Source organism: Coregonus lavaretus (genome assembly GCF_964263955.1).
Source record: "Coregonus lavaretus genome assembly, chromosome: 1".
In the NCBI taxonomy this organism is placed as follows: domain Eukaryota; kingdom Metazoa; phylum Chordata; class Actinopteri; order Salmoniformes; family Salmonidae; genus Coregonus; species Coregonus lavaretus.
This window is the reverse complement of record NC_139988.1, coordinates 47,240,881-47,312,969: the sequence shown is the minus strand read 5'-3', so window position 1 is coordinate 47,312,969 and position 72,089 is coordinate 47,240,881. Positions and strand designations below refer to the sequence as shown.

At 42.7% G+C, this 72,089-nt stretch overlaps 4 protein-coding genes and 1 pseudogene across 5 annotated transcripts in view; 2 read left to right on the top strand and 3 right to left on the bottom strand.

The window, feature by feature from the left end:
* LOC311132636 (sphingolipid delta(4)-desaturase DES1-like) overlaps nucleotides 1–8,455 on the bottom strand; it is a 10,303-nt gene extending 1,848 nt beyond the window's left edge. Inside the window, exons 1-3 of the mRNA XM_084165884.1 lie at nucleotides 8,200–8,455; nucleotides 2,444–3,186; nucleotides 1–712 (exon numbers count right to left, since the gene is read on the bottom strand). The exon at nucleotides 1–712 is cut by the window's left edge and continues 1,848 nt beyond it. Coding sequence (XP_084022010.1) covers nucleotides 566–712; nucleotides 2,444–3,186; nucleotides 8,200–8,281 — 972 coding nt within the window. The 5' untranslated portion in view covers nucleotides 8,282–8,455 and the 3' untranslated portion in view covers nucleotides 1–565. The remainder of the gene's footprint in view (nucleotides 713–2,443; nucleotides 3,187–8,199) is intronic.
* A 17,583-nt stretch (nucleotides 8,456–26,038) lies between these two features.
* LOC311131501 (F-box only protein 28-like) lies at nucleotides 26,039–38,124 on the bottom strand. Its single transcript, XM_084164530.1, has 5 exons — nucleotides 37,927–38,124; nucleotides 34,114–34,223; nucleotides 29,501–29,639; nucleotides 28,912–29,107; nucleotides 26,039–28,735 (listed from the first exon to the last, which is right to left on the bottom strand). The coding sequence occupies exons 1-5, from the start codon at nucleotides 38,119–38,121 to the stop codon at nucleotides 28,236–28,238; spliced, it is 1,140 nt and encodes a 379-aa protein (XP_084020656.1). The 5' UTR covers nucleotides 38,122–38,124; the 3' UTR covers nucleotides 26,039–28,235.
* Nucleotides 38,125–39,561: 1,437 nt separating this feature from the next.
* LOC311135717 (DNA-directed RNA polymerases I and III subunit RPAC1-like) lies at nucleotides 39,562–43,421 on the bottom strand. The gene is made up of 9 exons (XM_084169739.1): nucleotides 43,338–43,421; nucleotides 42,990–43,061; nucleotides 42,749–42,856; nucleotides 42,504–42,636; nucleotides 42,262–42,381; nucleotides 41,636–41,788; nucleotides 41,219–41,368; nucleotides 40,989–41,105; nucleotides 39,562–40,206 (listed from the first exon to the last, which is right to left on the bottom strand). The coding sequence occupies exons 1-9, from the start codon at nucleotides 43,407–43,409 to the stop codon at nucleotides 40,088–40,090; spliced, it is 1,044 nt and encodes a 347-aa protein (XP_084025865.1). The 5' UTR covers nucleotides 43,410–43,421; the 3' UTR covers nucleotides 39,562–40,087.
* A 2,203-nt stretch (nucleotides 43,422–45,624) lies between these two features.
* LOC311130891 (dual specificity protein phosphatase 13A-like) lies at nucleotides 45,625–46,598 on the top strand (the record flags this gene model as incomplete). Its single annotated transcript, XM_084163704.1, has 3 exons — nucleotides 45,625–45,839; nucleotides 46,062–46,276; nucleotides 46,399–46,598. The coding sequence occupies 3 exons, from the start codon at nucleotides 45,625–45,627 to the stop codon at nucleotides 46,596–46,598; spliced, it is 630 nt and encodes a 209-aa protein (XP_084019830.1).
* Nucleotides 46,599–55,608: 9,010 nt separating this feature from the next.
* LOC311133306 lies at nucleotides 55,609–60,662 on the top strand (annotated as a pseudogene). Its single transcript has 6 exons — nucleotides 55,609–55,730; nucleotides 58,391–58,593; nucleotides 58,812–59,016; nucleotides 59,760–59,931; nucleotides 60,103–60,344; nucleotides 60,472–60,662. The product of its transcript is annotated as an uncharacterized misc_RNA (transcript).
* The last annotated feature ends 11,427 nt before the right edge of the window (nucleotides 60,663–72,089 follow it).

Genomic DNA, 72,089 nt, shown 5'->3' with positions numbered 1-72,089 from the left:
AAGTGGCCTCTACATGGAAGGAAAGAACATTTACGATTGAGTGAGGAGAGAACAAACTAACTATCCACAGCAAATACAGATCAGTAGCATTGAAATAGGTAACTGTATATTGCTATGCAACCTCTTTCAAGAGATGAAATAAAACCGGAGTGAGGAATCATATAATAAACTCTATAAAAACAGGATCTAAATGCAAAACTCAAATCTCAAGATGTAAATTCTTCATATAAATTAATTCTGGAATACAATTTGACTGGAAAAAATCAAAATCAGACTCTTGCCATTGTCCGTATTACAGGTTTCTAAAATGACCACAACTGCAAAAAATAGGAGAAATGACAACCGTAAGTGTAATGAAGACTAATTGTACAAATTATTTTGTTTGTAATTACTAATTTTGAAAAAATTCTTACATACATGTCACACATGTAATGTCCACACACATTCTCTTCACGTTCAGTACAAATGTGTAATATGCAAAAGCTGTAAAAAGTATTGGTGGTGAGTTGGGGCTGGTGTCAGGTGCGTTGGTGTTGTTTTGTTAGAGAGTAGGAGAGGGAAGTATTTATTCCTGCTTGACATCTCCCTTCAGCCTCCTCTTCACACGAGAGTAGGGGCTGAGCTGGTCGTCCATAATGAAGTCATACAGGACCTTCACCCACGATGTGTAGTGGGGCAGGTCATCATAGTACTCTGATGCTATTTTCTTCACCTAGGTTTAGCAGAAGGAAAAAAACAACATTAGTCTAGTTTGCTACAAGCAAAGATTATTATAACTAACCCAAGATAGGACTTATACGTAGTTGACATTGGGAACAAATGATGCACACTGGTCAGAACAAGGTGGGCAGAGCCAAGTGCAAGCTAGCGAGATCCTGGCGTGTTTTAACATGCATTTGCATATTTCCATTAGGGAACGCCTACTCAGAAGTGCCCGTGTGCAATAACTCAATTTGCCCTTGCATTCCTAAACAATAGAATATTAAAATACTTTGGCAAAGGGTGAATTCTACAAAACTTAGTGCACTCATAACAGATTATTGTTTATGGAACCGAAAACTGTATGGAGATAGGATGTTTCATCGATGATAAAATAAGCAGAACGTCCGCCCAGGTTCATCTTCCCTCTCTGCCTGCCACTGGACTTCCACTCATCACCATATTTGGTAGGGCTGTGACGATACCAGTATCGTAATATTTTTTCCATGGCAAAAATGAAAACACAAAGCAGGATAAACTTTTTGGTCCTTTAAAAACCTGCTGTATGTAAAATATTGTATGCTATAGCTTGGAAAATAAATACATGTGATGCTGGGTGACAACATAATGATGTTTGTTTCCAACATTAGGACTGTTTTCCTAAAGAAGTTAAATCCGCTTCGTGTTTTGTTTCCTTGACACGATTACTAACGAGTATCGTCCCTGCCCTAATATTAGGTGGTGAGTGGAAGTTCTAACCGGAAACTTCTGGTTTTTACCCCATGTGACGTATCTGGGATTCCCCTTTCATCTGTGCTACAAGTGTCTTCAGCTAAAGTGTTTCTCTCATTACCAACCAGGGGATTGCAGCCGTCCTGAATCATATAAGAATACTCATGATGCAACACCTTTCCCCATAAACCAACATGTAGACATTCTTTGCACAATGGTGTATCATCCTTTAGATCATTTACATCTCCAAACACAGAATGTTCTGCGAAATAGAGCTTGAGGTCAAAATCTTTCTGGGTCTGGCTTTTCTTATGAGCCTGGATACTGGAACAGTCTGCCTAAACATATTTGGAGGAATATGGTTGTTTTATGGATGTTTGAATCTTATTTTTGTATTACCTCGTGTTTAATTACCTATCCTGTTTCATAGCGATATGCAAGCAAATGCAAGCACTAAGTAAATAAAGTTAATTATTACCATTTCATTACCAGGTTTTTTTCTGAATCAAAAAGGGGCTTAGGTGGTGGGCGTGGCAGGGGGTGTGGCAATGGGCACCGTCGGCCAGTCGGCATGGTTGAATTTTTGAGAAAAGTTTATAGGCCCCCCATCTTGGCGGTGTAGAGAAATTGGCATTTTTAAGCCAATTTCCTGCAATTCTACTAATTTCATGGAGCTGAGAGAAAATGTTAGTTTTAAAGCTAATTTCCTGCAATTCTATGCATTTTGCCATGGCTAATGCTGTGTTCTTTTGCTCAAACATAATAACAAAAACAATACTGCTAAATTAATTGCTTTTGGCATTTTCAATTCTCCCTGACTGTCTAGCTTTTATTTTGGTGAATGTTAATTCTCAAAGATGATATTATTAAAAATATATAGGTCAATTATCTTTTCTACATACTTTATATCTGTTTACTTGATGACAACAGTTATAATGCTAAATTGGTCCGATGATAACGTCTTCCCTCTCCATAGAGCCACCCCCCAATGTTTTCAACACCCATACCATACCAGAGGTAGCCTACGTCCTGGGATGCTGGGGAAGTCGTGGTGCTCGTTGTGGTAGCCCACGTTGAAGGTGAGCAGGTTGAGGGAGCCATAGTAGGAGTAGGTCTCATGGCCCTTCAGGAACATGTAGTGCTCGGCAATAAAGTGTCCAGATATGGGGTGCAGGCCCATTCCCAGCAAGGAGCCCGCCAACATGTAGACCACAGGCTTGGCTCCACACAGCCAGTAGAGGGCCACATTGAAGGACAGCTGCACAGCCGCGTTGGCCAGCTCCAGCCTGGTGATGGGCTTGGGGTTGATGCAGAGAGGGCGGATGGCGTAGAACAGAGGCTGGAGGATGATCCAGACAAACTTGCGGAAGCGTGTGCAGAAGAACCAGCCCTCAAATTCAGAGGGGATGTCTACGTCTACACCGTCACCTCCCAGGTAGCGGTGGTGGTCCAGGTGGTAGCGCTTAAAGGAGGCAGAATACGGCAGCCCGATGGGCAGGTTGGCAAACATGGCGAACCAGCGGTTCCACATGGCCCTGTTATTACCAAATGCTGTGTTGTGGGAGATCTCGTGGATGGCCAGGGTCATAGAGTGGTTAATGCAGCTGCCAAAGGCATAAGTCCAGAACAGGACCCATTTCCAGTCCAGGGCTTTGACCAGGTAGAATGCTAAGAACTGGATCATTACCATCATGCAAACAATCCACTTCAGCCTGGGATCAGGCCCCATTAGGGTCTTTATTTCTGGGTACTTTGCTGTTAGAGAAGAGAAAGAATACAAGTTTGGTTAATTTTCACATTTAGCCTACTTATTTGGCAAAGCACTAATCAAGACTTCATTAAACACTGATACACTCCTTTCTTGTCATTCCAATTCACAACGTTAATTGTTACAAATCTAATCAGCCATTTCCTACTATTTGTAATCTTTGTAACCGTTTGCAAGACCTCAAGCCCTGGAGTTTTGCATCTTTGGACAGGCCCAGAGATCCCAAACTGTCAACTACAAAACACCATTTATAAAAAGGTGCCTGCAGGAACAATCTGGCAATTGCAATTCAAAACTACACTAATTATACCAGTATCTTATTTGTCTGGCAGCCACACCAGGATGAGACCACAATGAGAATTTATCTTATCGATCCCAACTAAAAAGTAACCTAATGTGCACAAGGTGTGGTTTCAGATTAGGCCTACGTCTGCAACCACTATGGCCCAGCCGATGAGTGACAAAAGCGAAGCAGAGGGATCGGCCTACTACAGCAGTGGTTCCTAAACTGTGGGGCGAAGGGTCAGCAGGGGTTTTGATTATTGTGTGTGTGTGTTGGCCTAGCCTATATTATCACATAGATTTTTTAAACTAGGCTATAAGCTAGAAAGTGAAAGACAGGCCCTGCTGACCTTGACCTGTGTTACTTATAAATGGATGTGTGGACTGACAGGACTCGTGTGGAGGGACTGTTTAGCCTAATAACTGTAGTGCTTCTTGACTAATGACCTTTCAACTTAATAACAATGAGGGTGGGTGGTGTTGATCAAAGCAACGTTATAACTAGTGATTGGGGTGGAGGGAAACTTAGTTACATATCGGGATATTATTTTTCAGAATATATCGTATCATTTTGACAATATCGCGATATTATTTTTGCGCCAGTTGGTTGTACTTGCACCAAAAAGTATTTTTCCTTCATAGCTTTTTCTCCATCTTTTTAAATAGGGACCCAATTTGTTTTCAGCACTTATTTCCATGGCTGATCAAAACTTGTTTTCTCATGGCTCTCTCTTGTCCCTCTGCAGAGGACATATGGTGAGCAATGTGCTTGAAACATCAAATCGCAATAAAATCACAGTATCGTATTGTAATACATATAGAATCGTGAGTATCGCAGTGCTAACTGTGCCACTAGAGATCCTGGTTCGAATCCAGGCTCTGTCGCAGCCGGCCGCGACCGGGAGACTCATGGGCGGCGCACAATTGGCCCAGCGTCGTCCAGGGTAGGGGAGGGAATGGCCGGCAGGGATGTAGCTCAGTTGATAGAGCATGGTGTTTGCAACACCAGGGTTGTGGGTTCGATTCCCACGGGGGGCCAGTATAAAAAATAAATAAAAAAATGTATTCACTAACTGTAAGTCGCTCTGGATAAGAGCGTCTGCTAAATGACTTAAATGTAAATGTAAATGTAAAATCAGCACCTACAGTGCATTCGGAAAGTATTCAGACATTTTTAATTTTTCCACATTTTGTTACGTTACAGCCTTATTCTAATTGATTAAATTGTTTTCCTCAATCTACACACAATACCCCATAATGACAAAGCAAAAAAAGGTTTTTAGAAATTGTTGCTAATTTATAAAATATAAAAACAGAAATACCTTATTTACATAAGTATTCAGACCCTTTGCTATGAAACTCGAAATTGAGCTCAGGTGCATCCTGTTTCCATTGATCATCCTTGAGATGTTTCTACAACTTGATTGGAGTCCACCTGTGGTAAATTCAATTGATTGGACATGATGTGGAAAGGCACACACCTGTCTATATAAGGTCCCACAGCTGACAGTGCATGTCAGAGCAAAAACCAAGCCACGAGGTCGAAGGAATTGTCTGTAGAACTCCGAGACAGGATTGTGTCGAGGCACAGATCTGGGGAAGTTAACCAAAAAATGTCTGCAGCATTGGAGGTCCCCAAGAACACAATGGCCTCCATCATTCTTTAATGGAAGAAGTTTGGAACCACCAAGACTCTTCCTTGAGCTGGCCGCCAGGCCAAACTGAGCAATCGGGGGGAGAAGGGCCTTGGTCAGGGAGGTGACCAAGAACCCGATGGTCACTCAGAGCTCCAGAGTTCCTCTGTGGAGATGGAAGAACCTTCCAGAAGGCCAACCATCTCTGCAGCACTCCACCAATTAGGCCTTTATGGTAGAGTGGCCAGACGGAAGCCACTCCTCAGTAAAAGGCACGACAGCCAACTTGGAGTTTGCCAAAAGGCACCTAAACGACTCTCAGACCATGATCTATATGTCCCATCACAGCGTAACGCACTTGGGTTAGTTTCATCAGTAGTACTGAATGATAAGGAGGATTAAGGCTGACAGAGACAGGAAAAACTCAGGTGGAAGGAGGTGGGCTGGCTAGCTGACAATAGTCCAGCACTCCTATCTAATTTAACTGCTTATCACTTTGTGGAGTGATCAAATCAATCATTTGATTGGATTTTGGTGTGATGTCTGGAGTAATTATTCTAAAGTCAGCTTTACATGTTCACCGGACAATATTTACCTTACATGCTGACCACATCCCCCACGTTGCGTGCACAAGCATTGCAAAATAAATTTTGACATGCATGTTATTCAATAATTTCATCCAAACTGCTTGCACGCGTATGCATAGCAAGGCACTAAAATAAAATTTGGTTCTATTTTTGACGCTTGATGCACTGCAAGTCCCACATCTCCCATCTCCGCATTGGTTTTTAGGAGTATATACCCACATGGGTGATTGAAAGATGAACTGAGGTCCACACTCCAGTCCAGTTGATGGTGGTAATGCACCTTAAAGTTGGTTGCCAATCGCCATATGAAGTAAGAAGACCAAAGAAGAAGAAGAGATTACTATAAACTAACTAGGATTCCCCTTTTATCTGTGGATTAATTATCGGAGTAGAGAACACACGATTTTGTGTGACTCAAAATGGGTCAAAATTCTACAAAAGATCCAGAAAAAAAAGGACTTTGTGCATTTCAGGTAAAATAACAACCCAATGTTAATATCCCAGACCAAATTAGCTAAATGTCCATGAATGTTTCATGTGTTTCGACCTGTACCCAAATTAATATAGTTGGTTCAGAGTTCGTTTTGATATTTCAACCTGCGTGTCCTTATCACGTCTGGTGTCCATGGACAAAATCAACATGCGAGTGATGGTGCACGCACATCACCGGTCTAGTCAACATGTTAGGGCCATTTTTGCCAGTTCCAGGAAGCACATAGTTTAATTTCCACTACTAGGAAATCATACTGTGTTTTTATATTTCAAGAGTGCTTAGGTTCGTATTGTTGAATAGGCTACTGAGAAAGAGAGGCCATGATTGCAGTTAATCTAGGGGACAAGTCCCAGCAAAGAAATGCCACTTCCTGTGTAGGCTACATTGTTCTATGTTGCGTCAAGGGGCTGTGTGGTGGGAGAGGCCTGAGGCATGTGATTAGCATAGGCCTTTACATGCTTGATTCGATGTGATGAGCTCAGAAAGGGTCCAAATACCTTACATGGCCTACAATAAAACTACACTGAGATAAAAAGCCACCACCAGACTGCAATACTAGCCCGTAGCCCCCCTGTCTCTATGGTAGAAACTTTCAGTGTCCCTCTATGCCTCATGATGCTGCGGGACTCCCAGGGCTACAATTAATTATTCAGACAGGATACGTTTCCTTTGTCAATGAGTTCTTTATGACATCGACAGGGCCCGGACTCAGCACAAAGGGATGTTTTGCATGTCAGCAATCAAGTTTTCAATATATAAAACTTTCAAAATACAGTAATACAGCCAGTATGATCCATTTTCCATCATATGAAATACAGCCAGTATGAAAGTTATTGAAAACTTGATTACTGACATGCAAAACATGTTGGAACTATATCAACATTGGACTCTCAGAAAGCCCACTCAACCCCAATTATCCATGACAAGACTATGCATACAGAAGACCACCTGCTCCTCATTACACGAGTCCCCTTCATCTCAAAAGTTGGCCACATAGTAATTATGGCCAAGGGACTACTGGTACCACACCCACAAGGTTTTGGCCACCACACACTAGCCCTAGAGATCAGTTGTGCCAGTGCCTCTGACTTACCTCTAGCTACAGTCCTATTCTAATTCTATGTGCTGCCCCCTGCCCCTTTGTTCTCAGTTACATTTATGTCACCATTCCCATGACAATGCTCAATGTGCGAGTTGGACAACAATAATAAATAATATTATTTGTAACTAGCTAACTACTTTCATGATTGTATCGTTTACTAGCTTATTCCAACGGTATTTTTCTTTTGAATCTTTACCATCGTGTAATCTCCAAATAGCTTAACGTTACAGGCTGACTAGCTAACTGTTCACTTTCAGGGTGTGTCTCAGTCAGTGAGTCTAGTAGGGGTCATGGCAGGGACTTTGTTGTAACGTTACTAGTAACGGTTTCCAGTTTGGGCTAGATTGGAGAAATAGCTAACTAGGCAATATTTACCAAAACCACACCCGTACACAGGAATCTTTACACAGAATAATTGGCCTGGCTAGCTAACTTTAACTAGATGACGAAGACTGTTAGCTACTTGTTGGCAACAGCAATTGTTGAAATTAGATAAAGCTGCTAGCTAACACCCCTCTCCCTGCCTGGCTCACAAGGTAAGTAACTAGCCAATGTTCGCTAACTAGCTAATTAACTAACGCTAGCCAATTAGCTAACTATTAATCTGTTGCTGCAGTGAGCTACTGCTAGCTATATAACTAGCTGCAGTGAGCTACATAGTTAGCATACCGTACCACTGAAGATGAAGTGGGTTGCCGTTAGTTACTAGCAGCTAGCAGCCAGCTAGCTGTGATGCAAGACAAGATAAACATTAACTAAACTATTGATTCATGAGCTTGTTAAGCGAACAACATTTGGTTGCTAGCAAGTTAGATATCAGGTCTAGTTGTTAAAAAAATCCACACGTTAATGTTAGCTTCTAACGTTACTGGGGTATGGAGGGGGGGGGGAGAAATGCTCACCCAAAATGTCTTTCCTCCTGTCGGCATGTGGCTGATCTGTATAAACCCATTCGTAATCCTCACGAGCGACACGGTTCCCCATATCTTTTTTTGGTGTAAGTGACAGGTAATGAAAATGTCAAAACATTTATTTGACTAAAAGTGTCAAATTGACTCCCCGGATACTTAACGGACTCACACCACCCTGTCCGGCACTGTGGAACTACGCAGTAGTGATGATGGGTCGTTCGCGAACGAACGGCTCCTTTTGGTGAACGTCGGGAACCGAATCGCATCTGTGAAACACTCACCAAAAAGACTCGGAATGCCCGTCACCCAGTGCGCGGTTCTTCTTCTTCTTCTTCTTTGAGAGTGGTTTGGCGGATCGCATCCAACTTTTAAGGTGCATACGCCGCCACCTACTGTACTGGAGTGTGAGGCCAGTCACGGTCTACCTACATTAAATTCTCTTCAATAGTCCTGTTCCTCTAAGAAAGTGAAATAGAGCCCTAGACAACACTTCCCTCCCCTTTCCTCCCCCCACTACACCACCCAAACCCCAACCCTGTCCAGCCTCTCTAACCCTTTCACACAATCTCTCCCTCTACGTCATACAGCTCAGTGCACCGTTTCTGGTCATGTAGCCTATTTGATTGAGGAGTGGGACTTGCCTGCCCCGCCCACTTTTTATTTATTTCAATTAAAATGTCAGCTTATGCGCCTCCATCTTGAGAAGTGTGCAATTGGGTCGCCGTTGAGAGACAGCTGGAGAAGGAGCAGACTGGGGGAAGGTTGTTACGTTGGAGAGTCGGAAATGGCGGCGAGTAGTGCGGATGAAATTGAGATAAAGTTGGTGAAGCAAAAGCTGTGCTGGAATGCGAATAATATGGGTGTCAGTTCTGATGGTATGGAGCAGGAGGATGAGGGGCAAGGACCGGAATGGTCAGTAGTGGAAAGACATAGGAAGAAGAGAGATCAAGATACAGAAAGCAGTGGAGCGTCTAGTAAAGAAAGCATAAAGAGGGCCAATGTAGGAAGCATGAGTAATAATGTGTTAGAGTAGAAAGTGGTGATGGTGTTTGGTGAGACCACAGGGCCTTATTTACACCCTATCCGACTAACTAATGCCGTAGAGAAAGACGTAGGTGAAGTCAAATTAGCTCGGTTAATTGGAAATGGTAGATTGCTATTATTGTGGTAGCCAGGCTCAGCAAGAGAAGATTCTGAAAATGGAAAAGCTTAATGGGAAGAAGATTAAAAGCCATGTCCATGGTGCTTATGCTAGATTGAGGGGAGTCATCACTGGGGTCCCAATATCTATGTCCATAGATGATATTAAAGAAATGTTGAAGGGAGGAAGAGTGATTGAGGCCAAAAGGTTGATCAGAAGGAAAGAGGGTCAAAGAAGTGAAAGCCTATCAGTGCTGCTGAGGTTTGAGAAGGTTTTGCCTGGAAAAGTACAGATAGGATTCCTTAGTTTCAATGTCAGAGAATTTGTCCCATCCCCATTGCAGTGTTTTACATGCCAAATAATGGGATATGTAGCTGTTCAATGTAAAGGAAGGAAAAGCTGTGCCAAGTGTGGAGGGGAACATGATTACGGTGAATGTGGGAGCAATGTGAAGGTTAAGTGTTGTAATTGTGTGTGTGTGTGGGGGGGGGGGGTTGATGGTTATTGTGGAGACGGCAAAAGAGATATTGGGGGTAACAGATATTACTGTTAAAATGGTTGTTGACATGCTGAACAATCCTAAGGGTGAAGTGTTTCAGCATGATATAGATGAAGTTTAATGGGGTAGGGGGGTTGGGGAGGGGTTTTTGGGGGAGGGTGTGGTAGAAGTTAGTAGGGATTTATTTGGTTTTTATTTTCGTGGTAGTACAGAATTGGACAGATCATGATTGATCATACATTCCAGCACAGTAGGTGGCGGCATGCACTTAAACGGTTGTTTGCGCACCGCCATGATATCATAGAAGAAGAAGGGTGCGACAAGTTTACGCGCTGTATCCCGGGTGGCGCCATAACTCTACACAAATGCATTTCATTTCCGCTGGAAGTTGTTGGCACAACGTCTGCCGGTGTAAACACAGCGATGTCGACGCTAGCTTGGGAACACGGCTTGCAGCATCTCCCGATGGAGTGATAAACAACGACATTCTGTTGGAGATCAAATCACCTGTGATGGGAAACAAGTCACGTGCAGAATTTTTGGCAACAAAGAACTGCGAAATCACAACTGTGGCAAACGGAGATAGGGTAGATTACCATATTGCCTGAAATGGTCCAAAAGGCTACTACATGCAGGTACAAATTGGGATGCACTGCACAGGGCTTCAGCACTCCAAGTTGGTGATCTGGAACAAAACTGAGCACCTAGAAATCGAAGTACCCTACGACCAAGGCTTTGTCCAGGGGCATATCATAAGGCTGCGCACATTCTACTTTGCCCACATGCTCCCGAAAATTGTTGATGATTTTGTTGAGGGAAGGTTACAGTTCTGCAGTAAATATCTCAGCATTTTAAAACCAAAATAAACTGCCTTATTTAGGTCATGCCCACAGGAGCCAACAGATGTCCATTGTTTACATGATCTCTTTATGCTGTGCAATATATCAGTGTGCCTACTGTTTGAGTGAAAATAAAGTTGGATGTAATTTCAATCCTTAGAGTGCTACAATTTATTTTAACACAGTTCACAATTCATAGTAAGCTAATACTGTACATAAATAACACTGGATTAATTAATTGTTTTGAGGAAACTAAACAAATGGCTTCAACAAGAAAGATTGCGTGTTTAATCTTAACAGGTATTAAAAAGTAAAATACAAAAGCAGCCCACACAATTACATCACTATGAAAATATTCATATATAATATTTAAAAATACAATGCACGCAGTATTTGTTGTGTTTATCTGTATTTAATGAACAACATGGCTGGGTGTTGGTAGACAGGGACACAGGGCAATATTCTAAACCTCACTGATCAGTGGACTCTTCAGGTTAACTAGGCCAGCACAGATGGTTAAGATGTTGTCCAGTTTCGGTGCCATGCTGATGGGAACATTCTGGGATAAAATCTTAAACACCTTCAGTCTCTGGATTGCTCTTTCCACATGTATGCGGACATTGGCTACTCGCCTGGTGCGTGTCGTCTCCTCATTGGTCAACTGATTGCGCCTGTAGGTGAAAGCAGGGATGTTCAAACTGACCCTTCTCTCATCAAGCAAGTCTCGAATGGTGAACCCACGGTCCGCCATGACCTCATCACCAGCCCTCAGATAGTCTAGGAACCCACTGTCCATGGTGATAAACTTATCGCTGCTTCTGCCAGCATAGGCATCAGATATAAACATGATTAGCCCATTAGGGGCCACAGCGACGAGATATTTCACAGTGTTGCGTGATTTATACTGGCTGAAAGTGTCACTCCTTGAGTCGTGGTTTGTGGCTCTCTGCATGGCACTTTCGGCACAGTCAATGATGCAGGTGGTTCGAGGGTAGTTCCTCTGAAACGACAAGGGCATGGTGGCACGAATGGTCTCTCTTGGAAGCCAGGGGATCAGGACTTTGAACTGTTCACCCATCACGTCAATCCAGTGACTAATCACAATGCTTGCCATGGATGTAGACACATTGAAGCGGTGAGCAATATCTCCTAATATTAGGTTTAGTTTTAGTTTCATCAACGTCATAAGTATTTGGTCAACAACAGGAAGGGTAATTGATGGCTTACTGAAAGGCAACAACACCGTCACCAGGGTGAAGAATTGAACCATAAGCACTCCTGTATACAGCCGGGACCTAGCATCATCAATGACCGTGGTGCTGGTCACAGTAGGACCCATTTCTGCCTCGCACTGTGTGGCCTTGTCTACTTTAACAGACTGTGTTGTTGAACAGTAAATGTGATCAATATGTGACGGATCCTCCCATTGGGTCTGGGCATCTCGAAATTTTGGTGTAGCAGGCTCGGCCTCACAGACAGGCTGACAGGTTTCTGGAGCATCTAAAAAGGGGAAGAGAAAACATGGATGGAGCTAAATTAATGCAGGCATAGAGTCCTCTCACTACAAACATCACAATGGAAAAATGTGTACTACAACATTGCACTCACACGCACACACACAATCATCATCACAACAGGTCCTCTGTAGCTCAGCTGGTAGAGCACGGCGCTTATAACGCCAAGGTAGTGGGTTCGAGCCCCGGGACCACCAATAAACAAACAAAAAATTTATGCACGCATGACTGTAAGTCGCTTTGGATAAAAGCGTCTGCTAAATGGCATATTATTATTTAACAGCCTGCCACCTTGCATTGTATTTATGATGTAGACTAAGGCACACGCAGGCAGACACACACACACACACACACACACAATTAATGATGTAGCTATCGTGGGCATTGTTTGTCCCATCTCCAAAACAATCAACTGCCTTAGCAAAATACCGGTAGCAATGTTAATGTATGACAACTTCTTCATAATTAACAGTATTGTCAGCTTCATAGCTAAAGTTGCTGAACTTACCCTCAGATTCAAGTCTGCGTTTCTTTATCTGGGGGGAGGCAGTGGTCCGCTGGGTGAGTTGACGCCTCTTTGGCTGGGGAGGGCGATTGTATCCCAACCACAACTCTGGGAAAGGATTATCCTTGGTAGGTTTTTGGTCAACAAAGTGATAGGAACAAACAAAAACGTTGAGGGGTGGTTTCTTTAGATTCAATGCCTTCAGCCAGGTCCTTGATTCCGAGTCGGTATCAGGCTTGCGAAAAAATGTAAACAATGGAGCGCATGGACATTGCCTCTTCGTAGCTGGTTTGTGGTCGTAGCACTCTCTATCTAACCACTCGTTCAGGTGCTTTCTCGAGTTTTTGCAACCAACTACCGCACACGTCGTTCCCGAACCACTTTTCTTCATGTTGTAATTGTAATTTTTATATCCTCTTTGTCACTGCGATATCAGTGCTTTGTCGGCACAACGGAGCTAGCTAGCAAAACAAACCCAGCCCGGCAGAACGGAAGTGGATTGCATCGACGGGAGGAGTTCAGGAAGTAGAGCGGAAACGGCTCAAAAACTTGTCTATAAGAAGTGTCCAGTGAGAGAGAGGCAGGTTTAAGTGGTCAGAGTAGTGCAGAAGGTGTCGTATGCCGAGTCAGTGAAAAAAGTAGAGGATGGTTCAAGGGCGTAGTGAGTAGTAGATTTGTGCCAGCACAGAGGGATAGGCCAACGAGTGATTTATGCTTCAGTAAGGTTGGCTTCCTAGCTTTCATAGCAATGGTTATCAACTACCACAGAAATGGAACGTAAATAGATGTTATGATGGCAGCTGCAGGTGTATAGTTTAAAAATAATAAAAATAAAAATTGTAACACAAGGAATAAAATACACAAGAAATTAGTTATATACAGGAAGTGCCAGGACCAGATCAAGGTGCAGGAATACAAGTTATTTGAAATAGATATGTACATCAGTGGAGGCTGCGGAGGGGAGGACGGCTCATAATAATGGCTGGAATGGAGTAGATGGAATAGTATCTTCGGTTGTGCAAACCCACAGTTTCATCAGCTGTCCGAGTGGCTGGTCTCAGACGATCCTGCAAGTGAAGAAGCCGGATGTGGAGGTCTTGGGCTGGCGTGGTTACACGTCGTCTGCAGTTGTGAGGCCGGTTGGACGTACTGCCAAATTCTCTAAAACGACGTTGGCCTCCAAGGGGTAGAGAAATGAACATTCAATTCTCTGGCAACAGCTCTGGTGGACATTCCTGCAGTCAGCATGCCAATTGCACGCTCCCTCAAAACTTGAGACATCTGTGGCATTGTGTTGTGTGACAAAACTGCACATTTTAGAGTGGCCTTTTATTGTCCCCAGCACAAGGTGCACCATTTGAGAGAAATACGTTTTTTGTGTGTATGGAAAATTTATGGGATCTTATATTTCAGCTCATGAAAGATGGGACCAACACATTCCATGTTGCGTTTATATTTTTGTTCAGTGGAGGCTGGTGGGAGGAGCTATATGAGGACGGGCTCATTGTAATGTCTAGAATGGAATAAATGGAACGGAGTCAAACATGTTTTCCATGTTTGATGATGATTATTATTTTTATTTTTTTGTCATTTAGCAGACACTCTTATCCAGAGCGACTTACAGTTAGTGAGTGCATACAGTTTTTCATACTGATGTGTTTGATACCGTTCCATTAATTATATTCCAGCCATTACAATGAGCCCATCCTCCTATAGCTCTTCCCACCAGCCTCCACTTATACACACTGAGTGTACAAAACATTAAGAACATCTTCCTAATATTGTGTTGCACCCCCCCGCTTTTGCCCTCAGAACAGCCTCAATTCGTTGGGGCATGGACTCTACAATGTGTCGAAAGCGTTCCACAGGGCTGCTGGCCAATGTTGACTCCAATGCTTCCCACAGTTGTGTCAAGTTGGCTGAATGTCCTTTGGGTGGTGGACCATTCTTGATACACACGGGAAACTGTTGAGCGTGAAAAACCCAGCAGCGTTGCAGTTCTTGACACAAACCGGTGCGCCTGGAACCTACTACCATACCCCGTTCAAAGGCACAATCTTTAGTCTTGCCCATTCACCCTCTGAATGGCACACATACACATTCCATGTCTCAATTGTCTCAAGGCTTAAAAATTATTATTTAAACTGTCTCCTCCCTTTAATCTCACTGATTGAAGTGGATTTAACAATTGACATCAATAAGGGATCATAGCTTTCACCTGGATTCACCTGGTCTGTCTATGTCATGTACTCCTGAGTGGCGCAGTGGTCTAAGGCACTGCATCGCAGTGCTAACTGTGCCACTAGAGATCCTGGTTCGAATCCAGGCTCTGTCGCAGCCGGCCGCGACCGGGAGACTCATGGGCGGCGCACAATTGGCCCAGCGTCGTCCAGGGTAGGGGAGGGAATGGCCGGCAGGGAAGTAGCTCAGTTGATAGAGCATGGCGTTTGCAACGCCAGGGTTGTGGGTTCGATTCCCACGGGGGGCCAGTATAAAAAGATATGTATTCACTAACTGTAAGTCGCTCTGGATAAGAGCGTCTGCTAAATGACTAAAATGTAAAATGTATGGAAAGAACAGGTGTGCTTAATGTTTTGTACAGTCGGTGTGTATCAGTGGAGGCTGCTGTGGGGAGGACGGCTCATAATAATGGCTGGAATGGAGTCAATGGAGTGGTATCAACTTCATGTAAACCACATGTTTGTGCTTGATACCACAAAGCAATCATACCGCTCAGGAAGGAGACACGTTCTGTCTCCTAGAGATGAACGTACTTTGGTGCGAAAAGTGTAAATCAATCCCAGAACAACAGCAAAGGACCTTGTGAAGATGCTGGAGGAAACGGGTACAAAAGTATCTATATCCACAGTAAAACAAGTCCTATATCGACATAACCTGAAAGGCCGCTCAGCAAGTAAGAAGCCACAGCTCAAAAACCGCCATATAAAAGCCAGACTACGGTTTGCAACTGCACATGGGGACAAAGATCGTACTTTTTGTAGAAATGTCCTCTGGTCTGATGAAACAAAAATAGAACTGTTTGGCCATAATGACCATCGTTATGTTTGGAGGAAAAAGGGGAAGGCTTGCAAGCCGAAGAACACCATACCAACCGTGAAGCACGGGGATGGCAGCATCATGCTGTGGGGGTGCTTTGCTGCAGGAGGGACTGGTGCACTTCACAAAATAGATTGCATCATGAGGAAGGAAAATTATGTGGATATATTGAACCAACATCTCAAGACATCAGTCAGGAAGTTAAAGCTTGGTCACAAATGGGTCTTCCAAATGGACAATGACCCCAAGCATACTTCCAAAGTTGTGGCAAAATGGCTTAAGGACAACAAAGTCAAGGTATTGGAGTGGCCATCATAAAGCCCTGACCTCAATCCTATTGAAAATGTGTGGGCAGAACTGAAAAATAGTGTGTGAGCAAGGAGGCCTACAACCTGACTCAGTTACACCAGCTCTGTCAGGAGGAATGGGCCAATATTCACCCAACTTATTGTGGGAAGCTTGTGGAAGGCTACCCGGAACGTTTGACCCAAGTTAAACAATTTAAAGGCAATGCTACCAAATACTAATTGAGTGTATGTAAACTTCTGACCCACTAGGAATGTGATGAAAGAAATAAAAGCTGAAATAAATAATTCTCTCTACTATTATTCAGACATTTCACATTCTTAAAATAAAGTGGTGATCCTAACTGACCTAAGACAGGAAATATTTACTAGGATTAAATGTCAGGAATTGTGAAAAACTGAGTTTAAATATATTTGGCTAAGGTGTATGTAAACTTCCGACTTCAACTGTATATGTACAGTGGGGAGAACAAGTATTTGATACACTGCAGACTTTGCAGGTTTTCCTACTTACAAAGCATGTAGAGCTCTGTAGTTTTTATCATAGGTACACTTCAACTGTGAGAGACGGAATCTAAAACAAAAATCCAGAAAATCACATTGTATGATTTTTAAGTAATTAATTTGCATTTTATTGCATGACATAAGTATTTGATCACCTACCAACCAGTAAGAATTCCGGCTCTCACAGACCTGTTAGTTTTTCTTTAAGAAGCCCTCCTGTTCTCCACTCATTACCTGTATTAACTGCACCTGTTTGAACTTGTTACCTGTATAAAAGACACCTGTCCACACACTCAATCAAACAGACTCCAACCTCTCCACAATGGCCAAGACCAGAGAGCTGTGTAAGGACATCAGGGATAAAATTGTAGACCTGCACAAGGCTGGGATGGGCTACAGGACAATAGGCAAGCAGCTTGGTGAGAAGGCAACAACTGTTGGCGCAATTATTAGAAAATGGAAGAAGTTCAAGATGACGGTCAATCACCCTCGGTCTGGGGCTCCATGCAAGATCTCACCTCGTGGGGCATCAATGATCATGAGGAAGGTGAGGGATCAGCCCAGAACTACACGGCAGGACCTGGTCAATGACCTGAAGAGAGCTGGGACCACAGTCTTCAAGAAAACCATTAATAACACACTACGCCGTCATGGATTAAAATCCTGCAGCACACGCAAGGTCCCCCTGCTCAAGCCAGCACATGTCTAGGCCCGTCTGAAGTTTGCCAATGACCATCTGGATGATCCAGAGGAGGAATGGGAGAAGGTCATGTGGTCTGATGAGACAAAAATAGAGCTTTTTGGTCTAAACTCCAATCGCCGTGTTTGGAGGAAGAAGAAGGATGAGTACAACCCCAACAACACCATCCCAACCGTGAAGCATGGAGGTGGAAACATCATTCTTTGGGGATGCTTTTCTGCAAAGGGGACAGGACGACTGCACCGTATTGAGAGGAGGATGGATGGGGCCATGTATCGCGAGATCTTGGCCAACAACCTCCTTCCCTCAGTAAGAGCATTGAAGATGGGTCGTGGCTGGGTCTTCCAGCATGACAACGACCCGAAACACACAGCCAGGGCAACTAAGGAGTGGCTCCGTAAGAAGCATCTCAAGGTCCTGGAGTGGCCTAGCCAGTCTCCAGACCTGAACCCAATAGAAAATCTTTGGAGGGAGCTGAAAGTCCGTGTTGCCCAGCGACAGCCCCAAAACATCACTGCTCTAGAGGAGATCTGCATGGAGGAATGGGCCAAAATACCAGCAACAGTGTGTGAAAACCTTGTGAAGACTTACAGAAAACGTTTGACCTGTGTCGTTGACAACAAAGGGTATATAACAAAGTATTGAGAAACTTTTGTTATTGACCAAATACTTATTTTCCACCATAATTTGCAAATAAATTCATTAAAAATCCTACAATGTGATTTTCTGGATTTTTTTCTTCTCATTTTGTCTGTCATAGTTGACGTGTACCTATGATGAAAATTACAGGCCTCTCTCATCTTTTTAAGTGGGAGAACTTGCACAATTGGTGGCTGACTAAATACTTTTTTCCCCCACTGTATACAGTTTTAGAGTGAGCTATGTCAAGAATCCAGTATATAAATAAATACAGTGCCTTGCAAAAGTACTCATCCCCCTTGGCCTTTTTCCTATTTTGTTGCATTACAACCTGTAATCTAAATTTATTTTTATTTGCATTTCACATAATTAGTGTAATAAAGTCCACCTGTGTGCAATCTAAGTGTCACATGATCTGTCACATGATCTCAGTATATATACACCTGTTCTGAAAGGCCCCAGAGTCTGCAATGCCACTAAGCAAGGGGCACCACCAAGCAAGCGGCACCATGAAGACCAAGGAACTCGCCAAACAGGTCAGGGACAAAGTTGTGGAGAAGTACAGATCAGGGTTGGGTTATAAAAAAATATCAGAAACATTGAACATCCCACGGAGCACCATTAAATCCATTATTAAAAAATTTAAAGAATATGGCACCACAACAAACCTGCTAAGAGAGGGCCGCCCACCAAAACTCACAGACCAGGCAAGGAGGGCATTAATCAGAGAGGCAACAAAGAGACCAAAGATAACCCTGAAGGAGCTGCAAAGCTCCACAGCGGAGATATGAGTATCTGTCCATAGGACCACTTTAAGCTGTACACTCCACGGAGCTTGGCTTTACGGAAGAGTGTTCAGAAAAAAAGCCATTGCTTAAAGACAAAAATAAGCAAATACGTTTGGTGTTCGCCAAAAGGCACATGGGAGACTCCCTAAACATATGGAAGAAGGTACTCAGGTCAGATGAGACTAGAATTGAGCTTTTTGGCCATCAAGGAAAACGCTATGTCTGGTGCAAACCCAACACATTTACATTTTACATTTTAGTCATTTAGCAGACGCTCTTATCCAGAGCGACTTACAGTTAGTGAGTGCATACATTATTTTTTTCATACTGGCCCCCCGTGGGAATCGAACCCACAACCCTGGCATTGCAAACGCCATGCTCTACCAACTGAGCTAAATCCCTGCCGGCCATTCCCTCCCCTACCCTGGACGACGCTGGGCCAATTGTGCGCCGCCCCATGGGTCTCCCGGTCGCTGCCGGCTACGACAGAGCCTGGATTCGAACCAGGATCTCTAGTGGCACAGCTAGCACTGCGATGCAGTGCCTTAGACCTCTCATCACCCCGGTTTTTCCATCGGCAGGGACTGGGAAACTGGTCAGAATTGAAGGAATGATGGAAAATACAGTTTCAGTCTTCCAGTGATTTGAGACTGGGACGGAGGTTCACCTTCCAACAGGACAATGATACTAAGCATACTGCTAAAGCAACACTTGAGTGGTTTAAGGGGAAACATTTAAATGTCTTGGAATGGCCTAGTCAAAGCCCAGACCTCAATCCAATTGAGAATCTGTGATATGTCTTAAAGAGTTTTGTACACCAGCGGAACCTATCCAACTTGAAGGAGCTGGAGCAGTTTTGCCTTGAAGAATGGGCAAAAATCCCAGTGGCTAGATGTGCCAAGCTTATAGAGACATACCCCAAGAGACTTGCAGCTGTAATTGCTGCAAAAGGTGGCTCTACAAAGTATTGACTTTGTGGGGGTGAATAGTTATGCACACTCAAGGTTTCTGTTTTATTGTCTTATTTCTTGTTTGTTTCACTTTTTTATTTATTTTGCATCTTCAAAGTGGTAGGCATGTTGTGTAAATCAAATAATAGAAACCTGCAAAAAAATCCATTTAAATTCCAGGTTGTAAGGCAACAAAATAGGAAAAATGCCAAGGGGGGTGAATACTTTCACAAGACACTGTATTGTTATATGTTTGTTTGTATATTTGTTTTACTCTTACTCCGTCACCACTTCCCCAGAGACCTCCTGTCCTTAGGAGATGGGCTATTTTGGTTAGAGATTAGAGGCATGTCTTACGAAATCATGCGTGTGCTTTTTGCATGCTAATTATCACAAGTGTGCTATCATCTTACAAATAATGTTATTTAATATATTCCAGAGCTAGCACACTTGATTCAACTTCAAGTTACTTGTCGACTAAACATCAAGCCCTTGACTAGTTGTAGCCTCCTGTAGCTCAGTTGGTAGAGCATGGCACTTGCAACGGCAGGGTTGTGGGTTCGATTCATACGGGGGGCCAGTATGAAACATGTATGCACTCACTAACTGTAAGTCGCTCTGGATAAGAGTGTCTGCTAAATGACTAAAATGTAAAAAATGTAAATGTAGTTGAATAGCACGACTCCAACACCATCATCAAGTTTGCTGACGACACTACAGTGGTAGGCCTGATCTCCGACAACGATGACACAGCCTACAGAAAGGAGGTCAGAGACTTGGCAGTGTGGTGCCAAGACAACAACCTCTACCTCAACGTCAGTAAGACCGAGGAGCTGATTGACTACAGGAGAAAGAGGGGAGAACATGCCCCCATCCACATCGACAGGGCTGTAGTGGAGCGGATCGAGAGCTTCCAGTTCCTTGGCGTCCACATCACTAAGGACTTAACATGGTCCACACACACCCGCTAAGTCGTGAAGAGGGCACGACAGCGCCTCTTCCCCTTCAGGAGACTGAAAAGATTTGTCAGGGACCTTCAGATCCTCAAAGTTCTACAGCTGTAACATCAAGAGCATCTTGACTGGCTGCATCACAGCTTGGTATGGCAAATGCACCGCCCTCGACCGCAAAGCGCTACAGAGTGTGGTGTGTTCAGCCCAGTACATCGCTGGGGCCAAGCTCCCTGCCATCCAGGACCGTGGTGTCAGCGGAAGGCTCGAAAAATTGCTGAAGACTCCAGCCACCCAAGCCATAGACTGTTCCATCCGGCAAACGGTACTGGAGCATCGGCTTTCGGACCAAAAGGCTCCGAGACAGCTTCTACCCCCAAGAAATAAGACCGCTAAATAGCCATAAGATTGCTAAATAGGTAATTAAATGGTTACCCAGACTATCTACACAGACCCCATCTTGCGCTGACTATATGCACACTCACACGACTATATACTGTGTTCATACCCCTTGATTCCACATTTTGTCGTTAAAGCCTGAATTCAAAATTGATTAAATATATTTACAAAAAAGTATTTAGTCAGCCACCAATTGTGCAAGTTCTCCCACTTAAAAAGATGAGAGAGGCCTGTAATTTTCATCATAGGTACACGTCAACTATGACAGACAAAATGAGAAAAAAAAATCCAGAAAATCACATTGTAGGATTTTTAATGAATTTATTTGCAAATTATGGTGGAAAATAAGTATTTGGTCAATAACAAAAGTTTCTCAATACTTTGTTATATACCCTTTGTTGGCAATGACACAGGTCAAACGTTTTCTGTAAGTCTTCACAAGGTTTTCACACACTGTTGCTGGTATTTTGGCCCATTCCTCCATGCAGATCTCCTCTAGAGCAGTGATGTTTTGGGGCTGTCGCTGGGCAACACGGACTTTCAACTCCCTCCAAAGATTTTCTATGGGGTTGAGATCTGGAGACTGGCTAGGCCACTCCAGGACCTTGAAATGCTTCTTACGAAGCCACTCCTTCGTTGCCCGGGCGGTGTGTTTGGGATCATTGTCATGCTGAAAGACCCAGCCACGTTTAATCTTCAATGCCCTTGCTGATGGAAGGAGGTTTTCACTCAAAATCTCATGATACATGGCCCCATTCATTCTTTCCTTTACACGGATCAGTCGTCCTGGTCCCTTTGCAGAAAAACAGCCATTCTCCCAATCCTCTTCTGGATCATCCAAATGCACTCTAGCAAACTTCAGACGGGCCTGGACACGTCTGGCACTGCAGGATTTGAGTCCCTGGCGGCGTAGTGTGTTACTGATGGTAGGCTTTGTTACATTGGTCCCAGCTCTCTGCAGGTCATTCACTAGGTCCCCCCATGTGGTTCTGGGACTTGTGATCATTTTGACACCCACGGGGTGAGATCTTGCGTGGAGCCCCAGATCGAGGGAGATTATCTGTGGTCTTGTATGTCTTCCATTTCCTAATAATTGCTCCCACAGTTGATTTCTTCAAACCAAGCTGCTTACCTATTGCAGATTCAGTCTTCCCAGCCTGGTGCAGGTCTACAATTTTGTTTCTGGTGTCCTTTGACAGCTCTTTGGTCTTGGCCATAGTGGAGTTTGGAGTGTAACTGTTTGAGGTTGTGGACAGGTGTATTTTATACTGATAACAAGTTCAAACAGGTGCCATTAATACAGGTAACGAGTGGAGGACAGAGGAGCCTCTTAAAGAAGAAGTTACAGGTCTGTGAGAGCCAGAAATCTTGCTTGTTTGTAGGTGACCAAATACTTATTTTCCACCATAATTTGCAAATAAATTCATTAAAAGTCCTACAATGTGATTTTCTGGATAATTTTTTCTCAATTTGTCTGTCATAGTTGACGTGTACCTATGATGAAAATTACAGGCCTCTCTCATCTTTTTAAGTGGGAGAACTTGCACAATTGGTGGCTGACTAAATACTGTTTTTCCCCACTGTATCTACTGCTGTACATATTCTTAGCTGATTATATGTAAATTCTCCCGGTGTACATGCGTATAGATTGCATTTGATTACTGCTACAATGCTATTTGGGTTGATAATCAGATTCATCCCGCCGTTCTTGATTTCTTGTTTGAAAGTTTACTGCATTATTAGGAGCTAGTAACATAAGCATGTCACTGCACCCGTTATAACACCTGCCAAACTGTGTATGAGACCAATACATTTTTATTTGATTTTATGTTCCAAACCTTTGCCAATAGAGCTCGCCAGCTTGTAGTCCTAAAAAACGGAAATTAGTTACAGTGGGGAGAACAAGTATTTGATACACTGCCGATTTTGCAGGTTTTCCTACTTACAAAGCATGTAGAGGTCTCAACTGTGAGAGACGGAATCTAAAACAAAAATCCAGAAAATCACATTGTATGATTTTAAGTAATTAATTTGCATTTTATTGCATGACATAAGTATTTGATACATCAGAAAAGCAGAACTTAATATTTGGTACAGAAACCTTTGTTTGCAATTACAGAGATCATACGTTTCCTGTAGGTCTTGACCAGGTTTGCACACACTGCAGCAGGGATTTTGGCCCACTCCTCCATACAGACCTTCTCCAGATCCTTCAGGTTTCGGGGCTGTCGCTGGGCAATACGGACTTTCAGCTCCCTCCAAATATTTTCTATTGGGTTCAGGTCTGGAGACTGGCTAGGCCACTCCAGAACCTTGAGATGCTTCTTACGGAGCCACTCCTTAGTTGCCCTGGCTGTGTGTTTCGGGTCGTTGTCATGCTGGAAGACCCAGCCACGACCCATCTTCAATGCTCTTACTGAGGGAAGGAGGTTGTTGGCCAAGATCACGCGATACATGGCCTCATCCATCCTCCCCTCAATACGGTGCAGTCGTCCTGTCCCCTTTGCAGAAAAGCATCCCCAAAGAATGATGTTTCCACCTCCATGCACGGTTGGGATGGTGTTCTTGGGGTTGTACTCATCCTTCTTCTTCCTCCAAACACGGCGAGTGGAGTTTAGACCAAAAAGCTCTATTTTTGTCTCATCAGACCACATGACCTTCTCCCATTCCTGGCAAACTTCAGATGGGCCTGGACATGCGCTGGCTTGAGCAGGGGGACCTTGCGTGCGCTGCAGGATTTTAATCCATGACGGCGTAGTGTGTTACTAATGGTTTCTTCAGGTCATTGACCAGGTCCTGCCGTGTAGTTCTGGGCTGATCCCTCACCTTCCTCATGATCATTGATGCCCCACGAGGTGAGATCTTGCATGGAGCCCCAGACCGAGGGTGATTGACCGTCATCTTGAACTGCTTCCATTTTCTAATAATTGCGCCAATAGTTGTTGCCTTCTCACCAAGCTGCTTGCCTATTGTCCTGTAGCCCATCCCAGCCTTGTGCAGGTCTACAATTTTATCCCTGATGTCCTTACACAGCTCTCTGGTCTTGGCCATTGTGGAGAGGTTGGAGTCTGTTTGATTGAGTGTGTGGACAGGTGTCTTTTATACAGGTAATGAGTTCAAACAGGTGCAGTTAATACAGGTAATGAGTGGAGAACAGGAGGGCTTCTTAAAGAAAAACTAACAGGTCTGTGAGAGCCGGAATTCTTACTGGTTGGTAGGTGATCAAATACTTATGTCATGCAATAACATGCAAATTAATTACTTAAAAATCATACAATGTGACTTTCTAGATTCCGTCTCTCACAGTTGAAGTGTACCTATGATAAAAATTACAGACCTCTACATGCTTTGTAAGTAGGAAAACCTGCAAAATCGGCAGTGTATCAAATACTTGTTCTCCCCACTATACCTCTGGTTGGTTCAGCCATTCCTATGGGGAAAGAATAGGGTTTTGGGATAAAGGCTGAAAATAAGGTCTGAGTTTAAAATCATTCAGTTAATGACCTTTATGAATTGTGAAGCCTTTGTGTTATGCAATTTTCTGATTACATAAAACTCTTAAATTCACAAGTTACGTTAGCTGATGAGGATTATCTCATAGAACAAATGTATAAGATCTCCTTACCCTGTTTACCACAGACCTTATTTACAGTTTATCAAATAAATACATTACCCCATAGGCTTTGTCCAACGAACCATGTTAGTGCCATTACTATTGCGCTCTTTAACAGCAAATGTTCCCCTCCCCACTCAGACCACTCCGACAGTCTTGGAAAAATTATTGCTTGAGAAATAGCCCTTGCCAAGAAGCAATGTATTTTTTACCATTTAAATTGAAAACAATCACAGTAAGGTACTTAATTGTTACCCAGAAATTATATAGAGGCTGCATTAGACCTTTAAAGTATGCCAAAATGGTGCCAATGGCATCTTATTTTATTACAACAACTGAATAGTGGTCCATACAAATGTTTAAACCTAGCCCAAGTAAATACAGAATGATGAATTCACTAAATGCTCACAGAATGCATCACATTAGTGAACATAAAAAATATATGCACTGCAATGGCTAGCTACTGATCTTAAAGATCATGTTTTTCTTCCGGAGATAATCCAGTCTGCAGTTGGCTTCCACACTGCAAAGTGAGTCAACATTTCCTGTTTTGTCCAAAAGGATACTGAGGATACATGTATCTGAATTATATTTGGTCACCGGTAACCAAATAGCTACAGGGTTGCTAAACCAACATACAGCATTGTTTCTTATCGCAATGTACATTTCTTTGAATTCTGTAACAGGAACTTGCTCTGGCATGTAAATTAATCCATGTCGCTGTTACATAAGGCTCTATAGGAGTTGCACAGCAGTTTTAAAAAACAAGTGCTGAAGACCATGTCCTCTTGACCCAATCCACGGATTGGTTACAGTAAAAAGGATAAACATTGGCATTCTAATACAATAAATAGACAATGTATTATGAAAGCTATTCTGTTAAACAAAAAAAAATACATAAATCAGCCAAGGCATTACGTTTTGTGAAATTGTTCCTCAATCATACCCACAGCAGGACAGGCATTTCCTTTCATGCAGTCTTTTGTATTGATGAAACTGATCTGCAGTTCGGCTGAGTCACTTTGTTGGGAGGGGGTAACTGTAGTGACTTGAGTTTCACATGATGCAGTGTGCTTGGGGTTCTAAACCATCTGCATAGAGGTGAACTCCAGCATGGCCTGTCTGGTGCAGGACGACCCAGGTAACAGAGTTTGGTACCTGTAGTTGAGAAAAACAGATATTTGATCAGAAGTGGAATGGAAACAAGCCAGACCAATCCATCTGCAACAGGTAAAGGCCTGATACTAGATCTCATACTACAGCTACCTTTTATGAAAATGTTTTGGATAGGAGGAACCATACCGGAGGAATAGGTCACATATGTATCACGCTTTGTCACGTAATGCAGTCAGGAATCAACACATCTTACAGTGAAAAAAAAAAAAGTATTGCAAAACTATTCTCACAAACACACGCTCACCAATATCTCGATAGGTTAACTTATTTTAATGCTTCATTTGTACTTGTAACGGTAAAGTGTGCAACAACCTATACAGTTTGGCCAATTTACACTTTTCTTATACATAATAATCCACAATCTACACTTTTGTAGTACATGAAGTTTACAGTACACTCATTTCTAAACTGAGACGCAGTCTCTCAAATTAAGCCACTAGATAACATATTCTTGTGTTTCCTGCCCAGTGCGTTTAGAATACACGCTAGAGTCCACTCAGTTGTGTACTGCGATTCCCAGTATGCCACCTAGAGTCCACTCAGTTGTGTACTGCGATTCCCAGTATGCCACACAGATTTCATGCCACAAGTGGTTGAGGTCATTTGAAAATGTATGCACTCACTTAACTGTAAGTCGCTCTGGATAAGAGCGTCTGCTAAATGTAAAATGTTATGTCATTCTTAACGAAATTCCAGCCGCATTATGGGCTCACAAGCTAAAAAGAGAACTGTGTGCAGAGATCTTGAAATGGGAAGGGTGCTGTTGTGCAAGAGTGTTTTTATAGCAATTAGGGAGAAACCTAACACTTTAAATCCTTTTAAATTGTGAAAGGAGTTCTACTAAAAGTTATCTTCAGTAGGGCTTACATTGGTCAACCTCTACTGTAGTTGCACGGCAGTCATTTGGCAAATCTGAATATTTCTTGAACAGATGAACTTGGTGTTACATGGGACTAAACTTTGTGTACAAAGATAGCATAACAATAAGATCAGTAGACAGAGAAGTAGGTCTAGATGACAACTGCACAACTGATTAAACACATTTTCAAAGTGGCAAATTTACCTTTGACCTCCAAGACAGAATCACCAGTCTGGTCAATCAATACAGAGGGTCATTTCTACCTCTTATATAAAGCTTTGATAAATCTTCCCCAAAGACAGATACTTGACTGCATATAAATCAAATTTTACTCAGACTAGTATTTGATCAATGACAGCCATTTCCAAAACGTATAGATAAACGATGGAGCAAAATTACTCTAGCCCTGAAGGAAGATTGTGTCAGAACTTTTTTTTGGAAATGATTGATCTCTGAAAACTAAGTCTTTTGTGGGATCCTATAGCCGTCCTGCCATTGCCCAATGTAAAACAAGTCCCTTTCCTTAATTTCCCAGGCACCATGGCTTTAGAGACGCTCCCTCAGCTACATGATCAATCGCCACATTAGCCTGCCTGTCTTCAACTCAACAGTGAGTGCCAAAGACTGCATCTTCTTGTGGAACACAGAAATGCATTTAAAATCAAAAGTGTCATTTCACTAATACTAGCTGAACACCGTTCATTACAATAGGAATCGTAAAACTGTCCTTTTCATGAGGATGCGTAATCTCCCAGGACCTGCCTAAAATAAATTAAATTCTAATTTTTGGGAAATAGAGAATAACTTCCTTTAATTTTAATTGCACCAAATTTGGGATGGGAAGGGCAAGTAATGTAATATAATCCTCTCGATGCAGGAGTCAAACCCTTTAATTTAGCCCGTCTCAGAAAAATAAAGAATATTGAACAAGGATATTAAGCAATCCCACCTGGCCAACACAGAACAAAACAATAAGAAAATGACTTCTTAAGTTAAAAATTGTATTTGCATCAATAAGGACAAAATTGGCTCAGAGGCAGAATTTAAACATCCTTTATCCTGAGTGGTCTCATCTAGCCAATATTTCAAATGCATTTTTAACAACCAAAGTCCACCTCATCAGTAGTTATGCAATGCATATTAGAAAGCACTCATTATTTCTTGCCTCACTGCAAAGATGAGGCTCTCTCCCCACTAGGAGCCAACAACCTAATCTGGATTGACTTTTGTTGATGGACAAGAAAGACTGAATACCAAGATTAAGTGTTTTAGATTTTTCAACCTAACTCGCACCTTGTCAACTAGTGTGCAAATTCTTAGTGGCTTTAAGAGTCTGTGGTTAAACTGAGGAGACTACTAGCACTCTTGCCCAAATATGCTGGCCTAATCAGCACAAAGATGTCCATGGTGTAGTTTCTGTATGCATTTGAGAGGGACATGACAAGGGGAATTCAACGCCAGGGAAACAGAGCAACTCCTGACTCCTTTACCATGACCCCCCCCTCTACTAAAGACATTCCAGACAATGAGAATTAAAATAATGTCACAGGACATGGTTGGAGATGCAATCAGACAAAAAAAACATTGTCTTATTTCTTGCTGCGCAGGCGTTTGGACTGGCGCAGGAGGTCTGAGCTCTTCCTGGTGCGTTTCAGGGGCAGGCTGCCTGCCGTCTCCACCGCTGCGGCCATGGCACTGGTTGCCGTGGCGACGGCAGCAGAAGACGTTGTGGTGACGGCAGCGGAGCCTGTCGAGGAAGAAGCTGCTGAGGTGGAGGCGGCTACAGCCGGCCTGGCCCCTCCCCCCACCGCACTGTCCATCAGTTCCCTGAGCTTGTGCTCCAGCTCAGCCAGCCGGGCGTTCTGCTCCCCGATAACCTGCGTCTGCTCCAGCAGCTTCTGCTCCTGGTCCTGCAGCTGCTTTTGCTGCTCCAGCTGTTTGACGCGCACCTCCTGATTCTCCCGCCGCAGCACCGTCATGGACGCCCCGTTCACCTTCACCTGCTGCTGCACCTTGGTCATCTCAGAGCGTGACGGCGTGTTCTTAGCCAGCAGGGACATAGTGGTCAGGGAGGTGGAGGGTCCGGCCACTGGGGTAGGCAGAGAGAATACTGAGGGTGATGATCTTAGGTACAATCTTAAATTGGTAGCCAAGTTGAACAATAAAAGATATTCATGTTCATTTGACTAATATTAAGTAACATGGGCATCTGTACATTACAGAATCTTTATTGGCCATAAAAAGGTCAGTGTAGTTGTCCATTACCTGGGGCAGATCCGATGAGGCGCCCTGACAGGTCGGCCCCGGGAAGCCTCTTCTTCAGGATGGGGACGATCTTCTCATCAAAGTACTCCATGGCCATGGAAGAGATGTCCCGCAGCTCTTGCAGCACCTCATGAGCCCGCTGGGGCGCACGTGTAGAGTTCACATAGCGCAGCACACGGTAGATCTCATCAATCACCTTGGGGAAAGACAGTCACATGCCGGGAAACTTAAGCTTAGAATAAATTGTACGCTTGGGCTTACAATGTTAAGAATGTGATCCTGGTGTGTGTGTAATGTTGTTGAGGCCAAGACTTTGCAAGTTAGTGGAAGTAGCTAGCATGTTCATATTGGGATGGAACTGGTCTTCCACTTATTCAGAATACTTAATTTTAATTCTGCTTTGATCATTTATTCAGATCATTTTTCTAAACTATAGTCAAGCTAAGAGCAGGAGTGCCATCTGGCCAAATGGGAGAAGCTCTAAAGTTAGTCAACGCAAAACACCATAAAATAACAGAAATTAGCATCTAATGTACAGATGTGACAGGTAGGTAGTGGCTGGTAAATTAAAGAGGATGAAGCTAGGCACCTTGCCAGGGATGAAGCAGCAAAGACTGGAGTCCACATATTTCATGAAGGTCATGTTGAGTAGCGAGAGGCGCGTTTCTACTGCAGCCAGGATGTCAGCATGACGGGCCAGTGAGTGGTTCCTCCGCTCCGACTCCCGCCTGCCACAAGACAAAGCACACCAAATACACACATAGGACAAGATGACAGATACTTTTATGATCCAAGTAACATTTATCATGATTGAATGATAACTTTCCAGGGATCATCAAAAAGTGAAGATGCTGAATGGTTTGGAATAAAATAACAAAGTACAGGCCTCCCGAGTGGCACAGCGGTCTAAGACGTCACTACAGACCCGGGTTCGAGCCCAGGCTGTGTCACAACCGGCTGTGACTGGGAGTCTCATAGGGCGGCGCACAATTGGTCCAGCGTCGTCCGGGGAGGGTGCTTTACTTGGCTCATCGCGCTCTAGTGACTCCTTGTGGCAGGCCATGCGCCTGCAGGCTGACTTTGGTAATCAGTTGAACAGTGTTTCCTCCGACACATTGGTGCAGCTGGCTTCCGGGTAAGCGGGCAGGTGTTAAGGAGCACGGTTTGGCGGGCTGTTTCGGAGGACGCATGACTCGTCCGAGCCCGTTGGGGAGTTGCAGCGATGTGACAAGATTGTAATTGGATATGACAAAAAAATAAAAAAGGCATAAAAAAATAAGTATTGTGAATGTGTTTCATAGCATCGAGGTTGTCACTTTCGTAATGCACTAGTGCTGCTGACACAATGGGGTGAATAGGCTATAATTTAGGCTAATCATTCACAAGTTGAGGTCTCAGATTATTTATTTTCTTTAATTACCAACAATGCATCTCTTTCTTATTGTAACAAGGAAAACATGATGGACCTAGGGATTTGGATCTCTCCTTTCATGAACGATTCGATACACATCTAGAATTGCATGGGCGCCGATACATGAACGATACGTTTTAGTTTAATTAGGGGAACAAATTGATGCGATAATTTGTTGTTGTTGCATATACACATTCATTTTCCATTTTAAAATGAATATCTGCTGCCGATTGGAAAAAATCCAGAAAATCACATTGTAGGATTTTTTATGAATTATTTGCAAATTATGGTGGAAAATAAGTATTTGGTCAATAACAAAAGTCTCTCAATACTTTGTTATATACCCTTTGTTGGCAATGACACAGGTCAAACGTTTTCTGTAAGTCTTCACAAGGTTTTCACACACTGTTGCTGGTATTTTGGCCCATTCCTCCATGCAGATCTCCTCTAGAGCAGTGATGTTTTGGGGCTGTCGCTGGGCAACACTGACTTTCAACTCCCTCCAAAGATTTTATATGGGGTTGAGATCTGGAGACTGGCTAGGCCACTCCAGGACCTTGAAATGCTTCTTACGAAGCCACTCCTTCGTTGCCCGGGCGGTGTGTTTGGGATCATTGTCATGCTGAAAGACCCAGCCACGTTTCATCTTCAATGCCCTTGCTGATGGGAGGTTTTCACTCAAAATCTCACGATACATGGCCCCATTCATTCTTTCCTTTACACGGAGTCCCTGGCAGCGTAGTGTGTTACTGATGGTAGGCTTTGTTACTTTGGTCCCAGCTCTCTGCAGGTCATTCACTAGGTCCCCCCGTGTGGTTCTGAGATTTTTGCTCACCGTTCTTGTGATCATTTTGACCCCACGGGGTGAGATCTTGCGTGGAGCCCCAGATCGAGGGAGATTATCAGTGGTCTTGTATGTCTTCCATTTCCTAATAATTGCGCCCACAGTTGATTTCTTCAAACCAAGCTGCTTACCTATTGCAGATTCAGTCTTCCCAGCCTGGTGCAGGTCTACAATTTTGTTTCTGGTGTCCTTTGACAGCTCTTTGGTCTTGGCCATAGTGGAGTTTGGAGTGTGACTGTTTGAGGTTGTGGACAGGTGTCTTTTATACTGATAACAAGTTCAAACAGGTGCCATTAACACAGGTAACGAGTGGAGGACAGAGGAGCCTCTTAAAGAAGAAGTTACAGGTCTGTGAGAGCCAGAAATCTTGCTTGTTTGTAGGTGACCAAATACTTATTTTCCACCCCAATTTGCAAATAAATTCATTAAAAATCCTACAATGTGATTTTCTGGAAAAAATTCGCAATTTGTCTGTCATAGTTGACGTGTACCTATGATGAAAATTACAGGCCTCTCTCATCTTTTTAAGTGGGAGAACTTGCACAATTGGTGGCTGACTAAATACTTTTTTCCCCCCACTGTACACACTGTTAAAAGAAATTACCAAAACGATTTCTTACGATCAATCTGAACAATCTAAATTAAGTCTGAATGATTGAACATCTCAAATCAGCAGTTGGATATGAGTTGCGTCCACTCCGGTAGGCTACACAACTCCAGTAAAACTATTTTCTACAGTAGGTGGTGGGCCGTAGCAATCTACAGTGAGGGGAAAAAAGTATTTGATTCCCTGCTGATTTTGTACGTTTGCCCACTGACAAAGAAATGATCAGTCTATAATTTTAATGTTAGGTTTATTTGAACAGTGAGAGACAGAATAACAACTACAAAAATCCAGAAAAACACATGTCAAATGTTATCAGAAAGATTTCTGGCTCCCAGGTGTCTTTATACAGGTAACAAACTGAGATTAGGAGCACTCCCTTTAAGAGTGTGCTCCTAATCTCAGCTCGTTACCTGTATAAAAAAGACACCTGTCCACAGAAGCAATCAAATTCCAAACTCTCCATCATGGCCAAGAACAAAGCTCTCCAAGGATGTCAGGGACAAGGCTGGAATGGGCTACAAGACCATCGCCAAGCAGCTTGGTGAGAAGGTGACAACAGTTTGTGCGATTATTCGCAAATGGAAGAAATACAAAAGAACTGTCAATCTCCCTCGGCCTGGGGCTCCATGCAAGATCACCTCGTGGAGTTGCAATGATCATGAGAACGGTGAGGAATCAGCCCAGAACTACACGGGAGGATCTTGTCAATGATCTCAAGGCAGCTGGGACCATAGTCACCAAGAAAACAATTGGTCACACACTACATCGTGAAGGACAAATCCTGCAGCGCCCGCAAAGTCCCCCTGCTCAAGAAAGCACATATACAGGCCAGTCTGAAGTTTGCCAATGAACATCTGAATGATTCAGAGGAGAACTGGGTGAAAGTGTTGTGTTCAGATGAGACCAAAATCGAGCTCTTTGGCATCAACTCAACGTGTTTGGAGGAAGAGGAATGCTGCCTATGACCCCAAGAACACCATCCCCACCGTCAAACATGGTGGTAGAAACATTATGCTTTGGGGGTGTTTTTCTGCTAAGGGGACAGGACAACTTGTACCATGTACCGTCAAATATTGGGTGAGAACCTCCTTCCCTCAGCCAGGGCATTGAAAATGGGTCGTGGATGGGTATTCCAGCATGACAATGACCCAAAACACACGGCCAAGGCAACAAAGGAGTGGCTCAAGAAGAAGCACATTAAGGTCCTGGAGTGGCCTAGCCAGTCTCCAGACCTTAATCCCATAGAAAATCTGTGGACTGAGCTGAAGGTTCGAGTTGCCAAACGTCAGCCTCGAAACCTTAATGACTTGGAGAAGATCTGCAAGGAGTGGGACAAAATCCCTCCTGAGATGTGTGCAAACCTGGTGGCCAACTACAAGAAACATCTGACCTCTGATTGCCAACAAGGGTTTTGCCACCAAGTACTAAGTCATGTTTTGCATGACTCATTAAAAAGCAAATAAATTTATAACTTTTGACATGCGTTTAAGTTTTTTTTGTTGTTATTCTGTCTCTCACTGTTCAAATAAATCTACCATTAAAATTATAGACTGATCATGTCTTTGTCAGTGGGCAAACGTACAAAACCAAGCAGGGGATCAAATCCCTTTTTCCCCCTCACTGTATCTGCTTTAGTTTTTCAAGATGATCGATCTCTGTTGAGGGAGGAGCTGGTTTTTACAGATCGTGTATATTTATTTCTGAACACATTTCCGTGACATTGAGATATGAAGACTATTAAAAGGAAATGAAAATGTGCATATGAAAATCATAACTGGCACGCAGATCAGTAGAAATACGATAACTTGGCACTCCAAATGGAAAAGGTTGCCGACCGCTGGTGTAGCCTATTATAGGCAACTTAAGGAGCTTAATGGCTGCGAAGGCCAGCAGCAGTGGGAGGAGGAGGGGAGTGGTGGAAACAAGTTCTCTCTTCTGGTTAGGCTATACTGATCTCTGGCTCCCTCTCTACTAATGTGTGTGTGTCTTAATTTTTTTATCGCAGTGCTTAAAGCATTAGACAAGCTCAGCAACCTACATAGTTGATTTTTATCAAACATAGGGTGTGTTTATATATGGAAAAATACACGTTTTAAAATGTATACCAATCGATTGGTCGAAAGAACAGACTACTCTCGGTCGACCAAGATCTTTTTAGTCAGGGACAGCCCTAGTTCCTACAGAGCTCAAACACTTCTGGCTTCATTGCCTGGATGCAGTAGGCCTACTTTTACTCATTGATTTGCCTCAGTACACGGGCCAAGCAAAAACACCTATATTCAAATAGCATACACATCATCTACTCTAGAAATCCCTCCCTCCAGTGGTGTTGAGACCGACCTTGGAAGCTGGGCTTTGACCTGCCTCTGGCACAGGCTGTGGTAACGCTCCACCTTGAGGAAGCCTTGGTTCAGCATGCGCTGATTGATCATGTCCATGCGCTTGCATACCTGGGAAAAGAACAGAGTCGGGAAGGTATGGTTGAGTAGCTTCTATTGAGACTCATGTCTTTTATAACACTTCCTCCAACCCCTCGCTTGACACGTACAGCCTGTGATGCTCAAACTAAAAAGTGACAGTTTGCACTGCAGGGTGCACCAGTGGGGTGATGGTATGGCCACAGAGTTTCTAAACCCAGAAACATAACATCGCAAGGAACGCTTGCGAAACAGACCCAGGTTTGGGGTTTGAGAAATCTGTGGCCATGTTCGAGAGCATCAAAACCGTGATGAATCATGAGTAAATTGTGACTGACTTACAAATAACAAGTCGTTATTTATGATGCAAGGTGATTTGTAGATCAGTCAGTCGGCAGTCGCCTGCACTGTTGAACAAGCCCAATGAGAGAAGTGAAATTCTTCCTTAGTAGTTATTTCTCTAAATCTAAAAAGGCACAACCTAGATGCGAGCCAGCGTAAGTAGTTGAACATGTTATTACTCTACCCTCGTGAAAGTGACAAACTGACACATTTGTTAAAAACAACTTTGCCGAAGGAGCGCACGGCCTGCACACGCGTAGTTCGGCGCGAGACGACCGTTAGACCCGATGACGTGTTTCTACACGAGCCTAGCTAGCCAGTCGCCATGACAGCGACTACAAGTGTGATCTGGGATTTCCATTGGAGAAGCAGTTTCTGCCCATCATACTGTACTGTCTTTAGTATACGCAAGAGTTGATATTCGTCATAACAAATAATTCCCCTTGACCACACCCACAAATTGGGGAAAACAAACATTCTTTCCCATTGAAGGGTCAACTTCGTTATGGATTTGTTATACAGAAATAAAACATGCCGAAAAGCTGCTGTGTTGTTCAATGTACATGTAACCAGATCAAAAATGCCGCAATGCTCCCATGTAGGGAAATAGAGCCTGTGAGAAGAGCCATGTGGCTTCAGGCTATTCAGCATGGGAGAGTGGGAAATGTGGGGATCCGGTGTCTAAGTAGGCTACACGTAGGCGTAGCCGTGTGAGGAAATCATTAAAAACAAACAACAAAAATCAAAGGCAAGACATTTTACTTGTTTAGTATAGTCCGTTTAACCCCACTCACTACTTGTAGCTGAATAGTCAATTTATTTGTGTTGTTGGTTTTGGCTAGCCAGCCTGGTCTCAGACTAGACGTAACATAGTAAATGTAAATCTGGGACACTCAAATTAGTATAATGTTACATATGACAGGTTACTTAAGGCAAAAACGAAAGTAGGGTGGTTGGTCAAGTTGGATGGGTGAGCATATAACACGAACATCTAGCAACCCAAAGGTTGCGTGTTCGAATCTCACCACAGACAACTTTAGCAACTACTTACTACTTTTTAGCTACTTTGCATGTTAGCTAACCCTTCCCCTAACCCTTTAACTTAACTCCTAACCCAGCTAGCGTTAGCCACCTAGCTTGCACTCGCCACAACAAATTAAAATGTAACATTTTGTACGAAATGGATGATGGACATCCACAAATTAAGACATAGCATACTAAACATATCCTAATTGGAGTGTCCCAGATTTCCATTTACTATGTTACGTCTACCCCAGGGTCCAGGTTGGGCTAGCTTTATGTTCTGTAGCTAGCACTCATATGGCTGTCTAGCACCATCATGAAAAAAGTAGTAACGTGCCCGAACAGCCGAAAAAACCCTTACCGAAGTCCAAAACGTTGTCATAATATATGCACAAACTCTTTTGAACTGTTTCGGGGGAAGCATGTGGACGCCTTAAAGTGGAACTGACAGCATTTTAACTACTTTGCAGATATGAAAACGGACAAATATAAAATTCCCAGTTTATGCTACAAAACCAACTTTATAACAGGTTTTATAAATAGGTTCTATTTGACTCAACATTCCATGATGTACACTAAGGCATTGCATGATTAATGTAATTCTAATACATTTCTTGGTAGTCCTAAAAATATTGCTATCAGGTTATAAATCACAGCAAGCCTGGTACATTGTTTGCTGCCTCCAAATTCACTACTCCAATTTCAGAGCACTCGTCTGTGTGCCAGAGTGCAGAATAGCTGATTAATTTACGCAACACACGCTGAATATGACCAGTGTCAGTAAACGTAGGCAAAACAATCACGAACACTCTAGATAACATGTAAACAGCCTAGCTAACCAGCTCTGCTAGGGTGAGTAAAATGGTCAGAGTGAGGTGTTCTCTTATTTGTGTCTGGAAGTAGCTAGCTAGCCAACTTCAGCCAGGCAGGCAAGCTGCAGAAGGACAAGTAGGCTACAATTCCCCATCATTTCTCAGTGCAATTTTGACAGCCAAATAGCTGAAAATGTTTGAGAGGGTTTATCTAATGTTATTTTGTTATATTTTAGCTCATCTTGCTCTGGCTAGCATTAGTTGTTGATCTTGTGCATAACTGAGGGAGAGAGAGCCTAACTTCTCATGGTTGTTTGATCAATAGGACTAAAGTTCCCAAATGTAAAGGAGAAATCCCATGGTATTGACATATTTGCAGAAATACATTCAGGTGTATTTTGTGGCTTTTGGTGAATGCGTTCTATTGAGCTAAAGTCAGCTGTTACAACTGCCTGTAAACACACAGTCCAGTTCAAAGTGAATAATGGCAGGCCTGTGTGGCAATGTCTTGTTTGCATAAAGGCCTACTGTAGCTCTGATTGGCTATGGTGCACCGGTCTGCGTAGACGCCAGTCCTGGACGAGACAGATGTTTTTATTAGGCTTTATTTACTGCAGTGTCTATTAATTGTCCAAACACAAGGCCGCTTTCACACTATATTACTATAGAATTCTCACAAATGCCTTTGCATATACGTAATTCCCAAACATTCTAAGAATGTATTAAAATTACCATATCTAAGTGATCGCTTGTCAGAAAATGTTTTTAAAAGTGTCGTATTATTCCTGGGGGTGTATATGAACAGATTTTAATAAGATTTAATGTTGCTAAAATTCTGTCAGTTCCACTTTAATGTCGACTGGGACTCTACAATGGCCAGATCGAAATGGACTGAGGCAGAGCTGAAATAGCCTACTCCTCCCCCATCCACACAGATCGTTCCAACACCTCCCTCTAGATGTCAATTGGCCTATTACACCACTGTCTTCCAGAGGATACAAGTAAATTAAAGGAAAGTCATACTGTACTTGGTGGAACGCAGAAATAAAACCCAACTTCAAATACTTAGTGTGGACATTAAGAATTACACTCGAACAGTTTTTGCTAAATCTTGAAACATACTAAGTAGCTAGGTAACGCATTTAGCTAGAAAATAAAATCAGTACCGTTTTATACAAACAATATACCTATGTGTTAGTTTGAATTTGACAAGTTCGCCATGAGTTCCAGCCAGGCCAGGGCCCCATCTGGCTAAAGCAACTGGGAATGGAACAGCTCGGTGTTGTTGAAATAAAAACCGATTTATTAAACTAAGCTAGCTAGCTAGCCCTTGTTAGCTATATTTCGGTACCTTTAGCTATTATTATTATTAGTAGTAGTAGTAGTAGTAGTAGTGGGAAAGACATCCACGTTTCTAACATATAAGCAGTGAATCAAGGCATGTTATGATTTAGCTAACTAGCTACGCTACTACTAGCTTTCGTTAAATAGCTAGCAGGAGCTAGATTAGCCAGACGCTGCATTGGTATTTTCTTCGTGGTTTGTTTTTGTTCTCTCACCAAGCGTAGCAGGCTGATTTCGTCGTAAGACAGGAAATTGAGAATAGTTTCAATCGCCACAATGGGAAGTCCTAAGAGCGGGTTGTTCTGGTGTGGTTGATCCGGTGGTGGTGTAGACAATCTCGGTGACACCGAGTCACAATCCAGGACTCCAAAACCTCCCTCTACTCTTTCTACAACGGCCGCCATCTTCATTTGTTAGATAGGGGAAATGACGAGTTATATGGAAAGTTCTCTCTGAACTGTGCTCGAAAAAGTATCGCAAGATTGTACACAACTATTTCAATTAATTTAAGTACAGAAAGTAGCAAGAGCCTATTTTGCATTAACCTACTCATCCCTACAAAGAGCTGTGTCCAGCCCTGTGTTAAAGTGTCACAATTATAATGTACCTACCATTCATTCAACCTGATTTATACCTTAGTCATCTCATTGGCTACAACTGATATTGATCAAGAAGCAATCATCAAACTGCGTTGCCCAATCATTTTGGGCTGTGGAAGTCTGCAAAAGTAATGCAAGGCAGCTGACATCAAAAACTCATATGGGCTAGTGTATGTCATATCTACACTGAGAAAAAATGATAAACGCAACATGTAAAATGTTGGTCCCATGTTTCATGAGCTGAAATAAAAGATCCCAGAAATGTACCATATGCACAAAAAGCTATTCTCTAAAATGTTGTGCACAAATTTGTTTACATCCGTTAGTGAGCATTTCTCCTTTGCCAACATAATCCATCCACCTGACAGACAGGTGTGGCATGTAAAGAATCTGATTAAACAGCTTGATCATTACACAGGTGCACCTTGTGCTGGGGACAATAAAAGGCCACTCTAAAATGTTTTGTCACAACACAATGCTACAGATGTCTCAAGTTTTGAGGGAGCGTGCAATTGGCATGCTGACTGCAGGAATGCCCACCAGAGCTGTTGCTAGAGAATTGAATGTTCATTTCTCTACCATAAGCCACCTCCGTCGTTTTAGAGAATTTGGCAGTATATCCAACCGGCCTCACAACCGCAGACTACGTGTATGGCGTCGTGTGTGCGAGCAGGTTGCTGATGTCAACGTTGTGAACAGAGTGCCCCATGGTGGCGCTGGAGTTATGGTATGGGCAAGAACATAAGCTACGGACAAGAACAATTGCATTTTATCGATGGCAATTTGAATGCACAAAAATGACTTGACCTACTGTGAGGCCCTTTTTTTTTTAAAGGTATCTGTGACCAACAGATGCATATCTGTATTCCCAATCATGTGAAATCCATAGATTAGGGCCTACTGGATTGACAGATTTCCTCATATGAACTATAACTCAGTGAAATTGTTGCATGTTGCGTTTATATTTTTGTTCAGTATAGGTTCAAGATACTGTACCTTTAAATAACAAACTCACTTTGGAATAGCACAGAGGGGGGAAAGAAAGTCTAAGCAGGTAGCCTAGCACTTAACAGCGTTGGGCCAGTAACTGAAAGGTCACTGGTTCAACTTCCCGAGCAGACTACGTGAAAAATCTGTTGATGTGCCCTTGAGCAAGGCCCTTAACCTTAATTGCTCCTGTAATTCGCACTGGATAAGAGCATCTGCTAAAATCTAAAGTGCGCACAAATGTCGCAACATCAGTATTTAGAGTAAAATGTAATATGCTTTACCTTTATTGTTTCATGAAACAAGTCCATACATTACACAACACATAACTGTGCACCTGGCTGAGAACAGGCGATCCTGTCTTGGACAAATGAGTTCTAAATCCCTCTTCATTCAGTAAAGACTTCAACCCATTTTTCTTATAAAGGTTATACTCAAAAGGGCAGAATTCAGGCAGAATTCTACAAATGGGCCAATGACATGGGTGAGCCATAAGGATTTGCAAGTGACATAAGCATGAATCAGAATACAAAATATATAAGTAGCACAACTATTTGAGGATGACAAAGTCTCATGCTGGGTACATATTTGAACAAAGGAATCCAAAGTCAAGTTACTCTAGGATGGTAATAAAACAATAAAAGCATCCTCAGCATTCACAGTGTTTCTGCTATTCTAACTGGTGTTGTATTCTATTGTCCAAAGCATGTTGCACACCGGCTCAACACACACATATATATATATCCAACCCCTGTAGTGGGTATTTACATTTGGTCCAACTTAATAGCTCTTATTCCATCTCTGTGGAGTCGAGCTCATTGAGGAATCTCCGACACTTGGTCATGAGAACTTTGATGGCCTCTGTTACAAGGACATCAGGTGCCAGGATGCCAGTGGATTCTACAGAAACTGTATGGGAAAGAGGAAACACAGGATTGATGACAGTGCTCATGCACAGAATACCAAACTATACTAAACAAATAAAGTACTAGAATCACTGAGGAAAAACAATTAGCTTCTACAGTGCAACACAATATGATCAGTGTTTACCCTGTATTCATTTAGCAGCGGCGGAGCTAAATTGTTGCCGCCACAACAAAATATGGAACAGGAAAATAATATAGCAATGCTATTGAGCAGTCTTCTGATAGATGGAAAGGCTTTCCCAAAAACCTTCTCAATAAAATGTTAACTAGCTACAAAGTAACCTATGCCTACCTACCTGGCAGAATGGTATCATTATTATTTGCATCAATCCAGTGGGCATTTGTTTTGCAAACTCCATCACGTGTGCTAGACACACAGCTAACCAAATAAAAAAGATCTGTTCATGTGCACTTGAATTAAAGGGTAACTAAAGCAAAAGTTAAAATTTTGTTAATGTTTCCCAGACCTCAAAAGCGGTCTCCTGATGTGGTTTTAACATTCTTATGTACATAGATACACAACAAAACTGGATGATCTATGTAAAAAAAAATAGTTTTTAAAAGTGTGAACCTACAAATTAATCTATAAAAAAAATTGACAAAATCTAAAGTCTGAATTCCCCCAACCCCCTTCCCGCAACCCTTGCAAAAAACATTATAGGGGGAAACACTGTATGGGTTATGTACTCCTAGACATTATGACTGTACATTTCACAAATTCGCCAAGCAGCAACATAGTGATTTCTAAATTCACTGGGTACATACAGATAAAATGGTCCCGCACTCTTGCAAGCTTCACAGCGTTCTTGAGGTCATCATGTCGGAGAACCTCCCTACTGCATGTATCTAAGCGACTGTTCACCACCTTGGCAACAACCTTTCCTGGGACAGAAGACAGAATTATTAACTACATGGAACTTAAATAGCTACAGTAAAATAACAATTTCAGTATGTGCTAAGGACAATGCTTCAAAATGTTATAGCTCCTGTTTTACCCCCATGGTTCTCCACTTCAATGACTCCAGGTGAGAAGCAGCGTTTTAGTCGCTCCGCTTTCTCCCCCTCCACTGTTTCCATTAGTGTGATCTCAGGAAGGAGTCTGTAACTGGCTGTAGCCACAGGTGAAAACTTGGCGTGGTCTTGACCTGGAAACATAGAGCATAGCATTGCCATCAGATAAGAAAGATCACTAATTTCAACAGAATATGACGGAGAGCTGTAGCTACAGGCAATGGTGTAGCGATGGTAAATGAACGTAAACTATTTTTATTTTGGACAAGTGTTTACCCACCCACCGTCCATTCGGACGGATATCAGAATTTACTTGTTACAGGGCTTGAGAAAGGTTCAACTGTAATCTGAGATTGCCATTGTGCAGACATTATAACATTTTGCAGAGAAAGTCCTCTCACCAATGCCTTTCACACAGTGCATGACTATATCCAGCTCCTGTCCAGGCCGGAGCTGTGCCAGAAGGATATCCCCATGTACTGGACCGATGTTGGCATCTGCAAACACATCAGCTTGGTTCCCAATAGGAGCCCACTTCATGTCCTTAGAGTACACTGAGATGAAAAATTTTGAAATTGTATAATCAATGTAATATAATTCTACTAATTTCACCATGGGGCAGATACATTTTTGCAGTTTTAAAGCAAATGTCCTGCAATTCTACACACTGCCATGACTTATGCCATGTTAATCATATGAGAGTGACTAACAAAATCAATGGAGGCCCCCTGGAGGGGCAGTATTCGACAATGATTACTACAAGTTTAGATAACTGGCAAGACTAACTTACCAATCTAAAAATAGTTAGCTGACATGGGCTAATTGAGTGACTGTCAGTGACTGACAAAACAAGATAAAAACTGCTGATGCACAACCACATTTCAAACTTGCACCTTGTGTATTCTAATATTCTAACTCAACAGTAAATTGAGACTACGACCGACTTCTTAATGGGGCCCCTTAGCGTCCAGAAGCCCTAAGCGACGGTTTATGCCTGGAGCTGGCCCTAGTCCACGGCCTTACCTACCCATGTGATTCAGGTAAAGTTCCCGGGGGTCAGCGGAGTCTTTGGTGGCTCTGGGGTTCCTGGTGCATTTGATCTTCAGTTGAAGTTGAATTGTGTCGATTTCTGTGCCTTCTTCGTCCCCTGAGAAAAGCACAAATGCCTTAAACAAAACTGATGTAGTTGGCGGTGACCCTCTACAAGACAAGTCTTGGAACTTTGTGTTGCCATTGTCAGAGGAAGCAAGGTATGCAGCATAAATGTACCTGCGTTTCTGTACTCAAACAGTCGTGGGTCAGCCTTGATAGGGATCAAGCCCAGCCTGTGGGCAAGGATCTCATCCTGAATGATAGATGTGTTGTTGTAAATGAACACCTTCTCAACAGCCATAGTGGGGACCTAGGAGAGGGTGAATTTATCCATGTTATTTTGCTATGTACCATCCAAAAACATAAACAGCACTTATTATTATATGTTTTTATTGCCAGGACGCTATTTGAGTAGTAGTTACCTCTGCTAGTAATATCCTTCGAAAGGAATTGGCGATAGCAGCATCTATGCCCACCATGTCGAACTCCAGAGAAGTCTCATCCATTTGCACCACGTCGATTCTGAAATTCTGCAATAGATACATAATATTGACGAAAAGTGTATTATGGGCATTCCATTTAACAAACCTGAATGTAAAATTAGACCAGCATGATAATAGTTAGCTAAGACGATACTGTATATTAGCTAGCTAAATTAGATACCTTTTGAAATTTCTTCAAATTCCATGTGTCATCGTAGCCTGGATAATTACCAGGGTAATCTGTTGTATGAACCTGGAAACATTTGAACAATTTAAAAGTATTTATGCGTCGCAGATCAACTCATGTATTGGCGTATTAATTACAGCATATATTTCATGAGAAAGATGCTGTGTGTGAGAACTGGGTTGTATTTTCTACCGTACTAGTTAGCTAACGCGTTAGCTGCACATTATGTTTAGCCAGCTAACGCTAGCTACCCGTTAATTCCAATATAAACTGCACATAAACTCCGGGCATAAACAGTATCTGAATGTAACTGATTTTATTGGATAATCTCAAATCACTTACATTTTTCACATCAAATTCACCTAATATCACTCTATCCCGAATTTCATCCACGTTGCTCATGGTCGCTGCCATTTTGCCAATGTTTTTATTGACGTCACAAGCTCCACCTCTACTTATTGTGTTCTTCTACTTCGATGAGGTTTAACGGCGGTTGGCATCCAATAAATGTGCATTACCGCCACCTACTAGACTGGAGTATTACTCCCTTATACCTTGCTTAAAAAAAATTAAAAATATAACAAATACCCTACCATCTAATACTACACTCACAAAAAAAAAAAAAAAAAACTACCATACTCCACTATTTAAATATATGTATTCCTACTTCAGGCCTACAGCCTGAAGGGATGGGACACCACCACTTAACACACCCTGTAACTCTTCTGAAGTCAAGTCTCGCAAACCCAAATACCTCTCTGCAGCTGCCACCACAACCTCTATTTTCTGCGACTTACGTTCCACCCCTGCAGTACAGTTGATAACCATTGCTATAAATGCCAAAAATCCAATCTTACTGAAACATATATCACTTGTTGGTTTATCCCTCTGTACATCTCTACTACTCACACCATTCCTCTCAGGATCCCTCCCCCTTGACCCATCTTCCTCTACTTTCTTCACTGCCTCAGCATATGACAACTTCTGCACTACTCTAACCCTGGAAACCTCAACCTGCCTCTCTCGCACCAGACATTTCTGATCCACAGCCCCATGGGCACCCCTACAATTACCACTACTTTCCCCAATGCTACACATTCCTTTGTCTCATGCCTTTCTGCACACTTCTCACACCTTGGAACCTCCCTCCTACACACTGCTGCCACATGCCTATAAGCTTGACACCTGTAACAACATAATGTATTCAACACAAAAGCTCGTACCTGATAACTTATATATCCTAACATCACTTTGTCAGGCAAAGACTCAACATCAAAACTCAAAAGAACAGACAATGACTCTTCTGTTTCTCCACTCACGCCACCCGGTCTGCGTCGCACCAAACGACGAGCATCACAAACACTGGGAATCTTCCTCTTCAGTTGGTCAGCTTTCACATTTACCGCTACCCAAGTAATCACTCCTTTCAATGGCGCCCTTTTCTTGAGCTCAAAGCAATTCACATCTCTTGCCCCCATTCGTTTAACGTGGAGCGCCTGCTCCCTCTGACGAGCAGAAATATAAACAATTGTCACAAGACCACTTCTGGTTAACCACACTGATTTCATAGCATCCAACTCTGTTTTCACCCACCCTGAAACCACAAATGGATCAGCCAAAAGACAAGGTTCCACTTTTTCCAAAAACTTCACTCCTACTGTCACAGACTCATCTTTCTCCTGACCCTCGGTGCAAACCTCAGGCTCCGAGAACTTCACCACATCTACCACCTCCGATACTTCGCCCTCATTCACTTCCATTTCTTCAACTCACTCTGTTTACACTTTCTACCATTCTTCTTTAACAAACCATCTCCCTTTTTCCCACCATTTTTAACTGACTCAAGCTCACCCTCTTCCTCCCTCTCTCTCTTAGACCTCCTCTGCCTCTCTTTTTCCCTCCCTTCCTCCTCCGTATTCCAAGTATAACTCTCCTTATGATAGTACTGCACTTCTCCAGACATACATCTAGTTCTTGCCTTGTCTAGGGACGACATTTCTCCTCTGACTCCCCCTACTCTTCCAATTTCCCCCACGTCCAATACGATAAATTGTACTGATTTCTTCGTTATGTAGACCCTCAAACACTGAATTCAGACATGTTTGTTTTCATGTGACGCACATCTCTACATATTGTGGCACTCTCAAGCATCAGATAAACTGAAAACTGACAACAAAGACAAAAGGGGAAACCTAGTTATCAGTATATTTGCTGACAAGCCTAAATGTGTTTTAGACTGTCTCTCTTCATTCAAGAACCCCGAAATGTGTGGATCTGTGAATTGTGAATCCTGCTGTATGCAGCCAGAGATGTAGTAGGGTTCTAGTAGCGTTTAGTAGCATTCTTCTTTCCTTCGATGCTGCAGACATTTAAATCATTGTGGTTCAATGTCCACTAGAGGGGGTATAAAGTTGGAGTTATACATTTTGTCAACACCGCTAACTGTTCCATCTGTTCATGTCAGTCACTTGCTGTCATAAGGCATGCTTGAAAATTCTTCCTACCTGGCACACCAGGCAAGCAAAAACAAGTGTGCCTAGTGAGAGTTTGCAGTAAGGAGGCAATGGTCTGTTTATGTTCAAGGCCTGTATGAGCTGAGGACTATCACTATTTATGTTTAGGCTTTAAAATGGCCAGTGAGGGAGTTTCAGGTACTGTGTCCGGCAAGACAGGTGAGCTAGTGGGTTGTGTGTCAGGGTCATGTGACTCTGGGCAGAGGTGTGTATGTGAGCCAGATGTGTGTGAGCCTCCATCTCTGGAGGAGCTGGAGGAGGTGTTACATTCAGCCCAGAGCTCCTGTAGGCACGGAGACGAGGTGTGGCCCAACCTATACCTGGGGGATATGTGAGTACACCTGCTTTTCCAGTTGTAATTACACAGACTACACAGACACACACACACGTGCATGCACGTGCACACACATATACCTACACACCACGTATGTTTGGATGTGGTGTGTGTGATGGTGTGTTGTGTGTCTCAGCTACATGTCTCATGATAGGTATGGGCTGAATCAGTATGTTCTGTTGGTGCGTGTGTGTGTGTGATGATGTGTGTTTCTCCTAGGTATATGTCTCATGACAAGTATGAGCTGTGGAGGTTGGGCATCACTCATGTCCTGAATGCAGCCCATGGTAAGATGTGTTGCAAAGGCAGTGATGATTACTACGGTACCACAGTCAGCTATTACGGTGTTCCTGCCAATGACCTACCCACCTTTGACCTCTCACCTTTCTTTTACCCTGCTGCTCAGTTCATCCACCAGGCATTAAAGTCAGGAGGTAAGCCACGACCCATACAGTGAGCTTGTGTGTGTTGTCTGTGTCTGTGTGTGTGTGTGTGTGTGACTGTGTGCATGTAAGTGACTGATGCGTGACTGTGTATATGTTATTCCCTTCCCTAGGCAAGGTGTTAGTGCACTGTGCTGTAGGAGTGAGTCGGTCGGCTGCGTTGGTCCTAGCCTTCCTCATGATCCATCATCATCATCCTCTGCTGGCAGCCGTCCAGCTGGTGCAGCAGAAACGATGGGTCTTCCCCAACAGAGGATTCCTAATGCAGCTTATAAACCTGGACTACACTCTTCAGAGAGAGAGAAGGGACTGAATACACACACACACACACACACACCAGACCTGGGATAACTATAGTTTTAAATATTATTTGTGGAAAGTAACTATTAGTGGGGGTGTGACTACAACTGTGTCTACAACTATTTGAACACAAATCCCAAAAAAGTACTACTTTTTAAAACTATTTGAATACAGATCTGAGAAAGTGATTACCTTTTCAAAACTATTTGAATACAGATCTCAGAAAGTGATTACCTTTTCAAAACTATTTGAATACAGATCTCAGAAAGTAACTACTTTTTTGAAAAACGATTGGATGCCTTTAACTAATGGTAGGGTTGTATCTGGAACAGAAACTATTGGATTAGCTACCTTCAACTAAAGGCAGGGCTGTATCAGGAACTGCATGTTGCAGATAGAAATATAATGAATAGAGCAAACACAATTTCCTATACTATTCCAATCTATCTTGCAGTAGATCATATTTGAAGTACATAATGCATTTATATCTGAACATTCTGTACATTTCCAATCTCCTGAACAGACTCCAGGTGTAGATAATCCAGTCAAACCAATCAACCAATGATATTTTGTACAGATAAGTATAAATAAATTGTGATGCTCAACTAACTACTGTATTACTCTTTAAACATGGAACTGGAAAGATCAAAAGCTGCAATTCATTTTATGATACCTGAAAATACTGCAGAGAAATTCAAAGCTATTTGCAAATATTGCAAACGGAAAGTTGGATGCTCAGAAAAAGAACAACTTTGAACCTCTTTGTCCATCTGATTGTTCTTGTTTCAAACACACACTTCCCAACATATCCCCAAAATGACTGGGAATGTATATATAGAGTGTGCAACTCTCTTTATTTTTATATCAAACACACACTGTGTTTAAAGGGATAGTTTACTCAGAATATAAATTAACATGATTTTCCACCCACCTTGGCTGTAGTTGATTCAAGATGGCAGTTTTGGGATATTTAGTTCCCTTAGACACTTAACTCACATATTTTAGCAGTTACTGTTAGCATTCTCAGCAACATTAAATTATCATACTCTATATTTAGACCAGTCGCACACTGGTCGATCTTCAAGGCATTCCTAGTCGATCACCAAACATCTTCAAGGCATTCCTAGTCGATCACCAAACATTTCGTTTTTTATTCGTGTTGCACTGTAGGTGCACTTGATTCAGAAGCCCTGCGCACCGGGTAAACAAAGCGTTCCCATTTTGAACCATTTCATTTGTCTGAAAATACAAACTACTGTGCTGGCAATCGGATAGCTCAAATCACCTGCCTACAGAGCTTCCACGACCCCGGCCACAGCAAAGATTGATATTAGCCTACGTAAGATTTAATAACTTTTAAAACCATGACCACAGAGAGACTGTCAAAGAATACCGCAATTAGCTGCTGTTTTTATGAGTGAGTTCATGATAAACTTTTTATTCAGCACTGTCAACACGTTTTATTCAACACTATTACAAAACATAAAACGCGCTTGAGTAGCCTAGCCAGGTGTATCGATAGCCCGGCATTTGTATTATTATTAGCAGCTCGTCATGTCAATTTTAATATGAGGAATATTTCACTTTCTCTGGTCATAGGAACAACATGAATGTGTGCATGGCAGATGCGGTGCGACTCGAGTTTCGCCATCGGGTGGAAAACAGTTGCCGCGTTCAAAATAATTGGGGACTCGGAAATCTCTGACTTCCGACCTCAATGCGTTCACGGCAACTTGGAACTCGAATAAAAACGAGCTCAAACTGGGATTTTTTTTGTTGAACGGTTATCCAACTCGGAATTCCAACTCGGGAACTCGGGCCTCTTTCTAGAGCTCCAACACTCCGACTTGAAGATCACTGACGTTATGATTTGACATCGTTTTTTTTTTCAGAGTTCCCAGTTGTCCCAGCACCATTAACATCAGATGCAGCTACAATCAGTCCAGTAAAATAAAAAAGCAAATTATTTAAATGTAGCTCAGCAGTGCCTCTCAAGTGCTACACCAACTGATCTATTTTGTTATCAAAGCTTGAGTTTGGAAATAGCCTGTAATATGGTCTGAGAAGAACAATATTGTCAGGCCAGGCCTATAGACAATATGCTGTGATAATGTATTAGGCCTACTGCCCAACCTCTCTCCTACATAACTGTTTTTATTAGGTCAATGTTACATTTTTAAAGTCATGCTGAAAAAATAATCTGAGCGGTAGATCTCGGCTGAGGAAGTGATCTTGACTCAGAAAAGGTTGGTGACCACTGATTTAGACTAATTAAACAAACTGTTGTAGTTTTTGTTTCTTCATCAAATATTTGGCAGCAATCAAATAAATATATATTTTTGTTTTCAAATAACTTGCATATGTTAAAATACTTTAAAATATGATTTGTTTTTCTGAAACCTGTATTTGAATATCAAAGGAAATAATTGCTTTTTCGTTTATTTAACTAATAATTGGCTATATTCGACTACCTTGAGTATTTTTAAAGTAGGTATTTTCAAATAAACTACAAAATACAACTATTTTCTGCCCAGGTCTGACACACACACACACACACACACACACACACACACACACACACACACACACACACACACACACACACACACACACACACACACACACACACACACAGTATGTGTGTTATATTGCTCATTCTGATATGTGGGGGGTGATTATGTGTGTATTATTATCGTATTGCTGAATTGTTAGAGCTAGAAACATAAGCATTTCGCTGCACCTGCGATAACATCTGCAAAACTGTGTACACGACCAATAAACTTTGACACACACGATCATTCCTCCCTCCCTCCTGTCATCTGGTGACCTCAGCTGTGACATAATGCCTGTTACATGACTCTCTTTATTTCTCTGCTTTTTCTCGCTCTCTTTCTCCTTCTATCTCCATTTCCATCTCTCATGTATCTATTCTGTATTGTAACCCTCTCTCTCTGATGGATAGAGTGCATTCGGAAAGTATTCAGACCCCTTGACTTTTTCCACATTTTGTTACGTTACAGCCTTATTCTAAAATTGATTAAATAAGACATTTCCCTCATTAATCTACACACAATACCCCATAATGACAAATCGAAAACAGGTTTTTCGAAATGTTTGCAAATTTATAACAAATAAAAAACAGAAATACCTTATTTACATAAGTATTCAGACCCATTTACATTTACATTTTAGTCATTTAGCAGACGCTCTTATCCAGAGCGACTTACAGGAGCAGACCTTTGCTATGATGCTCGAAATTGAGCTCAGGTGGATCATGTTTCCATTGATCATCCTTGAGATGATTCTACAACTTGATTGGAGTCCACCTTCGGTAAATTCAATTGATTGGACATGATTTGGAAAGGCACACACCTGTCTATATAAGGTCGCACAGTTGACAGCGCGTGTCAGAGCAAAAACCAAGCCATGAGGTCGAAGGAATTGTCCGTAGAACTCCGAGACAGGATTGTGTCGAGGCACAGATCTGGGGAAGGGTACCAAAACATTTCTGCAGCATTGAAGGTCCCCTAGAACACAGTGGCCTCCATCATTCCATCATTCTTAAATGGAAGAAGTTTGGAAACACCAAGACTCTTCCTAGAGCTGGCCTCCTGGCCAAACTGAGCAATCAGGGGAGAAGGGCCTTGGACAGGGAGGTGACCAAGAACCCGATGGTCACTCTGACAGAGCTCCAGAGTTCCTCTGTGGAGATGGGAGAACCTTCCAGAAGGACAACCATCTCTGCGGTACTCCACCAATTAGGACTTTATGGTAGACTGGCCAGACGGAAGCCACTCCTCAGTAAAAGGCACATGACAGCCCGCTTCGAGTTTGCCAAAAGGCACCTAAAGGACTTTCAGACCATGAGAAACAAGATTCTCTGGTCTGATGAAACCAAGATTGAACTCTTTGGCCTGAATGCCAAGTGTCACGTCTGGAGGAAACCTGGCACCATCCCTACGGTAAAGCATGGTGGTGGCAGCATCATGCTTTGGGGATGTCTTTCAGCGGCAGGAACTGGGAGAGTAGTCAGGATAGAGGGAAAGATTAACGGAGCAAAGTGCAGAGAGATCCTTGATGAAAACCCACTCCAGAGCATTCAGGACCTCATACTGGGGCGAAGGTTCACCTTCCAATAGGACAACGACCCTAAGCACACAGCCAAGACAATGCAGGAGTGGCTTCGGGACAAGTCTCTGAATGTCCTTGAGTGGCCCAGCCAGAGCCCAGACTTGAACCCGATCTAACATCTCTGGAGAGACCTGAAAATAGCTGTGCAGCAACGCTCCCCATCCAACCTGACAGAGCTTGAGAGGATCTGCAGAGAAGAATGGGAGAAACTCCCCAAATACAGGTGTGCCAAGCTTGTAAGGTCATACCCAAGATGACTCGAGGCTGTAATCTCTGCCAAAGGTGCTTCATCAAAGTACTGAGTAAAGGGTCTGAATACTTATGTAAATGTCATATTTAAGTTTTTTATTTGTAACATATTTTCACAAATGTTTTCTTTGTCATTATGGGGTATTGTGTGTTGATTATGGGGTATTGTGTGTTATTTTAGTATAAGGCTGTAATGTAACAAAATGTGGAAAAAGTAAAGGGGTCTGAATACTTTCCGAATGCACTGTATATTTGTATTAAAATATGAATATCATACAGTGGACACCTAAGCCTGTAGGCCTTTGCATGCAATACCCTGATACATTTAGTGCTCAAATCTCAGACAGTTGAACCGTGAGTTGGACATTTATTGTTTTAGGAAAGTAGCCAACAAAAAAAAAGAAAAAGGCTATGAAGATTTGCATATGCTACACATCGAAACACAAAGAATAGTGTTTTTGTAATTTGTTATAGTCTGTTTTTAAGGACACGTACACTACCGTTCAAAAGTTTGGGGTCACTTAGAAATGTCCTTGTTTTCAAAAGAAAAGCATTTTTTTTGTCCATTAAAATAACATCAAATTGATCAGAAATACAGTGTAGACGTTGTTGATGTTGTAAATGGCTATTGTAGCTGGAAACGGCTGATTTTTTATGAAATATCTACATAGGCGTACAGAGACCCATTATCAGCAACCATCAGTCCTGTGTTCCAATGGCACGTTGTGTTTGCTAATCCAAGTTTATCATTTAAAAGGCTAATTGATCATTAGAAAACCCTTTTGCAATTATGTTAGCACAGGTACTTTGGTGGTGGTAAAGTGGGAGATTTGTACAGGGTAAAAGGGATCTTGAAGAAGGAAGGCTATCACTCCATTTTGCAACGCCATGCCATACCCTGTGGACGGTGCTTGATTGGAGCCAATTTCGTCCTACAACAGGAAAATGACCCAAAGCACAGCTCCAAACTATGCAATAACTATTTAGGGAAGGAGCAGTCAGCTGGTATTCTGTCTGATGGAGTGGCCAGCACAGTCACCGGATCTCAACCCTATTTAGCTGTAGTGGGAGCTGCTTGACCGTATGGTACGTAAGAAGTGCCCATCAAGCCAATCCAACTTGTGGGAGGTGCTTCAGGAAGCATGGGGTGAAATCTCTTCAGATTACCTCAACAAACTGACAACTAGAATGCCAAAGGTCTGCAAGGCTGTAATTGCTGCAAATGGAGGATTCTTTGACGAAAGCAAAGTTTGAAGGACACAATTATTATTTCATTTTAAAATCATTATTTCTAACCTTGTCAATGACTTCATTTCCTATTCATATTGCTATATTTCCTATTCAAACTCATTTTATGTACAGTGGGGAAAGAAAATATTTAGTCAGCCACCAATTGTGCAAGTTCTCCCACTTAAAAAGATGAGAGAGGCCTGTAATTTCCATCATAGGTACACGTCAACTATGACAGACAAAATGAGGGAAAAAAATCCAGAAAATCACATTGTAGGCTTTTTAATGAATTTATTTGCAAATTATGGTGGAAAATAAGTATTTGGTCAATAACAAAAGTTTCTCAATACTTTGTTATATACCCTTTGTTGGCAATGACACAGGTCAAACGTTTTCTGTAAGTCTTCACAAGGTTTTCACACACTGTTGCTGGTATTTTGGCCCATTCCTCCATGCAGATCTCCTCTAGAGCAGTGATGTTTTGGGGCTGTCGCTGGGCAACACGGACTTTCAACTCCCTCCAAAGATTTTCTATGGGGTTGAGATCTGGAGACTGGCTAGGCCACTCCAGGACCTTGAAATACTTCTTACGAAGCCACTCCTTCATTGACCGGGCGGTGTGTTTGGGATCATTGTCATGCTGAAAGACCCAGCCACGTTTCATCTTCAATGCCCTTGCTGATGGAAGGAGGTTTTCACTCAAAATCTCACGATACATGGCCCCATTCATTCTTTCCTTTACACGGATCAGTCGTCCTGGTCCCTTTGCAGAAAAACAGCCCCAAAGCATGATGTTTCCACCCCCATGCTTCACAGTAGGTATGGTGTTCTTTGGATGCAACTCAGCATTCTTTGTCCTCCAAACACGACGAGTTGAGTTTTTACCAAAAAGTTATATTTTGGTTTCATCTGACCATATGACATTCTCCCAATCCTCTTCTGGATCATCCAAACTTCAGACGGGCCTGGACATGTACTGGCTTAAGCAGGGGGACACGTCTGGCACTGCAGGATTTGAGTCCCTGGCGGCGTAGTGTGTTACTGATGGTAGGCTTTGTTACTTTGGTCCCAGCTCTCTGCAGGTCATTCACTAGGTCCCCCCGTGTGGTTCTGGGATTTTTGCTCACCGTTCTTGTGATAATTTTGACCCCACGGGGTGAGATCTTGCGTGGAGCCCCAGATCGAGGGAGATTATCAGTGGTCTTGTATGTAGATTCAGTCTTCCCAGCCTGGTGCAGGTCTACAATTTTGTTTCTGGTGTCCTTTGACAGCTCTTTGGTCTTGGCCATAGTGGAGTTTGGAGTGTGACTGTTTGAGGTTGTGGACAGGTGTCTTTTATACTGATAACAAGTTCAAACAGGTGCCATTAATACAGGTAACGAGTGGAGGACAGAGGAGCCTCTTAAAGAAGAAGTTACAGGTCTGTGAGAGCCAGAAATCTTGCTTGTTTGTAGGTGACCAAATACTTATTTTCCACCATAATTTGCAAATAAATTCATAAAAAATCCTACAATGTGATTTTCTGGATTTGTTTTCCTCAATTTGTCTGTCATAGTTGACATGTACCTACAATGAAAATTACAGGCCTCTCTCGTCTTTTTAAGTGGGAGAACTTGCACAATTGGTGGCTGACTAAATACTTTTTTTCCCCACTGTATGTTTTCATGGAAAACAAGGACATTTCTAAGTGACCCTAAACTTTTGAACGGTAGTGTAAATATAGCTCATTTGGCCAACATCCCACGTGTATTGATGGCGCTGGCTTCGCCAGGTTGGATCTGAATGCATATGGATGTCCATTACATTTCTCAAATGTCCGGTAAATTAAAACCTTCCCTGTCATGTTGTCCGGAGCCAAATTTTCCTAAAGGAAACTCTGAAATGGCATATTGTTTTTATGAAGATTTTTGAATTTTCAAATGAAAATCTGTCGTCAATTGGATGGAAACCTAGCTATAGACACCCTAAAGACGTTGGCAAGTGCGCTAGTCCAGTGTCACTTTGATTATGCCTGCGCATCATGGTTCACCAGCAGCCCCAAACATATAAAGAATAAGCTACCAGCCAAACAAGATTTGTACTTAAACTCCCCCCTCATACTCATCTGGAGGTTGAGCTTTTTTTCATCTCTATCTCTGTAATGTGTCTGTATCTATGTCATTGGGACCACAATGGAAATAAGTCTCTGACTTTATTGTGCATTCCCGGTCACTTAATTTTTTAAAAATATATATATACGTAGTTGTTTTTACTGACAAATAAAATTAATCAATCAATCAATTGAATGACATTCGTAGATTATCAAGCCTTCGATACTGGGTAAGCCTACAAGGTAGTGAGGGATGTTTTTTCTGTTTGTTGAGATTGACATTTATTGTGGTGTTGAGAACGCTAACCATGATATGGAAGTGCCCGAAGTCGGTATGCTTTGTTTATTGGTTGTGTTGTGCATCGGCACAGAAACCTGTTGGTGGAAAATTTGTTACATCTATTTTATATAATTATAAATATGGCATCAAAATTTAGAAAATCAGATTTCCCCCTAGCTGATCATTGTCTGCAACTGGCTCTGATCATAGTGTAATGAAACAGGCAGGGAGAGTGAGCTCATCTGTGGTGGTCGGTGAACCTTCTGGCCCGTAGCCCTGCGTGGCATCGACTGTGCTACAAAAGCAAGCTGAAGTGGCAAAGTCGATATCCACGTTTAAAAACACAGGGTCACTACAGTTATTGTTATTTGTTGTTGTAAACATTATTTTGAGTTAATTCTATGGGGGGGTGGTGTTTAATTTATTTTACAGTACAAGGGGAGGGTCATTTGAAAATATTTGTAACTTTGAGGAGGGGGGTGCATCTTTTTTTATGACACCTTGTGTTGGACCAGCCCCTCCCCCCAGTACATTCAATCTGTCCCTGAGATCTGCCTAATTCTCACATAAAACCCTTTTTGTGTACCTAATTCTCACTTTTTGTGTTTAATAGGCTAAATCACACATTCTGTTATCATCTGACTACAGAGTGATCTGTTCTTGTAATTTGTAGTCTATAACATTTCAGATTCAGATATTAGATTTTTTCACAAAGTAATTTGGAAGTAGTGAAAACAAATCCTAAGAAACTTTAGTTAAGTAAACTGTAGGGTACCTTTAGTGTAGCTTAACTTCTTCCAGTGTGAAGTAATTGGTAGCTTGGTAAACTATTTTCAGAGTAGCTTCCTCAACATTGTTTATTAACGGTCAACATCTCAGCATCAATACAGGCGTGCTGGTCACTGCAGTAGCATGGTTGGAACGAGTGTTGCACACATTAGTGTCCCCACTGTAACACATAACAATACTATTGTTACACTGATTATTGTTACTCCCCAACTCTGGTAGTTGAGTCAGTCAGAATGGTGCTACTGTGTAGGGAGAATGTCAAAGGGAGAGCAGCAAGTCCTGGTAGCTATTAAAGAACTTGAGTCGATCCTGGAGTCCTGCAAGATTGAACTGACACCACTAAATGAGGTCTGGCCTAATCTCTACATCGGAAATATGTACGTTTGTGTGTGTTTATTTTTACACATTCCCTTACCCCTACCACTGGGTTGGATGGGTTTTGGATGGGTTTTTAGAAATACGGTAATAGTGATAATACTTGCCCTCTGATAGACTAGATTAAATCCTTTTGGTTGTAAAGAAGTATGAGTAAGAGATAAAAGGTAGAGGGTAGGGGTCAGGGGTCAGGGGCGGGAGGTTAGGTTCCTATAGTGGACTCTATTGCCCTATTGAACACTACCGAATATGGAATTACTGAACATTGCGCTTTAAAACTACAGCATTAATTTATTGCCTAAATGTTGTCCATATTATTCCAGGCTGTTCACTGATTATTCAGTTCTCTGCAGGTTATTTCTGTTCAAACAATTGTGCAATCTCACATTTCACATTTCTCCCCCCATCTCTGTTATCCTCTGTCTTTGTCACAATCGTCAAACACAGTGGACCAAGGCGCAGCGTGATATGCGAACATACTTTTATTTATATTCACCCACACGAACAAAACAACAAACGATACGTGAAGTCCTTGGTTTACAACACAAAACAAGATCCCACAAAACACTGTGGAAAACAGGCTGCCTAAGTATGGTTCCCAATCAGAGACAACAAGCAACAGCTGACACTCGTTGCCTCTGATTGAGAACCACCCCGGCCAACACAGAAACACATGAGCTAGATAAAGAACCTAGAACACAAACACATATAAACTACACACCCTGGCTCAACATAACAGAGTCCCAGAGCCAGGGTGTGACAGTACCCCCCCCCCAAAGGCGCGGACTGCGACCGCGCCAAACATAAACCGAACAGGGGAGGGCCGGGTGGGCATTCCTCCTCGGAGACTGTTCCGGCTCCGGGCTTGACCACCACCCTCCAACAATCCCCCCGTAGCGCCCCTGGTCCGGTCTGGCCCCGCTGGCTGGAGCTGGACTGGACATCGGTGGAGCGGATTGCTTAGGCTCCGACGTGGAGCAGCTGACCGGTACCTGACCAGGCACCGGTGACCCAGGCACGGGCTGTGCCGGACTGACGACGCGCACCACAGGCTTGGTGCGGAGAGCAGGAACGGGCCGGACCAGGCTGACGACGCGCACCCCTGGCTTGGTGCGGGGAGCAGGAACGGGCCAGACCGGGCTGACGATGCGCACCACAGGCTTGGTGCGGGGAGCAGGACTGAGCCGGACCGGGCTGTCGACGCGCACCCCTGGCTTGGTGCGGGGAGCAGGAACGGGCCGGACCGGGCTGACGATGCGCACCACAGGCTTGGTGCGGGGAGCAGGACTGAGGCGGACCGGGCTGACGACGCACACCACAGGCTTGGTGCGGGGAGCAGGACTGAGCCGGACCGGGCTGGCGACGCGCACCATTGGCTTGGTGCGGGGAGCAGGAACAGGCCGGACCGGGCTGGCGCCACACACCATAGGCTTGGTGCGGGGAGCAGGAACGGGCCGGACCAGGCTGACGACGCGCACCCCTGGCTTGGTGCGGGGAGCAGGAACGGGCCGGACCGGGCTGACGATGCGCACCACAGGCTTGGTGCGGGGGGCAGGAACAGGCCGGACCGGGCTGGCGACGCGCATCACAGGCTTGGTGCGAGGGACAGGAACAGGCCGGACCGCACTGGGAACACACACCACTGGCCTTACCCGGGGATCAGGAACGGGCCGGACCGGACTGGCAACACACCTCAGTACCTCTCGCCGTGCCTCTACATTTTCCTTCCCTCTACTCGCCAATGGCTCCCGTAACCCGGTGGCCTTCTCTCCTCGTCCACTAACTCGCCCCTTATCTGCCTCCAGCAGCCCCATCGTCCACGGTGTGAGCCCCCCCCTAAAAATGTCTTGGGCTTGTCTCTCCCCCGTGGATATGGCCTCCATGGCTCTCGCCAGACTCTCCATCCTCTGCTCCCAAGTCCAACCTATCTCCTCCTCACGCTGCTTGACCCAGTCGAGGTGGACATCCGCTAAAGTTACCTCCGGCATGTACTCCTGGACACGCTGCTTGGTCCAGTATTGGTGGGATCTTCTGTCACGATCGTCAAACACAGTGGACCAAGGCGCAGCGTGATATGCGAACATACTTTTATTTATATTCACCCACACGAACAAAACAACAAACGATACGTGAAGTCCTTGGTTTACAACACGGAACAAGATCCCACAAAACACTGTGGAAAACAGGCTGCCTAAGTATGGTTCCCAATCAGAGACAACAAGCAACAGCTGACACTCGTTGCCTCTGATTGAGAACCACCCCGGCCAACACAGAAACACATGAGCTAGATAAAGAACCTAGAACACAAACACATATAAACTACACACCCTGGCTCAACATAACAGAGTCCCAGAGCCAGGGCGTGACAGTCTTTCCCTTATGGCCATAGGCCAGAACAGAGTAGGGCTGGGACGATACCAGTATCGCGATACTCGTTGATATCGTGGCAAGGAAACGAAACACGAAGCAGATTTAACTTCTTTAGGAAAACAGCCCTAATGTTGGAAAAAAATATAATTATGTTGTCATCCAGAGTCACGTTTATTTATTTTCCAAGCTATAGCACACAATATTTTGCATACAGCAGGTTTTTAAAGGACCAAATAGTGAATTCTGCTTTGTGTTTTCATTTTTGCCATGGAAAAAAGGTGCGCTAGAACAGAGGTGCATTAAAGAAGCTTGGTATCACACACGTCCTGAACGCAGCTCACTCCAAGCAGGGCAGCTTTGGTGACCAGGATTACTATGAAAACACCTGTGTACTATGGCTTCCCTGCAGAAGACCTTTCCCATTTTGACCTCAGCCAGTACTTTAAAGCTGCAGCTGACTTCATACATAAGGCCCTGAAGACTAAAGATGGTAAGGGCAGTTTAATGCATGTGTTGACTGTATGTGTTTGTATTTACTGTATATGTTTACTTTGTTTATGTACTGTATGTGTTTATGTACTGTGTTTACATTACTGAATATGTTTACTTCTTTACGGTTTATTTAAGACTGTCCTTGGAGACAGTTGAGTTCCTTCATCAAACTCTGCCTTTCCCTTCATTCCCTCCCTCTCTCTCTATCCTCTCCAGGGTAGGTGTTGGTGCATTGCATCATGGGTATAAGTTGTTCGGCCACGCTGGTGCTGGCGTTCCACACTGGTGTTGTTGTCTCCTGCTCCGCAACACGCTCAAACATGTGAGCCAACGACGAGCCATCTACTCCAACAGACACTTCCTGTCACTACTGCTCACCCCTCAACACACAGCTCACACGCAAGAGAAGGACTGTCTTCTTTGACAGTCCTTCTCTCATCCCTCTCTCCTCTCATCCCTCTCTCCTCTCACCTTATCCCTCTCTCCTCTTATCCATCTATCCATCTTGCACACAATCCTTTGTAAATACTGATTGAAAATATGTAGTTGTAGGACTTTAAAATAGGCACAATCTGGTCCTAAATCACAGCATGTTATAAATACTGTACTGAATATTATCATGTCATGCAGTATTCCCTGGAGAGAATGTCAATGCTCACTGTCATGTAAAATCTAAAATATTAAAAGAATTTGAACTTTTCAACATTCCTGTGCTAGCCAGTGGAGATAGTTGAGCCTGCTGTGAGTTGTGCAGCTGAGCATTGTCTCCTGGGAACCTATCAGTTGAAACATTAATAATAAGATTACACAATTAAAAAGGTGATTGTTTTTTCAGATTGGTGTCTATTATATTACTTTCAGACGTCTACTACCACTATATTAGGAACTATAAATCCTCTACATTATGAATAGTGTTAGCTGTCCAGTAAATTCTGGAGGATGCTTTCGTCACTGGTGAGGAGGTATAGAATTACTGAAGGTTAAAAATGGAAACAAACTGCAGGTGTGTGTGTGTGTGTGTGTGCGTGTGTGTGTGTGTGTGAAGAGGAGCAGACACGGCAAAAGGAGGGACTGTGCTGCCTGTTAAAGGTAAGTTGACTTGGATCAGATGGGGAAGAGGTTTTGTTTGAGATTGTTGACCTGACCAGACTGTTTTCTGCTCTGCTTAGGTTTAGCTGTCACTGTAACACACACCTCCTCTCCAGACTGTGTCAGTATGTCTCTAAAGGAGCGGTGCTATGAACCTCCATCTGTCTCTAAGCTGCTGGAGTTCCTGTTAGCCGACCGACGGCCCACCAGCCACCTCAACCAAGTCTGGCCCAAACTCTACATAGGCAACCAGTAGATACACACACACACACACACACACACACACACACACACACACACACAAATCTACATGAGTGGACTTTCCTGGCTGAATTAATTAATTAATAATTTATACTAATAATTAATAATAAATATTCGTGGCTTGTGGCAGTGTTTATGTATATATTTGTCTTTGTATTTCAGGGAGACAGCTCCTGACAAGGCCATTCTGCACAGCCTGGGGATCACACATATAGTGAACGCTGCCCACGGCCCCCCAATCCCCAGCCCAGGACCCTGTTTCCATGTCGACACTGGCCCACATTTCTATAGAGACATGTCTGTGGATTATTATGGGGTGGAGGCTGAGGATGCTACAGAGTTTGTTCTGAGTCCATTGTTCTACCCTATGGCCCATTACATCAGAGCTGCCCTGGCCAAGGGAGGTGAGACACAGAGAGGTGTAGTGGGTTGGGTACAGTAAAACAGGCCTAACAGCGTATAGGAAGGTATTTTTGCGGAGTTCAGTGCTGTTTTGCAGACATAAAGTGTCTCCCTCCATGTGTCCTGTAGGGAGGGTGTTTGTTCACTGTCTGATCGGTGTGAGTCGGTCAGCGGCACTGGTTCTGGCCTTCCTGATGATCGTTGAGGGTCTGACGCTGCAGGAGGCTGTGGCTGCAGTCAGGCCACAGAGAAACATCTGCCCCAACACCGGCTTCCTCCTGCAGCTGGACCTCAGCTTGGCCAAGGAGAGGACCAGATGACAGCAGGCAGACAAACTGTAAACACACATGCAATGTCAAAAACTGTGCTTTCCAATACTTGAGCAGCACTTGATTTAGTTTGCCAGGTACAACTGAACTAATGGACTAGTCCCAAAAGTGCAAACTTCAGGCTAAATCAAGACCACCTCAAATAAAATATTTGACATGTATTTGACGGAAGTCTGACACACACACTGGTCTCTGTCCCTGCAGTGGTCAGCCCACCAAGAGAACACACTCCATCTGTCAGAGATGCGGCTGATCTTCTGGATTAATAGGCAGCATCTGAGATGAGTGAGTATGTTGTGTGTGTGTGTGTGTGTGTGTGTGTGTGTGTGTGTGTGTGTGTGTATAATTATAGTTTATAGAACAGTATGTAATATGCAGGGCTGTGGCTCGTGATAAAGCCCTGCTGTCATCTCTGGGTATCACCCACATCGTAAACTCGGTGGACGGCTGTCACCGGATCAGCACTGGCCCAGGTTACTATAGCGACCTGCCGGTGGAGTACTATGGTGTGGGGCCTCCAGATGATCCAGAGTTTAACCTTCAACCTCACTTCAACCCCACCGCAGACTTCATTAATACCGCCCTGAAGCAAGATGCACACACACACACACCCTGAAACAAAATGGTTCTGCAGGTATAATGCTCTGTGTGTTCTGAAGGCAAGGTGTTTGTCCACTGTGCCATGGGCATCCATTGTTCTGGCCCTGGGGTATCTAAAAGTCTACGAAAGCCTTTCTCTGGTGGATGCCATCATGGCCATCCATCTGAACAGATTCATTGGACCAAACTCTTGCTTCCTGTAGCAACTCATACAGCTGGATCTCCTCTGGCAGCAGAGGACACAGACAGAAACATGAATGAGAACACACACACACACACCTTGCAGTTTCATTTAAAGGGGCAATCTCTTGGTACATCCATTTTTTTTACTTTTAAATGAATGATATATACCCATTGATTCTTAAATATCTCATGAGGTTAGTTCAACTGTCGTACCCCATCATATTCCAAAAGATAAACTTGTTTTACTCCCTTGATTGTAAACAAAAACGGTGTAGCCTCAAAACATGGTTAAAACTTTAATTTTGATATCATGGATGGTCAGTGGTTACATTTCTCAAGCTCTCAACTGCAGATTGAACCTTCCGTAGGTGAAATATATTCTCATTTTGTGAATTATCCGCTCCAGTGACGTTGTTTTTGATAGCTTTACAGCAAGGTAGACAATGAGAAAAAACATATTTTAATTATTTGTAGTGACTGAATTACAATGTTACATTCTAAATAACTGACATTAGTGTCACCAGAGGTTAGTTTAACCTCAGTAATACAGAGGGGGGAAAACAGTTTCCTAGATGCCACCACCACTTCAGACTTCATCTAAGAGACTTTATTGCTGGCATCAACAGTAGCCTAGAACGCATGATCTTTATTAGGTACACCACCCCGTCCCCGTTCACGAAAATGGATCGCTCCTACAGACAGTGAGTCACGTGGCCATGGCTTGTTATATAAAGCAGGCAGACAGGCAGACAGGTATCAAGGCATTCAGTTACTGTTTGATTGAATGTTAGAATGGGCAAAACGGGTGACCTAAGTGACTTTGAGCGTGGTATTATCGTCGGTGCCAGGCGTGCCAGATCCAGTATCTCAGAAACGACCGGCCTCCTGGGCTTTTCATGCACGACAGTGTCTAGGGTTTTCCGAGAATGGTGCGACAAACAAAGAACATCCAGTCAGCGGCAGTCCTGTGGGCGAAAACAGCTCGTTGATGAGAGAGGTCGAAGGAGAATGGCAAGAATCGTGCAGGCTAACAGGCGGGCTACAAACAGACAAATAACGGCGCAGTACAACAGTGGTGTGCAGAACGGCATCTCGGAACGCACAACTCATCGATCCTTCTCACAGATGGGATATTGCAGTAGATGACCACATCGGGCTCCACTCCTATCAGCTAAAAACAAGAAGAAGCGGCTCCAGTGGGCACTCAATCACCAACACAGGACAATTGAGGAGTTGAAAAACATCGCCTGGAACATGACAGTGAGTTCAGTTTACTTGAGTGGCCTGCGCAGTCCCCAGACCTCAACTCAATAGAGCATCTTTGGGATGAGATGGAACGGTCTGTTCGCAGCATGAATGTACCGTCGTCCAATGCAATCACGTCAGCATGGACCAACATCCCTGTGGAACGTTTCCGACACCTTGTAGATTGCCCCGAAGAATTCAGGCTGTTCTGGAGGCAAAGGGGGTCCAACCCGGTACTAGATGGGTGTACCTAATAAACTGGTTATGTCCTAATATACATCAGTGGAGGCTGCTGAGGGGAGGACAGCTTAATAATGGCTGGAATGGAGTGTGTTTGATACCATTCCATTTACTCCATTCCAGAAAATATTTTGAGCCGTCCTCCCCTCAGCAACCTCCACTGATATACATTGGACATAACCATTAATACAGATGAGTGTTTTAAAGACATGATAGCAGTAATAATATTCTACTGATAAGGACTGACATTAACGTATCATCTGGTCTCACGGCCTCCACCACAAACCCAACAATGATGAACAGCCCGTGCTGTGACCTGAAATGGCAATTTTATTCAAATTATACTGTAAAGAACAAAAGAGCCCTTTAATGCCAAGCTTGGTCATTATTTAATACACAATAATAATTTTCTTAAACATTATATTTCTGATTTAATGATAAAACAGTTCTTCCTGCATTGTAGCAACAGTAAAAGCTACTTTAAATCTGGTTATTACACCTGTTGTGTTTGTTGTGATGGAACAAAATCTCTTTCAAACACAATATGTAAATGACATACTTGAAAGGTTTATCAAACTGACCGGCTAGTTGTAACTCATCCATTTTACAATAGGCCTACCAATGCAGTATAGTCGTGGTCAAAAGTTTTGAGAATGACACAAATATTAATTTTCACAAAGTCTGCTGTCTCAGTTTTTATGATGGCAATTTGCATATACTCCAGAATGTTATGAAGAGTGATCAGATGAATTGCAATTAATTGCAAAGTCCCTCTTTGCCAAGAAAATGAACTTAATCCCCCAAAAACATTTCCACTGCATTTCAACCCTGCCACAAAAGGACCAGCTGACATCATGTCAGTGATTCTCCCGTTAACACAGGTGAGAGTGTTGACGAGGACAAGGCTGGAGATCACTCTGTCATGCTGATTGAGTTAGAATAACAGACTGGAAGCTTTAAAAGGAGGGTGGTGCTTGAAATCATTGTTCTTTCTCTGTTAACCATGGTTACCTGCAAGGAAACACTTGCCGTCATCATTGCTTTGCACAAAAAGGGCTTCACAGGCAAGGATATTGCTGCTAGTAAGATTGCACCTAAATCAACCATGTATAGGATCATCAAGAACTTCAAGAAGAGAGGATGAATTGTTATGAAGATGGCTTCAGGGCACCCAAGAAAGTCCAGCAAGCGCCAGGACCGTCTCCTAAAGTTGATTCAGCTGCGGGATCGGGGCACCACCAGTGCAGAGCTTGCTCAGGAATGGCAGCAGGCAGGTGTGAGTGCATCTGCACGCACAGTGAGGCGAAGACTTTTGGAGGATGGCCTGGCATCAAGAAGGGCAGCGAAGAAGCCACTTCTCTCCAGGAAAAACATCAGGGACAGACTGATATTCTGCAAAAGGTACAGGGATTGGTGTCACGCCCTGGCTCTGGGGACTCTTAAATGTTGAGCCAGGTTGTGGATTTTTCCTTGTTTGGTTTTCTAGGTTTTTCGTTCTAGATCGTGTATTTCTATGTTGGCCAGGGTGGTTCCCAATCAGAGACAGCTGTTGCTCGTTGTCTCTGATTGGGAACCATACTTAGGCAGCCTGTTTTCACTAGTCATTGTGGGATCTTGTTCCGTAAGGTTTGTTTTGGTGTTAACCTAGGACTTCACGTATCATTTGGTTTGTTGTTTTTGTTCGTGTGTGTACTTAAATAAAATGTACGCATATCACGCTGCACCTTGGTCCGCTTCATCTATCGACGATCGTGACAATTGGACTGCTGAGGACTGGGGTAAAGTCATTTTCTCTGATGAATCCCCTTTACGATTGTTTGGGGCATCCGGAAAAAAGCTTGTCCGGAGAAGACAAGGTGAGCGCTACCATCAGTCCTGTGTCATGCTAACAGTAAAGCATCCTGAGACCATTCATGTGTGGGGTTGCTTCTCAGCCAAGGGAGTGGTCTCACTCACAATTTTGCCTAAGAACACAGCCATGAATAAAGAATGGTACCAATACATCCTCCGAGAGCAACTTCTCCCAACCATCCAAGAATAGTTTGGTGACAAACAATGCCTTTTCCAGCATGATGGAGCACCTTGCCATAAGGCAAAAGGTCTTGAAAAAGAAGGGTCAACACTGCAAATATTGACTCTTTGCATAAACTTAATGTAATTGTCAATAAAAGCCTTTGACACTTATGGAATGCTTGTAATTATACTTCAGTATACCATAGTAACATCTGACAAAAATATCTAAAAACACTGAAGCAGCAAACTTTGTGAAGACCAATACTTGTGTCATTCTCAAAACTTTTGACCACGACTGTACATTTTACAGTGGTGATGGAATCCAGACTCCATCCAGAGTAGAGGTGTGGGTCTATTAAGTGATTGTTATTTGATCAACAACATGATTGTTAACTGGTTAATAGTTAAACTTTAACCCTCTGATTAGATACAGTACATGACTAAAACATTGGCTGTGGTTGAGTGCGCAAGACAATCATCATGCAGAACATTTAATACATTAGATCCTTTACACAAAATGTTTTTGAGACATAATAAAGTACAGGGTCAAATGCAATAAATGTTCAAATGAGAAAGTTGAAAAATGAAAATAAAATATTATTCACAAATAGGTATCGTATCTGACGATTATGTCTTTGTTAAATGTTTTTCATGACGAAATGGAATGTTGGTTGTTCAGGCCAGAGGGGGGAGGTTTTATGATGTTATTTGAAATGTGCCGCTTGGAGGGTGACGCCCGAGGGGAGACTGGTGATTGGCCAGAAGAAGGGAGTAGCCCCTCCCTTTGCATTGTTTATAAATAGGGGGTAAGCGATTAGACGGCAGAACGGCCATAACAATCTGGGAGGCGTTCTCCAGGCAACGCGTGTCTGTGAATTTATGCTGTAACCTCGTGGTATGAATAAAAACTTCTGACACGATGCAGCATAACGGACTTTTTGTTCATCAGCAATATTACCACCATTCATCATATACGACATAATGGCGCCCAACGTGGGGCATGGGTTTGCGTCTCCTCTTTGTTTCAGTCAACCGCCGGCCTAACTCTCTCTGAAGCATGGCCGAAAAAGGGTGAGTGTGTTCTTACCGCTTCGGAGTTTGTTAGATTGGATATGACTTGTGTACATTGAAGGGATGTTCCATATGACCTGGCCTCAGGTGGTGTTTGTTGCTGGTCGACTGAAGTCTGCTAAATTTATTTCATCGGAAACGACAGTTAATTGGAATTTAGAGCATTAAACTGTAGGATTTAGAGTGATAAGTTTATATTTCATTGGTAACGGATGGCAATGATGGGTAAATTCAGATATGCGCATTCTTTAGAGCATTGCAGTGGTTTAGATAAGACCTCGTAACGAACGGGGCGACCACCAGGGTGGGCCAAAATCCTGGACATGCATTATGAGTGTTCAGGTTCAGTCTGGGACTGGGGGTTGGTTGAAAATTTCTTGGGGATTGCTTACTCAACCTCTGTTCGACGGGATAGTTGCATTGGGGAGGGTCGCTCACTGAAATAGCCATACCCACGGCAGAATAAATTTAGGGCAAAGGAAACAGTAATCAATTAAAGGTGCAATGCGGGATGTTCATTTGTGTAGTAGGTCGCAGTTGGCTAGAGGCTGAAGCTAGGGCTGGATTGGTTTAGGCTACGTGGTGCCTCGTTGCTATGGTGGCTGAGGTGGATGCTAATGTTACATGCTAATTGTGTGTTGTGTCAGTGTACCTTGGGCTAAGCTAGATGCTAATTGTGTTGCGTGCTACATGCTAACGGATATCCTTAGGGGTCCACTGCGATGGATTCAAGCCTCTTAAACTTGTTTGTATGTAGGTGGAACTGAAAGTTCTGCGTAAATGTGAGTTATGTTGTGTTATTGTCTGGCTATAAGTGTAAAATAGAGAAACTGAGGTAGGATGCTGGCGTTCTATTTTGTAGTAAGCATGGGCTTGAATGGTTATGCGCATGCGTTTAATTTTGCGACACTACAGTACCAAACGTGGGAGTTGGAGTTTATGGCACGAGATTAGGGAACGTTTTGTTTTACGGCACCATGAGGGGATGCTGAGACTCAAGTATGAGGTTAAAATGATATTTGCGCATGCGTGATTTTACGGGGTTAAAAACTACAACATGTGGTTATGTGCTAAGCCTACAAAGCACGGCATTATGGGTAAGGGTCATAGGTCCCATGTGACGCGGCAAGGGATAATAGTCACAGAATAAGAGAGATTTTGGGGAAAAATCTCTTAGGTGTTAAACGGTTGTTGTTCGAACGGGAAACTATTTGGCGAGATGTGGTAAAGTTATAAATCAAATATATGTTGACGGAGTATAATTAATTAAATTAAAAGACGATTAAAATTAAATGAAATGGTTTGGAGCGATCTATTTAGTAAATGATATTTGCGCATGCGTGGGATTCTGCAAAACAACACATTGGTTAAACTGCAGGGGGAGACAGAGGAACCCAGACGACGGAACAAATAGGCCCAGGGAGAGTTTAACACGAATCTTATAAGTTTATAAACGGCGGTGGGTTAAGATGAAACTTGTTTTGGGACCTATTAAATTTATAAATTAAATATATGTTGACGAAGTATAATGCATTGAATGTGGATAACTTGATTAATTGCATAAACTGCTGAAATCTTGTGTGTTTCTATGTTTTTTGAAATATGAGAGGAACATGGAATGGCGAGACGAGAGAGAGGAGGGGTGACGTCACATGACGTGACATCACATGATGCAGGAGAGGATCGGATCAGGCTAGTACACAAAATCATCCTAACCAGATATGTGATGTTATGACAATTTTACATCGGCTTGGCAAATACTATTTAATTAAAAATTGCATTTTGGAGGCTATGTGCATCACTGGGGTTTGATTACAGATGTGTTGGGAATCCAGGATGGATTGAGGATTCTTCTGTAAATTTATGATAATTAGAGCTAATGGAGCAAGGGGTTATGGGAATTGGAGTATTGTAGTATTGAAGGTTGGGCTTTGTTTATGGGTATTTTAGTCTGAAGATTACTAACTTGCATTTACTTGCATTTGATGGGTTGTGGTAATATACTCAACACTAATTGATAAATTGGTGATATAGGAATAAAAAATTGGTTTTAAATTATTCATAATTTTTAATTGAGTTTTTAATGGGTTTTTATTTTTAATTAAAGGGTTTTTGAATAAGGCATTTAATTGAATGTTTTTAATATTCATATTTTATTTTATTTAATTTTTTTGGGAGGAGAAATTTTTTATTTTTTATTTTATTTTTTATTTTTTTTGAAGGTTGTTAGGGTTATATTAATAATTTAAGGGGGGAAGCCTATATAACTTATACAGTCTAGAATAAGATAGTTCACAATAAAGGAATATAAAAGGGTGTTACAATGGGGAAAAAGATATCAGGACTATGAGAGTCATTTCACGGGTGGAAATAGGGGTAATCCTTTAATTAAAGTGTTGCTAGGTTATCCGGCAAGTGAAACAAAAGTTGCCCTTCATTCTCAAACAAAAATTGATAAAATATGTCAGCGATAAGATAGGTTTAAAAAGTAGAGCTTAGGGATGTTTATTCTCAGCTTACAATGATCATCTAGCAGGGTGATTATGGCATCAGAGATGAAGATGAATACGAGCAGAAACAACGATGAAGATGAATTCAGAAGACTGAAGAAAATGGGATGTCTGGGAACTTAAGGAGATGAGGAGGATGAAGATGAGTGATTGAGAGAGGTCATGGGTGGATATGACTCTGATCAGAAGGAAGTGGCAAGAGAGGAAAGAAGGATACTGGAGACTTGATCTCTGATGAAAGTTGAACGAAGGAGACAAGAGATTCGAGTTCTGATGAAGAAAGTGATGAAGATTTGGAGATTAAAGGTGTTGTATGTTCAAGAGGATTTTATCCTACAATGACTGGCAAAGAAGAAATAGGAGATATAGACCGAGGCGTATCAGGCCTGGAGGAAGAGACGACTTTGGGAGAGGTAAGGGAGCTAGAGGAACAGCTCGAGACGCTGAAGATATAGAAGAGACAAGGAGAAAACCGGCGGAGAACATTTTTAATCCCAAGAATTGAAGAAGAACACATTGAGGTCAAGAAGAGCCCACTAGTAAGAAGATGATGGAAGATGATATTTCGAGGACAGAACTTGGAACTAAGGTTGAAGAATACTGATATGTCAACGATGAGAAGAACCGGACGAAGAAAACTCAAGCAAATACAACTTATAACTGGTGGTGGAGAAGAAGAAAATAAGTGTTGGTTATGAAGAATCAGAGTGAATCAAATCAACAATCACTGTTACAGCTTCAACTGAACAATATCAAAGGCAATTGTACCCGCCAAGGGGGGACCAGATGTTCCATATCGACTGTCAGTTTCTGGACAGACACAGAATTGGAGAGGGAGAAGAACAAAGAAGAAGGAGGAATATTTCAGCTACACTTTCAGCAACTTTCAGAAGACTGGTATAATTATGGACAGATTGGGTACTTTACATGTTCATGCAACAAGAACAGGAGAAAACAACAGAGGAAGATGAAGGAGAAAAAGATCACCTGTTCTAGAAGAGATGAAGGGGGGGTGCATTGCTGAGAGCATCGATTAGAGAAGAAGAGAAAATAGCTAACAGTTGAAACAACCGACAATTAGAAGTGATAGTGAATAGGGGAAAACTTATTTGTGTTCAGCCTAAAGAGGTTAAACATCTCATTAATTGATAACTAATTAGGATAGGGATTTGAGGTAGTACTTACTCTTAAAGTACTAATATTAGAAGATACTGTTATTGTAGTGTTGGGAAGAGAATTGAAGCGTACAATAAAGATGTACACTAGACGACTGACTGTCTGGTAGCATATTTTAAAAAGTAGGGTTTTTGGGGAATCATTTGCTTAAAAGATAAATATCATAGGAAGGATGATAATGTATTAGATTACCTGTTAGACAATCTGTCTGGGAAAAAACTTAATAGGGGTGACTGTTATTTTGGGTTACATTCTTACACTAAGAGATTTGAAGTTAGGCTAAAAGGTGTTTAGTCGGTTTTGCCAAGTCTGTGTGTAATGAGTCAGAAGCAGGTGGGGAACTTTCCCAATCACATATTCTAAAATTTGGTGGTAAGAGATTTTGTCAATAAGTCAGGGGAAAAGGTTTTAAATGTTATGAGAGAAAAGATTAGATTAAAATAGGTTAGGAGAACTAGGGGTGGAAGAACTCTGAGACAGTAAGCTAAGTTTTAAAGTTAGTAGTGAGAGAGAACAGTAATGAATGACACTGTCCAGTAGGGAGATCAAGGTCATTATAGGTGTATTTTGTTATAATCAGGAGGGTTAAAGTTTAGAGGTAGAACTGAAAGGGGGAAAAAGTGACACTAGTGGGGATGGATGGAAATACAAGGAAGGAGTTCAAAGTCTTATGGGAAAACTAGGAGTAAATAAGGACATTAACACTTCAGTCTATTAGAACAACAGGGAGAAGCAATTTAACTCTTTCAACATTGATAGGTATTAAAGTCATAAACATATTGCATTTGATTATAAGGGAACCAATACAGCACCAATTTTAGGGGGAAAAATACTTATTAGGGTTTAAGATGGGGACGTTTCTCTCATATGGAGAGATAAATATGGAGAATAAGTATTGTTATCAGGACCAGGAGTAGAAGGAGGTATAGTTTGGAATAGGGTTAGGAGTGACTGTTCACTTATGTTGCGTAATATTATAGAGAAAGGTTAGGGAGAATATAGGTGTACTTATTTAGGGCAAGCATTAGAATTTGTTTCGGTTAGGAATTATTGGTTAAAGGGCAATGTAATTCATAAAGTAACGCTTATAATGGAAGATTTGAAGTCTGTGGAAGTTTTCACAGTCATTGAGGGAGTTCAGGAGGAGTAGAACTGAATGGACAGTAGTCACTCCAACAGTAGATAATACACAGAGGATAATGGGAAATTTTGCACTAGAAGTAATTAGGGTTGATACAGCAGCTAAATCAACTACTTTAAGGGTAACTTTGGAAGGGATTAATGATACTATGGCAATAGCAAATATAGGAGTAGGATACTGACAACAATTGTTCTGAAATTAAAGAGGTAGCAAGAGGGACTCAGGAGGTTATGGTACGAATGGGGTTAAAATAGAGCAGATAGAAACAATATAGATTAATCTGAAATGGAGAATAGAGATTCATCATGGAAGCTGCAGTATGGGGTCTTTTGATTTTGATGACAGAGGGGGGGGGCATCTGATCAGTGCTGCTCGTTCCTCTGTTGTGAAAATTAGAGATAGATTAACTCATTCTGTAGGGTCAGTGAGGAATCTTGAGGGTTGATGTCTGTTGGGGATGCCAGCCCAAGACGTGTTAGACGGTCGCGCGGCCTCTGGCGGGTGTGGGTAAATGTTATGCTTTGTCATGACTGTGGTATCGGCAACAGTCATTGACCGATAAAATAATGTAGTTGTCAGACCAGTAGGGTTTAAGTGTTCTTGGGTGAAAAGATTACCCTATGAGCATTGGTTAGAGGGAAAGTAAAATCAGGTAATTGCAAACCCTGAAGTATTCAGGTGAAATATTGAGGGCTAAAAGTTGTGTTTGTTCTAATAAAACATATGAGGTAAGGGGTATGTTTATGGAAAGATCAGATTGGGATGTTAGATGATAACTTTGGATAAGCATGACCTTAAGGGTAGTAATGACAAATAATAGGTTACTTTTTATATATCAGGTAGTAAGAAGAGCAGGACTTTGATGGTTAAAAGATTAGCTTTTGACTGACAATGTGACTATGGGAATTTTAGAGGATAAGGGGAAATTATGATAGAGTATATTCTTACCCTATGGGGGATAGGATGTTGTTACAGGTCAACGTTGAAGATTCCATATGAGGTTTTACCATTATAAGAGGGATAGCATTGGACATAGCTAAATCTAGGGTTAAAAGGGTGACATTACATTTACATTTCAGTCATTTAGCAGACACATGGCGACATGTCATAGTCTTCAAGCCTATCATTGAAGAATAAGTTTGGGGGAGAAGGGGGGACTTCATTCATGGTATGGTGTAACATTTGGGAAGATAATATTGATAAATATTAGTGTATTCCTGTGAGTCCAGATAGTTTAGA

Coding starts and splice junctions, on each gene's coding strand:
- LOC311135717 (XM_084169739.1), bottom strand. CDS start 43,409: ATGGCAGCGACCATGAGCAACGTGGATGAAATTCGGGATAGAGTGATA. Junction 42,857..42,989: donor ATTTGAAGAAATTTCAAAAG/GTATCTAATTTA, acceptor TATCTATTGCAG/AATTTCAGAATCGACGTGGT. Junction 41,369..41,635: donor GCACTGTGTGAAAGGCATTG/GTGAGAGGACTT, acceptor CTATGTTTCCAG/GTCAAGACCACGCCAAGTTT.
- LOC311131501 (XM_084164530.1), bottom strand. CDS start 38,121: ATGAAGATGGCGGCCGTTGTAGAAAGAGTAGAGGGAGGTTTTGGAGTC. Junction 34,224..37,926: donor AAATCAGCCTGCTACGCTTG/GTGAGAGAACAA, acceptor TTCTTTTCCCAG/GTATGCAAGCGCATGGACAT. Junction 29,640..34,113: donor GTCAAAGCCCAGCTTCCAAG/GTCGGTCTCAAC, acceptor GTCTTGTGGCAG/GCGGGAGTCGGAGCGGAGGA.